The sequence below is a fragment of the Thunnus thynnus genome, chromosome 21 (assembly GCF_963924715.1).
Source record: "Thunnus thynnus chromosome 21, fThuThy2.1, whole genome shotgun sequence".
Classification (NCBI taxonomy): domain Eukaryota; kingdom Metazoa; phylum Chordata; class Actinopteri; order Scombriformes; family Scombridae; genus Thunnus; species Thunnus thynnus.
The window spans coordinates 15,714,922-15,780,048 of record NC_089537.1 but is presented as its reverse complement, the minus strand read 5'-3'; the positions used below and the strand labels follow the sequence as shown (position 1 = coordinate 15,780,048).

General features: G+C 40.6%; 1 protein-coding gene across 5 annotated transcripts; it reads right to left on the bottom strand.

Moving 5' to 3' along the window:
* Positions 1-14,277: 14,277 nt before the first annotated feature.
* Positions 14,278-60,693, bottom strand: mllt10 (MLLT10 histone lysine methyltransferase DOT1L cofactor). Of its 5 annotated transcripts, XM_067578886.1 has the most exons (21): positions 60,309-60,693; positions 54,560-54,639; positions 50,758-50,812; positions 48,076-48,185; positions 47,855-47,958; positions 47,326-47,419; positions 43,649-43,738; positions 37,279-37,377; positions 36,620-36,956; positions 35,617-35,823; positions 34,143-34,619; positions 27,600-27,760; positions 23,452-23,569; positions 20,637-20,721; positions 19,159-19,352; positions 18,173-18,322; positions 17,833-17,888; positions 17,347-17,648; positions 17,036-17,059; positions 16,599-16,689; positions 14,278-16,227 (listed from the first exon to the last, which is right to left on the bottom strand). In XM_067578886.1, exons 1-21 carry the CDS (start codon positions 60,469-60,471, stop codon positions 15,943-15,945), a joined length of 3,282 nt encoding a protein of 1,093 aa, XP_067434987.1. In that variant the 5' UTR covers positions 60,472-60,693; the 3' UTR covers positions 14,278-15,942. The 5 variants fall into 5 exon arrangements, with proteins under 5 accessions (XP_067434987.1, XP_067434988.1, XP_067434989.1 ...); XM_067578887.1 differs by lacking the exon at positions 17,036-17,059; XM_067578888.1 differs by lacking the exon at positions 43,649-43,738.
* Positions 60,694-65,127: the final 4,434 nt, after the last annotated feature.

Genomic DNA, 65,127 nt, shown 5'->3' with positions numbered 1-65,127 from the left:
TACTGTACAAAATACAGTGTTTCTCTCCCACTGAAAAGCTCAGAAGGGTTTGAAAAGCTATTAAATGTTGCTGAAGCCCAGTCTGTCTCACTCTCTCTCTCTGTCTGTTACTGTTTTTCTGTCACTCCCTCCCCGTCTCGTTTGGCTCTTTGTGTTTTTCTGTCTCTCGGCCTGTCTCTCCTCGGCCTGTGAGGTGAAAGTGGCTTCCATGGTAACGGCACACTCTGTTTATGCCACGACGTCTCACTTCATCACAAGCTGTTGATGGCTTTGATTTGCATGCGTGCCCGTGTGATTGTGCGTATGTGTGTGTTTGTTCCCCCTCCATTTCTGCGAAATACTCCTAAAACACACACAAACACACACACAAACACACACACACACACACACACACACACACACACACACATCATACAGGTGTTTGTGAGAGTGGTAGGACAGGTTAAAACTATAATCCACAGTCATTTGATGAATCACATTCCATCATGTTGACTGTAAAATAAAGAGGAGATATGTTTAAAAAAAAAACCTATTTGATTTGTCTTTTATTCTGGCAGTCTTTAAAGGCACATTTCCCTGTATTTATAGCAGAAGATCATGGTAGGATCTATGAAAAGCGGTTGTTTTCGCCATCCTCACCATTGATTTAAGTCTTTATAGCCTTGATGAAACAATAAGAGTCTTATAACCTGAAATTATCGCAAAAACCCTCTGAGATGTTGCAAAAACACCAACATACCTTGCACAAGCTACCGTGAGGAGTTTAACTTTCCAAAACCTCCAACAAAACCATGAAAAGGAAATTGGCACTTTAGCTGTTAAGATTAAAAAATGTAAATTTAATCATACTCATTTCCTTGTTCTGTGAGCTGATCTCGTACACTTAACCACTTAAATTAGCAGCAGAAACAATGATTATGACTTCTTTTCACCAGAACCAGTCGCCCCCAATTAGTGGAGTAAAGAGGGGTGGGGGGGTGGTTGGGGGGGGTGGGTGTGGGGGGGTACATGGGAGGGGGTAAGAGCGGAGGAGGCAGGGGAGGGAGGGGAGGGAGGGCCGGCTAGCCGGACCCCCTGCAGGGCAGAAAGGGGGGAAAAATGGATTCCATACCAGGAAATCCATTAGGGCAGGGAGCGGCGTCGGGGCTGGCTGCACAGAGCGGCCGCTGTGTTTTTAAAAATTCCTCATTAGGTGTAATTTCTAAATTACAATCAGCATGGGCAGAATGAGAAGCGAGGATCTGACCAACTCATCAGGATAATCAGGTAATAGCATGATTTGGTGTGAGTGTGTGCTGGAGCAGAGAGATGAAAACCAAAGAGAGCAGAGGAGGAGGAGGATGGAGGGTGAATTTTAATTCTGCTGCTGCTGCTGCTGCCGGACACTGACTTCAGGATGTTTTTCTGCTTTGTTTTTGTAATGATTTCTCACAACTAGCTGATCTAGATAATTGCTGTGTGTGGGGGGAGGGAGAGTGGGTTGGGCGACTAAAGCAACAAGCTAATGGAAAGCAGGAGTGTCTATCTCTCTCACTTTCTTTCTTCTCCTTCTGCTGTGATGCCCTCCACCTCTGAATACGACAGAGATGTAGGGGGGAAAAAAGTGAAGCGAGCAGAGAGAAACTGTGGAAAAGGAGGAAGAAGAGGGACAAGGAAGAGGGTGGAGAGCGAGAGAGGAGAGAGAGAGAGAGAGGGAGTGGGAGTTGAGGGGCCTCTGTGAGGGAGTGGGAGAGAGGAGGGGAAACTGCAGGAGGGGAGGAGGGAGGGAGGGAAGGAGGAGAAGAGGTTAATTTGCACATATTAGAGAGGGCAGGATTTTTCATTAAAAAGAGATTGAAGTTGATATATGCCTGTGCGCTCCTGACACACTGTACACTCTGATTGTGTTAAGTCCTTGACAGAACAAAGGATTGCCCCTCTCTCTCTCTCTGTCTCTCTCTCTCTCTCTCTCTCTCTCTCTCTCTCTGTCTCTCTTGCTCCGTGTATCTCTAACAGCCATTGCAGCCGGCTGCAGCTCTGGCAGCATTTTGCAGCTTTATGGAGCTGTTTCATGGTGAATAGAAGCACAGACAGAGTGTGATATCACCTCAAGAGCCCCCACCTCCTCCCCTTAATGCATATACATACACTTACTTTCTTTCCTATGTAAAGTAATGTCCGAGCCGAGGGAGAAAACTGTTTTCATGCATGCATACAACCTCTCTAAGTGTGTGTGTACACTGAACAGAACACACCAAACAATTTAGTTCGCCTTACTCGCTGCAAACAGGAAGCACAAGGCGCCAATGCCTTTGAAATTCATTCCTATTCCCTGTGACTAAAGGAAGCATTTCAATAAAGAGCTACACTCAACACTGTGTGACAATACAGTTGCTGGTTTAGTTCCTTTCTATAAAAAAAAGGGCAGTTGGACACTGATAAAGCTTCCAGTCAATTGTTCAAGGCTGACGTTCAGTCAGTCAGGTACTGTAAGGTGATCTGGTGTCTGCCTGCTGCCCTGAGGCGAAGTTATACCTGCTGCAGAAACACCAAAAGCAATAATAACAACAGTTCCTGCTATTTTTTTTTTTTTACTGATCTGTTGTTTAGGACACACACAACTGGTATGAATCTCTCCCCTCTTGCTTTTTTCCCCGTTTCTTTTATCTTGTTTTTCCTCAGGCCACATCTGTCATTCCACGCTGGAGGGTTATACCTGATCTTTGACCTTAGTTAGCGCAGCCCTTGAGACCTGTTTCACACAAACACACACACACATACAAGCCTGCACACACAGAATAGGAGATATCGATTGGTGATAGATAGATAGAGCAGGACCGGGCCTGATAAGAAGGCCATATTTGATGTTTGTTCCAGCAGTAGAGGGAGAGATTAAATCACAATGAGCAGCCTGCTCTGTCCTTGGCTTCGTCCCCACTTGAGGCTTTACAGGAGTTTAGGGGTCGAGCTTAAAGGATGACGGGTGACGAATTGTGGACAAGGAGCGCCCGGTCTGCTTAAACCCACTGTGGTGAGAGCCATTGATTAACATGGCCTGTAATGTTATGCAAGGGTGTGTTTTTGCACAAGTCAAGGTTTTCAACATTTGAAGCTTTTAGATGCTTTTTTTCTAATGACAAACCTTTGTGTTTTTCCATCCCTTGTCCTCCTGTAATGTGGTTAACTGACTGACAGACATCAATACATGTCTGCTGCCTTACAATGGGTGTGTCCTCAGATCTTGTTCCCGTCAACCCACACACACACACACACACTTCCTGAGAGTTCATTCATTTCATTGCTGCTGTGCTTTTCCTTCTGTTTCAGAGTTTGTTTTTATCTCCTCACCCCATCAACAAGTACCCTGTAGAAAATAATTAAAGGCATTTTAGGATGCATGTGAACAGTGAATCTTTTAGTTTGCATGCAACATTATGGATAATATTTTATTTAAACCCCCCCTTATGTGGTCATAAGTGACAATTATGGGATAATGATAGATGCTAAAATGTGGTGTAACAGTAGCATAAGTAGAGAGGAAATGTGAAGTCAGCAAACAGACTTAGTAATATCAGTTACACAGCAAAATCTAATTAAAGTTTGCAAACATGAGCTAACATTAGCCACCATAAGCTACTGGTCATACCAGACCAAGTGACGCTGTTGTAGAAAACCCCAGAGTGTACTGAATTGACCACTGGTGTGTTTTATTGCTGATGATTTCAGCTTTTTATTTGCAAGAGGAGGAGACAGTTATTTATTCTATCTAAAGTGACATAGTATGGCTTCAAATGTTTATTTATGTATATAAAGTACGAATGCTTGATAACATAACAAGAAGTTTGTAGTTGTCGAATAAATTAATACACACTTAAAAAAAGTCCTTATATCTGCTGACATCTACATTATACTGTGTTATAATCTGCTTATGTATTGTTCATCTAGTGCTTATAAATGCAAAATAGGGGTTAAAATAAAGTGTTACTGAATTATGGTTAACACGTGCGACAATGGTGTGATGAAAAAAAGAAATGGCCACATTTGATGTGAAAGCTGGTTCACACATGAAAACACTTGTATCCAGGGAGCACATGTGCTCTAAATTCACATGTGGGTTTTCACATGTGACAACATTTGCCCTCAAGATATCCAGACTCACTCTTTCTTTCTCCTGATTCCGGCGAATCTGTGCAGGTATCCTTTTAAGTTAAATGTTGTACAACAAGCAAACTTGTGGTGTTAAATCCATATTATCACAATGATGAAAATTTAAAGGTTTTGTCCTGTTTGTTATTACCTAAGTGTGGTTAAAAGACAATGGACCAATCTCTGTTCTGACAGCGCAGTGACCTGAGAGTCCCTTTTACATATGACCAGAGCCAACCCAGGATCCAAATCCCCGGTCGAAAAAGCAGCATGTGTATGTATGAAGGGCTGTATATGTTGGCCAGTGTGTGCGCAGTCTCAAGGGTTGGGAGATTATGTCGACAAAAGGTGCACCTGGTGCTTTAGATTGAGTTTCTCTCCTCCCCTTCCTCCCTTTATCCCACTTCCATCCCCCTCTCCCCTTCTCCTCTGGCCATTTCCAACATTACCCTGGGACTTTTAAAAGATTAGACCACAGCTTTTATAATTGTGCCACTAATGCACGTCAACAGCTTGGAAATGTGGGAGACTAATGGAAAATACTATTTTATTATCAAAAACAGTTATGTGGAATACACTTTCTTGTTATTTTTTACTTTTATATAATCTCGTATAGTATGTCAGGGCAGATTATTGAGTCATATCCCTATGTAACTCAGATCTGATGGGTTTCTGTCCAGACAGTGATAAACAGATATGCATGTGCTCAGTTACATAGTGTTGGGGTCTAGTCTTTGGTATCACAATTCAATGGTTAGAACAGTGTCAAAGAAACCTTCACTTGTTGATTAATATTCAGTGTTTGGTGCTGCAACAAACTTACTAAAATGAACCTAATTTTTCTACTAATATTCTTATAATTTATACATTAAAAAGGGATTTTTAGTTAATCTTAGGGATGGAGTGTAATGTTTTAAATACATGTAGTCAAGTTTAAGGTATTTGTTCTTTATTTCCATTTTACTTTATACTTGTACTTGTATACTTCAGAGGGAAATATTGCACCTTTTACTCCTCTGCAGTCAAGGCTTGATTACAAAATCAGAGAAATTGTGAATTTGCTCTAAATTTACTTGCCCTGAAGTACAATATCAACTATTAAAGGTCCTCCATCCTCCATCTTGTGGTCCTGGTCTTGAAGAGGGACTCTGTGTGCACACGCAAAACTGAGGGAAAGGTAGTATTGTTCCATCATAAGAGGCTGCAACCAACAATTATTTTCATTATGACAATTGATTGTTCAGAGTATAAAATGTTAGAAAATAGTAAAAAATTGCAATCATTATTCCCTAAAGCTCAAGTTAACATATTCAGATGACCAATAGCCAAAAACCAAAAGATTAGAAGAAAGAAGAAATTAGAAAATATTCACATTTAAGAAGCTTGCACCAGTGAATTTTTGGCATTTGTTGCTTCAAAAATTACTTGAAGATGCAATATATGAGATGTAGAACATTAATGTAGCAACAAACAACTGTTTACTATGTAAAGATATAGTGGAGTAATGGCATCCTGAGCAGAGAATGAAGTCACACTCCCTCTGTAGGTGTTGTAATCCAAGGTTCTCTGTTCTTTGTTTTGATAACCAGTCCGGCCGCGTGTGCATGTTAGTGCATATGAGAGTGCATGTTAGTGCATGTGAGTTCCTCCATGTCCTCCCCGTATCTGTTTTCAACATGGCAGCTAGGACTCAAACTTTGTCATATTACAGATAGATAGTACACTAAAATATGTTTCTGAAAACATTTGAGACGAGAAATAGGCAACACAGTAACAGAATCTTGATCCATATTTGATCAGCACTGCCTAGTTTGACAGTTTGATCTGTGTTTTGTGAGCCATGTGTTCAGATTTCTTCCCCCTCCCAACTTTATTAAGTAAACGACATGCGTATTTATTTTGGTCTGAGATGCTGGTGTTCTAGTGTGACATCTATTGGGGTAGAATGTTATATATTGCACCTTTAAACAATTCATTGATTATCAAAATTGTTGCCAATTAATTTTCTAACAATTAATTAATCCACATATAATTTCACCTCTAGCATATTATACACATGTATAGTAGGAGTCAATAGGGGCCCAATAACAAATTGTTGCCCTGGAGCCCCAGAGGAGGTTAATATAGCCATGACAGCTGCAGTTGCTATATTTTGCATTTTAAAATGTTCTTTCAAAATCTAATAAAAAAACATATAACATATAAAGCATTGTTATAAATTAAACTACCCAACAGTATAAAGTAGTTAAAATTAGCTCCAACTCAACTAAAACAGTAAAATACTACTTACACATGAAAGCATCAGTAATAATGATCCAATAATAAAACATACTGTATAATAATATAACCTAATAGACATAGGGGACATTTTTCTACATAATGAGCACTTTTAATTTTGATACTTTAAGTTCATTTTGCTAATAACATCTTTTTTTAAGTGTAATTTTTGTGACAAACTAATTAAACACTGTTTATAACCTGTATCTATTTACAGTTCACCAGGAGTGGCCTTTTGTTTTCTCTCTCTACTAAAAAGTTAAATGTTAGCAGAGAGACACATGCCAGATCCTTTGTGTGTTTCTCAAGGTCTGTGTGATGGCATACACACATTGAAACAGCACACACACACACACACACACACACACACATACACACACACACACACACACAAACCCTTACAAACGTCACAGAGCCATCTTTTATTGGACTAATATTTCATGCAGTCATCAGAGTTGACGCAACAAGTCCAACGCACACATACACACCATTATTTGCACACACAAATATCTCTCTCTCTCTCTGTGCAGTCTTTGTACCTCTCTCAGCCCCCTTACTCCCACAGCATGCATTTGTGAGCAAAGAAACCAAATCAGCTGTGTGTGTGTGTGTGTGTGTGTGTTTGTGTGCGTGCTCACATTTGAACCCCCACACACTTCCAAAACACACACATATACACACATCAACCTTCCCCTCCAGCCCAGGGGTCTCCAGTCTGCATAATAAATGAGGCCTACTGATAGGTGGAGGAACAGGGGAGGGGGAGGGCTCTTACACATACACACACACACACACACACACATACTGACACCGGCCTGTACCATTATGCAGCTTGGGTCTATACCATTTCACAGCTGTTGCTGTTGGAGAAATCCCAGGTCTCTTTACATGCCTGTTGTTCGCTCATTTATCGTGATTGCAGCAGCAGTTCGACTCCTCTTCAATCTCCGATGTTCACATTTCAACACTAGACATTAGCTTCAATTCTCCAAAGGAATATCCTCTTTACAATCCACTGCGGTGTCCTTGAGCAAGGCACTTATCCCTTGATTCATAGGGTGGAGCAGCTCAAGGCAGCCCCCCAGGTGTTTGTCTATGAGTGTGTGTTAAACCCCCCCCTCCTCCCTCTGCAGCTTTTGCCTGATTTTTATTAGCTAATCATAAAAAGACACACATACAGGTGGATCAGAGGGGTGAATATCAGAGGATTTGGTTTCTTGAGGTTGATAATTTGTTATGCATATGGTGCTGAAAACTAAAAATGCTTGATGAATACTAAAATCAAATTTTTCAACCTGACAACACGTACAAAGGGGGGAAATAATTAATAATACACCTCTCTTCTACTCTACCATTTTTTATGTAATTATTACACATGGACACACATGTGCACACACACACACACACACACACACACACATGAAATTCCCTCAACCTGCCATCACTAACCAGGCAGGGGTGGAATTATTTAATAATATAGACCCCCACATAGCCAACCATTTGAAAGTAATTATTAGTAATGATCTGCCGGTGACTGATCTATTTTTACCTGATGATCAAACCAGATCTCATCTCAGATCTATATCCCGTCACATTCATTATAACCCCACCAGATTACATTCATCTCTGCCAACGCCACCTGTCCTTGTAATGGTGTTTCATTCTTCACCGGAGCCCATTCACAATGATGGTAAATACTGGAAATACAGGAGAAATACAATATAGGCTTTGTGGGGTTTTTTTTTCCAGATGGGATTTAGGCATTTTAAAGGAAAAGTGCATGATGTTTGTAAGTGTGTTGGTGTGTGTGTCTTTGGGCTGAACCTGAGTGATGGGTGTATTATGAATTTATTTGATCCTTTTTTTTAATTGCTGGTGTTATTCTCTTTATTATAAGTCTAATAGGTTGCCGTGGATACTTAAACCATCCCTGTAAATCAAGATGTTTAATCTTGTCTCTTTAAAAAAAACAAAAAACATTTTGTTAAATTTGCACCAAAATACCACCATTAAACAGACTAGTCTAAAAACAACTTGAAAAAACGCAAAATGCCAATATATGCAAAGAAAAAAAAAGGGTTCTCTGGATGAGTTCAATTGAATTTATACATAATTTAGTGCATTTCTGTTTGGGTCATGTGGCTTCCCTGCAGTTAGCTCTCCTGGTCGATGGTCTTCAAAACAAGCAGACTGGAGGTCTCCATAACAGACAGGAGGCTATACATTTTACCAAGACATCACAGCAAAACTAGCAAGCAATTGATAACTTATGAGGATACAGTAAGCTATCATTATAATATGTTGGAGAATTAATTGAATAAGTTTCAACAAGGTGGCCAGAATCTCACAAAAAGACCGTTTATGAATATTATAAAATATTAGATTTTTAAAAACAACCATAAATTGACTGATTGTCTTTTAAGTAGCCTATAGACCACTAGATCCTGACTATACATGTATGTTACATTATACAAGAATTTCATATTATGTTACTATTACAAGCTCATCACGGAAGGAAAATATTACATTATACGATACTGCCAGTAAATTCTATGCGAATTTAACACTATTTTTTCTTCGTGTTTGTGGGTGAAAATTAAGCTTTTTGACAGTCTTTTCCAAGATTTGAACCGATTTTAGATTTTCAGAAAATCTTATAAGACGAGTCAACATTAGCAGGGTGGCTCAGATACAATAAACAGCAGGGCTGCTGCAGCTTGGAAACGGTCTCCGCTGCAGAGCTGCATTTCCCCTTTCAAAGGGGAATAGCAGACAACAGAAAATCACGTATTCAAATCCCCCCCCCTTTACCGCTGAATTAATATGCTCATTAGCGCACAGTGGAGTCGTCCTCCCCGCTCGTGTGTGGTTTTTCGGGGCTCCTTTCTTCTCGCCGGTAGTGGGAGCCGCAGGCAGCGGGGCTGGGACGACTGGCTGCCCGCGCAGCGCTTCACTCCGCCCGGCAGGCGAGCGGACAGAGCGCCGCTGAGTCCCGGGAAGACGCTGCTGGGCGCGGGGCGAAGAAGGAAGTGTGTAGCCTACTCAAACCATGTATTGTGAACCATTTTTCCACCTCAGACGCACATACAACAGGATTTAATTCAGTGGCCTACGAAGTTATTCATATATCCAAACAAAATTGTATTTCTTATTTTATTTTTTGTGCGATTTCTTTGTTTGTGCAGTTGTTGTGTAGGCGACTAAGCCTTTATATTTCTCTCATTTAAAATCATGTATAATCCAGAAGTAGTGGAGTTACGCTTATGTACTCAACGTAGGTCTATTTATTTCTTATTTATTTTCTTTTTTATACAAAATAACAAGGGTACTACATAATAGATAGATAGATAGATAGATAGATAGATAGATAGATAGATAGATAGATAGATAGATGGATAGACTGTCATTATTGTTTATTATAATAGATATAAAATTCAATATTACCATTATGTTTTGGCTGACCTTAGTAAGGGCTTCTCTTTCTCACACAAACACACACACACACACACACACACACACACACACACACACACACACACACACTGTGGTCGGTTGCTGAGGAGGAGGAGGGTTTGGAGGTTTCCTCCCTGAGCCACAAACTTCTTCATCATCCAAAGAGTCCAAATATTTATTCTAACGACATTCATTTGTTCCTCATATCAGCTTTCTCTTATTTACACATTTGTGTTGTTTTCAGCTTTGCAAATATTTATTCCTTAAATTGTAAAACATATTAAATTAATTTATATTAAATGTAATATAATTCTAACAAATTTTTGCCCCACAATTGTCTGCTTTTTAAAATAATTTCTTGATTTTTTTTTCCTCTGCTGCTCTTATTCATCACATCCTCAGCTTTATGCTCTCCTGTGTATTCTGGGGTGTGTTTAGTGTAAATGATGATTGTAAGAACAGTTTGAATTGAGTGATTTCATATGAAAGTAGAATATTTTTCAGTAAACAACCCCTAAGAATAATACAATTGGGTCACATAAAATTGGCTTGATTTTCAGAGTAAATGACTACTGTATGTGTGTATTTGTGACATGAAGGTTTAAGGAAACTCTGCTAGGTGTTGAGCTGGGAGGCAGAGGGAGAGAGAGAGTCTTGGGAGGGATTTGTTGTGTGTGTGTGTGTGTGTGTGTGTGTGACAGAGGAGTGTCACTTAGCAGAAGAATACGAGCTGTCTGAGAATGAAGAGGGATGAGGCTGAATCCTGCTGCTTCTCCTCGCCACTATTATCCTACAGGAGAGAGACCTGTGGGGGGGCGGGGGGCACGCACGCACACACACACACACATACACACAGAGAGTCATCACTACATACCCTGGGAATCTCCTCAGCTGTTCCCCGCAACACTCTCCTTGTACCCCTCTTCTTCTTCCTCCTCCTCTTCCTGCTGCCCCGGCCCTAAACACCTCTGTTCGGCGGATCTGGTTCCACTCGGCACCGGATCAGGGCCCCTGGCAGCTGACTGCAGGTTTCTGGCCGGGATTAAGCCTCCTAATGGCAGCCACTCTGTGATGATTTACACTGCATTACTGTACACACCAGCGGTTGCCTCCTCCTGCTAATGGTTTATTACACCGGAGCCCTCTCTCTCAGGTTTATTGCTCTTTGCTCTCTCTCTTTGAGGCTGAGGTCTAATTAAATAATTTAACTGAATTACTAAACATATGCCCAAACCTGTGCAGGAATTACTCATGGAACTTGGTTAACTTGTTTTATGGTTTTGTTTCATTTCTGGCTTTGCTGGAGTGAAAATAAATGTATTTAAAAATATAATTGGAGGGATCTTGGGCTTGTGATTGTGTGGTGTGCTTCTACTGTAAACTTGTAAGCGTGTGGCTTTGATTCTGACTCATATTGAGAGCAAAAGTTTAATACAAATGAACAGAATTGAAGATTTTGTCCTCTAAGTGCTCTCCTTTTTTGTGCCAGACTAGTACAGCAACTTATTCTCATGTTTTTGGAAAATCAGGATTTTTTTTCTGCTCTTTGTTTCATTTAATTAAATTGTTTATTTACTCAAAATGAAACAATATTACAAGTAAAATCATTCTGTCTTTTAGCAAAACTTAATTTAAACTACCCGCATAACTGAATGTTTTACTTAAATGGTCAACAGTAATTTGTGTGTGTACTGCACAACTGTCAAACCTCTAGAGTCAAATCGTTTCAAGCTGTGTTGTTGAACTTTTATGGACGCAATCAGGACAATACAAATAAAACCCAGAGTCAAATTAAGCTTTACTTTAAATCAAGTTTCACTCTGCTTCAAGCTTTCTTGATTGCAGTTTTGCTCTCCTCCAGCTTTGTTGCCTGGTCTGAAAAATGCAAAACAATTAAAATGCATCATTTTGTAAAAAATACTGGGAAGCAGAAACTCAGACTGAGTGAGTGTGCTCAGTCAGAGGCAGGTATCCGTGTTGCTGCAAAGCATTCCTCAGTGACAGCAGCTCAGCTCGCCTCTGAAGCCACAGATATCTGCCCTACATTTGTCTAATCATCCAGGGCTTAACCCTCCTGCTGGCCTGCTATCTGCTCTGTGTGTGCATGTGTGTATGTGTGTGTGTGAGTGAGAGAGAGAGAGAGAGAGAGCTCCTCTGTCCTTACACCAGGGCTTAGTTATGTTTTGACTTTGTGATCAGGCACCTGGTCGGCAGCACACAGGGGTCCTCCATCAGCTGGTGAGCCCCCCCCACGCCCCCCACCCCTGGGGAGGGTTTCTGGGTGAATGTGATCGATGATGGACACAGCGGCTCTGCTCTGAGTGTGTGTGTGTGTGTGTGTGTGTGTGTGGTAGTGGTGCTGCTATTACGGGGAGTGGAGGGGAGGCAGCTCTGATGGTGGAGGCTTATGAAAGAGAGGGTCCTGGGTGGTGGTGGAAGTGGTGGTGGTGGTGGTGGGAGGTGGGGGGGGTATGCTGTTTAAACAGCCTGGCTTTGATTGACAGGGTTGATAGTGAGTGGGGGAGGGGGGGGGGGGCATGGTGAGGGATATTTGGGGGTGGGAGGGGAGAGCGAGCAAGTGCTCGGTAAAGAGAGGAGAAAAAGGGGGGTTGTGTTGTTGAATGCAGGTTAGATTATGTGTGTGTGTGTGTGTGTGTGTGTGTGTGTGTGTGCAGGGAGGGGGGGATTGAAAACTCCTGAAGTGGGTGAGGGGGATTGTATTTTTGGGGGAGCAGGGGTGCAGGAGGAAAGTGAGCTTTTAATTACCAGGGCAGAAGCAGATGTAGCAGAGTGGTGCCCCCACCTCTAAACACACACACACACACACACACACACACACTGGTGTTTCTTGGCAGCTGGAAGTCATCAGCTTTGGGGGATGTGTGTGCATATTTGTTAGGACAGGAGCCTTGAAGCACATTGTTTAAATTTTAAGATGTTCAGCTTCTATTGGCACTTCTTAGCTCGATGATTATTCATTTTCCTCCCCCTTGTTTCTGAATAAATCCAATTTTCACTGCACATTGTTGCTGCTGCCATCGCTTCCATAATTTCTAGTGTAATTAATGCCATCTAATACAAACCAGGTTAGTCTATTCAACATAACATTTCATGTCGTCTATGGCATTGTTACACTTCTTACAGCTTTAAGAGTGACATTACTAGAAAAAGCCACTTAACTGGTACATTTTTTTCCCACACTTAAATATTTTCATTGATTAACCTTCATCTTTCCTGCAGTCCCAGTGAGTCACAATGAACATGTGATCAGAAAAAAAAAAACATTAGATGAATGTATATATGTAGTTTCAAAAAAAATGTATTTGTTTTGTAGCTAACTACCATGTGTGATGTGACATCATTTATTGGTGGATGTATTCTGTATTTTGTGCAAATGTATCATGTTGTATACATTCATTTCTAAAGATTTATATTTAATTGTATTTTTAGGGCCTTTTTAACATCTGGTCAGGGACAACATATGAATTTTTCCTGTTGATCAATGAGAACTGTCCTTGTCAAACAAGCTAATGACATAACATTAATAAATGTATAGTGCATATATGCATGTCTACAACTGTATAGTAAGATTTTAGATCAATATAAGCATCACTCCTATAATTAACTGAATCCACAGAATTTCTGTCAGCAATAAAAAATAATTTTTGAAAATAGTTTGTATTACATTGTTCTAAAAATATTTCCATTATTGTGATAAAAAAATAAGAACATTGTGTGTACTTTTGTGTGTAACCTTTAATGTTTATTTTTAAACTTCCCGACACAAAGAGAGAATACTTGTTACTTTATCCAGAGTGTTTCTTTAATTTGGTGTTTTGAAATACAATGTCAGATCCCCACCCCCCATTATTTTCCACTTGTACAAAATTGATCCAAACAAATGTGTGCACAGATGAAAACACGGTGCCCCGAGTATAAAATGAGTTCTCATCAAGAAAATGGTGCAAAACTTAATAAAAGAAACACAATGTCCCTGCACATATAAAAATAAATTAATACTTTGTGTGTCCAGTCACTGTCAACCTTTTTTTTTTTTTGTCTGGTCCTATAGATTCACACACACAAACTGAGGCTTCATTGGCTTTCCTTCACACCAGCACGGCCAATCACAATCACTTATGTACACCAACGGCCAATGAGAAAGGTCTATGTACACTTGACGAGGTAAAAACTGTGCCACCAAACAGCCCCTGACACACTCCCCCCCCCACCCCCCCCTTACAAACAGCTATATACAGCCACCACCCCCTCCCCATCAGCCAACTATCAAGTAGCTTCTAGCTTTCAAACACATGACACAGAATAGAAGTCATTAAAAAGGGTTTACAGCAAGATTCAACTGTATGGAGAAAAACAAAAAGACAAACAAAACTTTACACAGTAGTACAAAATGATGTTAAATTGCAACACCAGCGGGCTTTTAAAATATATCATCTTATGCCCATTACACAAACAAACTCCAAATAAATAAAAAGCACAATACAAAGTTGGCTTTGATATTAGAGAATGCAGCAGAATAAGATTTCCTGGTTTTATTAAAGAGATGGCACGTCAACCCTGACGTTACCAAGTGTTTTGTAATCTGTTGCCTTAGCAACGCAGCTTAATTACCAGTAGCGTTGTGAGTGACAGGGACACAGGTAAAAGGAAAATAAATCCACCCCCCCCCCCCCCCCCCTTGGCCTCAGGCACTTGGGTTTGGACCCTGATTGGCCAGTCCTGACTGTTATGGGTTTTTTAGTGGGCCGCTGCTGTCGGCCCTTTAGGTCCTGATAGGCTGGTCCTGCTCAAGAGGTAGGTGCGGCAAGGGGCTCAATCAGGAAGATGAAATCTAATGACAACCGACTGCATCATTTCTTTCTGTGAGTTGGCGTCGTGTGGATTAAATGCATCTGTCCGTTAATTTTTTTTCTTCTTCCTTGTTTTACATTTCACTTCCCTGAGTGAGCCCCCTGTATCTGGCCCAGAGAAGAGACAGTCAAAAGCAAGGCTTCTGCAGTGACCGTACCAGGCTTGGCTCACTGACATTAATAGATCTACACAAACGGAGTGAAAGAGACATAGAGAGAGAGGCAACAGTGAGAACGTGGGATATTTTCACAAGCCTCTAACTCAATATTTCCCTCGGGACCGCCGCGAGATAGATGTCAAACATACATCTGCTACTGTTAAGTCCTGTGGTAGGGAACTGTAGTTTTTTTTTAATATATATATATTTATATACATATATATATTTATGTATTTCTGCTTTTTTTCTTTTTATGTTTGTAGTTCTGTGTGTGCTAGCTTGTGTGCTGAGTGCACAACTAGGGTTAGCTGAGGCCCCTGAGAGAGTGAAACAGCAGAGACCAGACCGAGAGGGATATGAGTGTGGAGGATGAGGCAGTGATGAGGGACATGTGGAGACAAATGGAGAGAGGAGAAGACATGACACAGCGACGAGAGGAAAAAAAAAAAGAGAGTGAGGGATGAAAAGGTGAAGAAGCGGAAGAATGAAGGGATAAGAGAGGAAAATATTGAGACAATAATTAAAAGGAAAAGTTTTTTTGGGAAGCTGACTTGTTGGTCAACTCACCTGTTGAGAGAAGAGCATGGAAACATCATGTGCTCTGGTGCTACATACTGACGCTAACATACCTTAAACTGCTACCACTGATATTAAATGAAAAAACATTATCTGAACCGTGACAAAAAGATTTTAAAGCAGCGCTAAAACTAAAAAAGTCATCTAGAATTGGATGGAAATAAATACTACTAATTTACACAAAATATTGTAATATTGTAGCCTGGAAATGTTGAGAAAGTAAACCTTAGTTTCTTGCAGTTAATGTCTGCAAAAGAAAAAAAATACATATATATTTTACAGATAGTATATATATTTTTTTGTCTTCTGCTATTACATCTGCTATCAATCACTGGAAAGAATAATCTACAAGGGACACAGATTTTTCTGCTGCTGATGTTCTCATCACTGAATTGTTAAGTTGACCAACAGGCTGATCTCCCAAAAACTCTGCATATTTATTCAAAAAAATAACAACCAAAAAAACAAAACAGCAACTGCCGTCATGTCTTCTCCTGCCCTGCGACGCCCACGGCCTTCTCAGCTAGCCGCGGTTTCTGCGCCCCTGAGGCATGTGTGTCAGTGTGTGCATGCTGTAGCGCCAGGAAAGGGTTGGCGGTGATGGTGCCTTGGCCCTGGCTCTGGGCGCCAGGCAGCAGGTTGTTGATGGGCAGCTGAGCGGAGGAGAGTGGGATGGAGGGAATCTGGCCGGAGGAGGAGAGGGACTGCAGCTGCTGGAGGTCCTGCTGATGCTGCATCAGATGGTAGAGCAGCACCTGCTGCTGCTCCTGGGGAGAGACGAGGAGAGGGAGCAAACATGCAGGGGAAAGGGGAGGGGAGAGGAGGAAATTAATGAAGAGGGAGCAAAAAGAAAATGCAGGTGAAAGAAAGGAGGATAAAGTGAAGGTTTCAAACAAGAGAAGAAGGGAAAGATGAGATAGAGGGGTGAAGAAGGGAAGGAGTCAATGAGAGTGTAAGAAGAATGACAACAATGTGGGAAAGGGAGGAGAGAAAAAAAAGAGAAGAGTTAATATGCTTGGTGATTTAGGCCATTGTCCAAAGGAAAGTTGTAGCTCACTGTCTTTGTGTGTGTTTAACTGTGTGATAGTGGTGAAGGGCGGTGAGTAGCTGCAAGCCTGCCAGTGTGTGTGTGTCGTACCGCCGAAGGCTGTGAGGACAGCAGCTGATGTAGCTGATGCTGCTGCAGGAGGAGTTTCTGCTGCTCAGACAGCAGGCCGAGCCGCGCAGCACTGACGAGACAAAACACAACTCGCAGTCAGACAAACACAATAAACACTCTGTCCTCGCACTGTCGTTCCTCAGCACAAAACGTTTTAATACACCATCTCAAAACACTGGAGGTTTATACTGAGGGGACAGTCAGGAACTGCCGACTGCAGCAAAAATAATGGACTGACTCTGAAGCCAGGCACAGGTTTAAAGCTCCTTAAAATGTCTAGATTGCACTTTTGAAGAAAGCAAAAAAATGTCTGATTGCTAGGAATTCACACAAGTAAACACACACAAAAACATTTCAGGGGCATGAAGGAAACAGAGCTACAGGTTGCTGTGATGTTGTACCGACTTCCGTCTCACCTGTTCTTACTAGTTGCTGAGCTGCTACAATCCAACACGCAAGCAAAAGGAAACAAAAAGGAGAGGATCTGATCAAATTCACATTCAAACACACCTATAGACGAAGTTGCCGGACAAGTATGTTACCTGACATTTTGAATGAATTTGGTGTTTTCAGTACTTAAAGTGACAGAGGGGCAGAAATCTCCAAAGCGGAGCACATTCGTTGGCCTCAAATCCGCTGAGAGTGCTCTCACTTGACTTCATAATATTTATCCGACAGGAAATGTTTTTTTTAGCCCGAAAAAGACATCAAACATGCTACTCAGTACCTGTTATTGACAGGCAGTGTGACGGCCGTCGCTGCTCCAGTAGTGTGTGTGTGCGGGCTGGCGGTGCCCGCCGGCGTCTGGATCACCCCGTTCAGGGCCCCGACGATTCCCCCCATGCCCAGCGCGCTCCCTGCACCGAGAGCGCCCATCAGTCCGGCCACTCCGCCCAGCCCGGCCGGGGTCGTCCCCACGGCGGCGACCCCGTTGAGCTGCGGCTGGGGTGGGCTCTGGGAGACGGAGGGAGGGGTGGAGAGAGAGGAGGTGGAGCCGCTGCTGCTGTGGCCGCCACATGACGCGCTGTCCTGAGAGAGAGACGCAGGAAAATGTTTAATGACCATTATTTCCTTTAAATGTACATTTAATGTAAACTATGTAATTTTTTACGTGTATTTGAGTTGATAAGATTGATTAGATGATATAAATAACTTTAATTATATAGTTATTATAATAACAATTAACGAGTGTACCATCTTGTCTGTGTCTTACCTGAGCTGCAACAGGTAAAGATGAATCAGTGGCTCCCAACTGGCCTCCTTTCACATCTACAACACAAATTAAAGACAGGTTTAGATTCTCTCTGTGTCTATGTATGTATGCATTACGTTACATTAAAAACTAGTAATAAATGCCTGTTACAAGTTCTGAAATGCCAGAATGAAATAATCAAATGTCTTGTTTTATAGGATATTCAGTTTTAAATAGTATAAAACACAGAATAGCAGCAAATCCTGACATTTAAATAAAGATATTGCCAGCATCAACAGCAAATGACTTTAATTCACTATAATTCATTTATCCTGAGTCATTAGAATGTGTGTTTGTGTACCTGAGGAGGCCGTGGTGGGGGTGAAAGGCACTGATAGCTGAGCGCTGAGAAGTTGCAGTCTCTCTTTCTTCATGGTCAGAGTTTTAATCTGCTCTTCCAGCCTCCTGTTCTCCTCCTGCAGCTGGTGGAGAGACTTCAACATGCCCACCACTGACAGAGAGAGAGAGAGAGAGAAAACAGACAGATTTGATTGACTGATCAGAGTATATGAGTGTAGTGTAGTCGCAGCAATTTCTGCTGTGAACATTCAGTAATTGCTTTGGTCTGAGTTTTTAATTTTTCACTCCCTGGTTTGGCAGAAAAATTCCTTCAAATTGGCACCAATAAAAATAAAATGATCATCTGTCACAGTGTGAGATCAACACAGGCGTTTCCAACTTAAAGTAGCTTTACCTACATTATAGATGTAATCTGCAATGTGTTATACTGAAGAGATGGAGTGATCTTGAAGCAAGAGAGAACACAGATGCTCCGACTTTCTTAAAGGCCACTGCTTGCTTTAGGCAAAACCATGCAACTCTGCTCAGCCTCCACGCTGCTCTGCTCAAATACCCAGTGACTGATGACACAGAAATACTCCACAGGGAGGTCAAAGGTCAAGATCAGCTACAGAATACTGGCCTGGTGGAACTCAGTGAGGATGAGGATTATCAGACACAGGAACTTAAACCTGAGTTGTCCAGGTGAAGGACAAGCTTTGTAACAGCTAGTGCGCCATCCCTTTTTCATTTTCACTATGTTTATCTCTGAAGGGATGTTCAGATAAGGAGATAATAAGAAATAACGTGAGAAAGCGACTGAAAAATAGGTGCTAAACTCTACAAAATAAAATTTTTCGCTGAACTTTGATACTTAAGGCATCAGAAGCAAAAGTCAGGTATCGAATCATCTTTAGAATTGAAAAACTTCATGACGTCCATCCTTGAGTGTGTGTGTACATTTTCGTGGCATCTTTGGGTGCGTTTATATTGTGTGTGTCCTCTCACCGTCTCCCTGTGCTCCCTGCTGCAGCAGGAAGCTCTGCCCCTCGTTCCACTGCCTCTCCAGGAGCTGCTCTATGCTGGTGGCCACCGGGGGCAGCGTCTCCCCGCCGCCTCCCCCCGCCCCTAGCAACCCCAGCCCTGGCCCCGGCAACGACCCCGAGGAGTCATAGCGGATCTGCAGGCCACCAATGGGAGAGCTGAATAGAGGGAGAGAGAGAGAGAGAGGGAGAGGGAGAGAGAGTGAGAGAGAGAGAGAGCATGGATAGAAAAGGAGAGATAGAGAGGTCAATAGGGAGATTAATGACCCAACATAAACGTCAGACAAACATAGACACTGCTGGCTATAAAACTACATCAATTTGTTGTTACAGTGGCCTCTAATGAAAAGGGGCCAGGCTTTCTGTCTGTGTGTGTGAGTGAGAGAGAGAGAGAAAGAAGGACATGCAAGTGAGAGAGAGAGAGATGGAAAGAGGGAAGTGGACTGTCTTGATGCGATAAATCTTGGTGTGTGTGTGCTGAGACAATCTGTAGAGTGTGAAAGAGGGGAAATGAGAGACAGGAGGAGATGGTAGAAAGGACAGAGAGATGGGTGCATGATGTTGGGAAAAAGTTTTAAAAAAGTGGTGATGGCAACAGTTTCCCACTTTTGTAAGCACAGATGTAAATGCAGTCTCCTTTTAAACGTCAATGTCAAAGTATCGTCCAGAAAATGTGAACTCTGATTCAAAAACATATATGTCATTAAAACATGCATGAAAGTGTGTTAAAATGTTTCAGTGGAAATCCTGCAGGTTTTTAAAATACCATGAAAATCTAACATGTTCTCTGTCACTGTGTTTTTCTATTAAAATACTGAAATTAAATCAGCCATTCTAACGTAAAATATGTTATGTATGAAATACAAAAAAAAAACATGAAAAATACAGGTGCAGTCTTTAAAAATAAATGCAAAAAAATGGATGAAAATGTAACCAACCTCATCAAGTGAAATTATCCATCCCACAAAGTAGTAGAAACAAACAAAAATGCATTTGTGTCATCAATATTCCCATCTCGAGAGATCCGTGCAAACATTCCCAAATGGAGAAGATGCAGAAAATCATCAGGCTGACCATCCATGTGTGATTAAAACAAGGAAAAAAAAAAAAAAAAAAAAAAAAAAAATCCAACTGCAGTTGAAGGATGGTTACCACCTTCAAAAACACAAGTTATCGTTGGCTGAGAGAGCGAGAATTGCCTGTAGGGGTAGGAGCGAAAGGGAGAGTGTGCGTGTGTGTGTGTGAGGAGTGAGAGGAAGAGAGAGGAGACGAGGGGCCAGCGGAGGGAAAAGCAGAGAGAGAGGGGGATGGGTGAAGAGGGGAGGGGGGGTCAGTGAGGAATGTAAATGGGGAACGGAGGGAAGAGAGGGGGGGGTGGGGGGTGGGGGGGTGCATCTGTGTGTGTGTGTGTGTGTGTGTGTGTGTGTGTGTGTGTGTACTCACCGCGGGGTGGTCTTGGGAGAAGCTCTTATGGAGAAGCCCTGAGCTCCGACGCTGCTGCTGCTGCTGCCGTCTCCCGCCTCCTGATCTACACACACACACACACACACACACACACACACACACACACACATAGAGAAATCGATTGGACACTTTAAGAGTGTGTCCACACTAAGCAGGATGAATTTGAAAACACTGTTTATATGTGACAACGATGTGGATCAGCATCAGGTAATTTTCATAAAAATCTGTCCGCGCTAAAAACTGTAAAAATCTCTTCTTCTACAAAATTGCACATCGCAGCGAACATCTGGTAAGAAGTGGGACAAACAGCACATCCACACTGGTTAAACCTCCTGCTATGTGTGACAGCCTAGTTGTTCTCGTTTACTGACTTTTTTTTTTTTTGTTTCTGCTGTCAGGAAAAACAGAACATTTGAAGTCGTGGGTTCGTATGAATTACCTGTTAATCAGGCGAACGGTGATGAGATGCTATGCAAATCAGCTTAATGACAACACCTGCGTTGTGTGATCGGCTACACTGAGATTCAAAACAACTGATAACAGCTGGTACAGGTGACGGGAAGTTCTTAACTTTACTGCCACACAACCTCCAAAACCAGACTTATGTGATGATATTCAAAAAAAAAAAAGCTCTGTAGTCCATGTCCACACTAAAAAACACAGCCATCGTTTTCAGATTTATCCACTCGGCGGCTCGGTTTTTAGGGCGAAAAGAACTTTGAGTGTAGATAGAAGGCTGTGACAAAAGAAAAACATGCATTTTCAAGTTTGAGACAGCGTAGTGTGGACGTACTGTAATACTTGCACAAACTCTGTCTCTCTTCCTTTGTATCTCTTTCACACACAAGCCTTCATTGAAACTGCTTGTGCGTCTCTCTCTCTCTCTCTCTCTCTCTCTCTACCTTGTGTCAGAGTCTCTCTCTCTACCTCCTCCTCCCTCTGGGCCCCTGGCCAGACGCTTCTTTTCATTTTCCTCAGTGAGAGTAATGAATCACACATGCACACACACGCAAACGCACACTTTTGCATTTACACACTCACACAAACTCCCCTCTACTTAAGACAGTCAATCCCAGCTTTTACCCCCACCAGGTCACCACTCTAGTCCCTCGCTAGCCTTCTTTTTCAAGTCCCTTTCCCTTCGTAACCCTTTCCGTCCTGGCACCTCCCTCCAGACACTCAAAAGCAAAGAGAGGCGGCTGCCAAAGTAAACAGGCTACATGCATACAAACACACGTACACCTTGCACGTTTGTGCTCACATGACCCTTACTAGCAAAAAAAACAACAAAAAAAAACAACTTCACGCTTGAGTTGCTGTACACATGCTGTTAATAACACAATGGCGAGGATATATCCATGTTTATTAGGGTTCTATAATGATTATTTTCAGTATTGGTGAGAGAATATATATCTGCAGCTATTTTAATAATCCATTAATCGTTTCAGTCGCTCTGTAAGCAAACATGTCAAACATTCTCTGGTTCCAGCTTCTCAAATGTGAGAATTTGCTGCCTTTCCTTGTTTTATATAATTTTGTGAACTGAATATGTTTGGGTTTAAGACTGCTGGCTGGATGTTTGGAAATGTTGTTCTAGGCTGTGAGAATTTTTCACTATTTTCTGACACAGAAAAAACAATCAATTAACAATCAAGAAAATAACTGGCAGATTAACCGATAATGAAAATGATCAGTAGTTGCAGCCATATTATTGATGAAACTGTCATTTTTTTTTAAAAACCTAATTATATTCAGCTTAAAGTGATATGAAACACAGAAAAGCAGAAAATCCTCAGGTTTGAAATGCTGGAGTTATTAAATGTGTGGCATTTGGGCCTAATCAATGCCTGATGAATGACACTGATTATCAAAAAAAATCAAATATTCAATGAATATGTTAATTTCAGCACTGATGTTCACAGTACAATAAAAAATCTATCTAGTGATTAAATCTAATATTTCCTTAATAAAGTGAAAAAGTAGTAACCACAGTGTGACAATTTGTTTCCAAAGCCACAAAGTTTTTTCTTCCAAGAATTACACAAAAATGGATTTTTATCTTCTAACGCAGAACCGTCCAAATCTCACACAGACACACAACCACACACACACACACACAGCTCTGTGGCTCCCTGTCATTCAAGCTGATTAGTGAGTTGACCTGCGGGTCAGAGTGGATCTGGCTCTGATGACTGCTGACCGGCAGCAGGAACTACCTACCTTCCTCCTCCGCGCTCTTAACTCTCTCCTGCTCTCTCCCTTCTTTTCTCTTGCCTCTACTCTCTTCCACGTTCAACCAGATGTCTTGGATCAGGAAGTGGCTACTCTGATTACTAACGCCACCTCTTTCTCCCTCATCGGCTCCTCTGCACCGGACAGACAACAAACCACCTCTTCCTCTACTTTCTTCTGCTCCTCTTTCACATCACTACCTCTGCAGCTTAGAAGACAGCTGTATGTTTTATATGGACATTTGAAGTGTGTGAACTGTATATACAATGTGTGCGTTCATTTGATTGTGTGTATGTGTTTGAGAGAGAGAGAGAGAGAGAGGGTGACCGATCAAGGCGTGTAACTGGAGCTGAGTGGGAGGAGCTTGAAAATATCACGAGGGCTGACCTTTGACCTCTCTATGGGACCATGGGGGCGTGACCTATCCATTATCTCCCTCTCTTTCTCTCTCTCTCTCTCTCTCTCACACACACACACACACACACACACACACACACACACAAACATACTTTTGTCACATGCGCGTGCACACACACACACACACACACACACGTTCCCGTACCTGCTGGTGAGGCCTCTGACTGGGCAATGAGTGCCGCCATGGCTGAGTTGGGGTTCAGCCTGTTGCCAAACATGTGGGAGGGAGCCAGGTTGAAGACGGACCCTGGCAGACCGCTCACCTGGAGACAAGAGGCACAGATACACACAGGAATGAGTCACAAGAAGCTTTGCTTCACACTGACCTCAGAATTAATTATATTCACTTAGCACTGTGTTCAAAAAAAAGTTTTTATCTCCTTTAAAATCAACTTAATGTGCTGCCTCACATGACCAACTGCTTCTATAAAACAGAGATGTATTAAAAAAAAAATAAAAGCCCACAAAAAACTTTTATGTAATCAAACATAATTTTAGGGCTATAAATTATTGTAGGATAATTTTATGATTCAGTGTTTTCATTGTTAATTTATCTGATGATTTTTTGAAATGAGTTAATTGTTCAGTCTATAAAATGTCACAAAATAGTGAAAGATAGTGAATAGTGAAAGATACCATAACACACACACACGCACATATATATATATATATACACACACACACACACACACACACATATATATAAAATTTTTGAATTAAACAGTTTTTTTAAAGTCTCACATTTCAGAACCAAGAATTGGGTACAAATGAGGTTTTTGTGTTTAACCTGATGTCAATTATGTCATCAGGTCATTATTAACATTTATTAAAAGTGTTGATTAATGTCTTTTTTAAATTAATTTAAATAAAAAAAAACAAAACAAACAAAAAAAAAACTCCTCCAAGATATTTACTCCTTGAAAAGTATCAGCTGTGAGTAACTTTGGTCTCTATGGTAACATCATCTATAGTTACATATATAATGAGCCTGGATCCAAAGCTGACAATCACTCTGATCAACTCAGGTTTGAGCTTTAAGTCACAAAACATCTACATATAATTTCATGCTAATAACAAAAATACCTGAATGTGAATTTTACAGCACTAAACTATCATTCTCATTTACAAAAAGAAACCAAACAAACAAGAAAGAAACCCCCCCCCCCCCAATAATAGTATATTATGAAGCCACAGCTCATTATTCTTTTACACACACACATACACATGGGGCCCAAAGTGCCTCGGCACCCCAACAGTACGCTGACATGCTGACAAAGTGTTTCTGATGCATAGAGTTTAATCCAATTAAGGCATTTCCCAAATAAGGACCGTGGAGTGAAGGGTGGGGCAGGGTGAGAGGGAGGAGAGCGTCAGGAAGGGAATCAGGTCTAACTAAAGCAACAAAATGGCTGACTGTTTTGGTCGCTTCAGACTAAAAGAAAAGGCTACAGCCAGAGCATGTGACGCCGCAGAAATTGATTGAAGTCGTTGGAAGTAGATCTTTCACTATTTGTTTGGAAGTTTCAGGAGTTTTGGAATATGTGGCCGGGCTGAAATGACTCGAGAGATATTTATTTTAAAAGTTATAAACAGAAAGTATCTACTTGGTGTCTAATTAACTGATGGGTTTAGATACATTTTAAAGTTCAACAGCCTGGTTTCTTACACTTGATGTGTTTGACTGAGCAGAGTTGTGATCAGGAGGATGAGCAGAAAAACAGAATCTATGTATTAATATTGAATATTCAAGAAACAAAGCTTCAGTGGGTAAATATAAATCCTGCATTTGTGGAGCTTAGCCTGCCTATCTGTCCCATCTATTGCTTGTGGAGTCATTCCTATCCATTTGCTCAAATTTAGGGTGCGCTCCGGGGGAAAAAAAAAAAAAAAAAAAAAAAAATCCGTAATCTCCTATTACAAATTCATGGAAGTCTAAAATAACATAAATCTGGAAAACATCCTGGAAAATCCCATCCCTGTTAAATGTTAAATTCAAAGAAGGAACCTGTACCCTCTGTCCATTTTTTCCCCCTCACTGAAATGACTTCAGATTCTTTCTAGACCACCCCCCCCCACACACACACTCCTCCTCCTCCTCCTCCTCCTCCTCCTCCTCCTTCCCCTCGGTGCCATAATCCTGCCCCCTTTCCCATCAACATTCATTTTTCATTTACATTCATTTTTCATTCAAAGTCTCTCTCGCACTCCCTTTCTCTGTCCTGGGCTGATAGCCAATAACAGTAGGCCGAGAGTCTGCTAGCGGACTGAAATAGCAAATGGTCTCTGTCACTCTCACACACACACACACACACACACACACACACACACACACACACACACACACACACACACACACACACACACACACACACACACACACACACACACACACACACACACACACACACACACACACACACACACACTGAGGGAAGACTGTTGTTGGCATCCTCCTATAGTTGCGTAATTTCTGCAGACTCCATTCGGAATATGTGTGTGTGTGTGTGTTTCCCAGAGGCATACATCACACTTTACAAACTAACACACACGTTTTTAACAATCTGGAGTGACAAGATGAAGGAAAAAAAAAAAACAAACTCTATTTAAGTCTTGCTTTCTGCTGCACTCTTTCTGTTCCAAACTCCTCTATACATGCTGCAAACAGGCGTGATATCCTATGCTTCCCGAGGCCTCCTGTCCTGTATAATATGCGCTGAACAGAGAGGAACTGGCCGAGATGAAGGCCAGGCCAGTGAATTCAAGGCATGAGTGCAACCCCACACACACGCACACACACACACACACACACACACACACACTTGCCCCGACCCCCTCCTACCCTCCATCTATCCCTCCATCCCTACTGTGGTGCTTGTCAGATGTCATTACATCACAGGACAACGGAGGGAGAAAGAGAAATGGATGGGGACAGAGAGAAGGAAGGTCGAGGGTGAGAGAAAGTGTGTATATGTGAAAGACAGAGAGAGAGAGAGAGAGAGAGAGAGAGAGAGAGAGAGAGAGAGAGAGAGAGAGAGAGAGAGAGAGAGAGAGAGAGGTGGTGAAGTGGACACAGGAGAAAAATGGCGTTGGGTGGACAGAGACAGAGCGTGGTCTTTGGGGAGGGTTTTTTGAAAGAACGGACACTGGGGTCAGCGATTGAAGATGAGTTTTCTTTTTTTTTTTTTTTCTTTTTAGGAGACATCGCTGGTGATTACTGGAGAGGGTTGTGCTGATCAAGTAAAAGTCAACGTCCTCATTTCTGAATATAAGCATATTAAAGCCAAAAAACAATTACGCTTTTAAGAAAAGCACTAAATTTTCATTTTTAAGCCTGAAATTAAACATAATTCATTTTGATCTAAATAAAGGTGAGAAACTGTTGCTTCTACATCAAGGATTTACATGAGAATCAGTTTAAAAAAATGATATAAAACATTATTTTCTGTCTGTAAACATTTCCAAACTTTGTAGATAGATGAAGGGATCCCCCCCCCAAGTATGCAGCCTGGATTCTGGACCCACTTTCTGAGTTGATGTATAGTAAATTTATTTCCCTTTCCCCGTTTTCCACATTGTGGGACAGGATGAGCGTTGTAACCGTGAGTGTGTATTAAAATTATTTGTAGCCTTGGTGGTTTTTTAACCAGAATGTCATTATTTTTGGACATTGAATTTCAACTCTTTTCTACTCTTTTTCCAGCGCGTTACCGTTCTGATCACATCACCGCACATTCCGGTACATTTGTCGTATGAAAAATGCATCACTTAATATTATAATAATACAGACTGTGTTCATTAAGGTCACTGGTTATTGAATCAGGCTGGAAAATCAAATGCTTCAATGAAATGTTCTGAGTCAAAAGATAAAAAGACTTTTTTGTGCTCTGAATAATCCTGAAAGACTCGCTACAGGTGCACCGTGCCATCAGCTATACAATAACTCGCTGAGAAAACACAATTCACACAAGGTCAGGACACACACGTTTCCCACATAATTAGCGTGCAGTGGATTAATAATAGTGATGAGAGATTTGGTGCGGAAGATGTTTAATTAGTGTGCTGTGCTTTATTTGTGTTCCCACAGTTTATCTGCACTTCAGCTCAAAAAAAATGCCAGAGATGTGGGTGAATTGACGGATGTACGAGGGTGCTGGATGGAAGAGTGTGTGTGTGTGTGTGTGTGTGTGTGTGTTTCGGCGTGTGTGCGTGAGAGAAAGAAAGACTCCAAGTCTCACAAACAGCATGTATGCTAATTTAAGAGTTTTTAAGCACAGGTTGTACGTTTGGACTCACGTGTGTGGAGGCTGTGCTGGTTAGCGGTGCGGTGGCAGTGAATGGAGAGGGAGGGGCTAGGGAAGGTGTGGGCTGCTGTTGCTGTGACAACTCAGAGCTGACTCCACCCACGGCGACAGCCCCCGTCCCCGACGATGACCCATCGGCACCAGAGAAAACACCTGTGGACAGTCGGAGTTAAAAGATGTTAATTGTCGATCGTCCCCACATTACGATTAAATAAATATCATGAAACGGTGATTTCACAGGAATATGGATCAACAGTTGATGCTGTAGTGAAATATGGAGGTCATCAAAATTTCAAGCTGCTCAATATTTTATCTACACACTCAACAGTCAAAAGTTGTAGACGCTCTGAAATGTGTCTTATTATCTTGGGATTCTTGAAAAACCTCTTCATGCTTTTTTTTTTTTGTAAAAATCTAAGAAAGCATTTGTTGCCCTACAAAAACCTTGTCATATAAAAAATTAATTAAACACATTTTAATTGGATGATGACAACCTGTCATTTAAAATTTACGCAGCCACAGTGATACAGGTTCTTAGGTCTTTTCATAAATAACAAAAATGTTATAATTTGAGAAATAAAAAACAGCTTATTTGCTACATTAGACCATGACTTCTGTACAAAGATGAAGGATCGTCTAAAATGAGGTTTTACTCAAGCAGCAGATCTGTTGACTTTAACAATTTAGTGCATGATTAATATAAATCAACAAATGTAATGCATGGTTGAGTACGTTGGCCTGCCTGTAAGCAGTCATGTTATTTGGTTTCTTTATGATCATAAAAACTCCATTATGATAAACGTGCAGAAACACACACACACACACACACACACACACTGATCTAGTGACCCAAAGTGGCAAAAATCTGATGCCACAAATCACAAATTTCTTCATCATATTAAAAATGATGAAGATTATTTTACACAATATAAGCTATTTTTTTTTTAAACCACCAACACATACATATTGCTCCATTTTCACACACCCATACTCCGTTCTCTTATCTCTTTGCCCTCTCTCTCCATCTCTCCCCCTTCCTCCCTCCCTTCACACACCCCCGTGCTCGCCCACTAACCAGGGATAAGCCCTGCCCCTGCCCCCCTTTGACCCCAGCAGAGGAGGGGGTGGGGGGTGGGGGGGTGTGTGGGGGGGGAGAGGGCCCCTCAGCCCCACAAAAGCCTGAATGGCTCAGGGCAGCACACATTCACTCGGGGAACAAGAGATCTTTGTGCCAGGAGGGGAGGGGGTGGAGGGAGGGAGAGGGGGAGCGAGGGAGAAAGAGAGAGAGAGATAGGAACACTCCATGGGCCTACCTACTATTTATAATGCTTTGTAATATGCACCAGAAAAATTGATACCCAAAGCAGGGCTGCCGTCGCTCGGAGGGCATGAGCTCCTGCAAGACTTTTAGCAGCTGGATTAGAGGCCAAACCAACAGTTTATCAGTTTCGCTCGCGTCACTGTTGAAATGGTTTAAACACAAAGGGATGGTGCCAAACGCTGCTAGCAACAGGAAAAACACACATTATATATTAGCTTTATCATATAAAAATAAAGAAGTTAATTAACACATCTCTGAACTAAATGTCAGTTAGAAATCATAGTGTGCCTTACTATTTTAATGCTCTGTAAGTCAAGGTTTAATAAATCATTTTTTTTTAAATGAAATCTTATGTTTACATTAGTTTTTTCTGACTTTTTCAAAAGTAAACAAGTTTCCAGATTTCTTTATGCAAGCTGAAAATCAAAGTTAAAATGCATCCAATAAACAATGTATTACCTGGTTATACTTTCTCACAGCAAAGTCTAACTGCATTATATTTATCACTCATTTATTTTAAATATTGTCATTTTTAAAAGGTGAAAACCTTTCAGCTCCAAATTTGGTGATTTTCAGGTTTTAACTGAAAAGATTACATGCTCCAGTTAAGCTGTAAAAAAAACTCTATCCCTTGCATTAATAAAACTTTGTAAACAAATTAAACTAATAAAGGTGTATTAGTCTTATTAACAACAAGGCTGTTTTTCTTGGATCCAGGAGAGTTGTTATATATGATGTATTTTTCTCATTAATTACTGAAAACTCTGTCAAGAACAATTTCAAAATGTATCAAGAATGTATTATTTAAACAAACTGATTATAATCCCATTGCAGCTCTTGATGGGAATTAAAACTTGCTCTAAGAACATAGAAGACAAAGAATAAACTCACATCTCCACACACACACAGCTCTAACACAAGCTTGGGCTTGTAAAAACTTACAACCTATCTGTGTGATCAATAACGTTTAGCCCCTGAAGCACAACTGCCTCCGTCGGCCAACCTCCCTGTTCCTTTTCCTTTCCTGCTCGGTACGTCTGTAAGCTGCAAAAATATCCACCTTGATTAGTTCAAGCTGGTATTATCTCAATAGGAAATCTATGTTGTCTGTTTATGGAGGGTTAAGTCCAATCTAAAACAAAGTCAATGGCATCATATTTTGCTATTTAACAGCTGAATCTGCATTTTGAATCTCACTTTAAATTGTGTTTAAGAAGTAAATGTCCTTATAAATATCTTTGAAATGATAAATTCAGGGGCCCTATAGCTTGTTTTTTAAAAAAACTGCAGACAGTCATTTAATCATGGTTTAAACATGGAATGTAGAGACAAACACTGAATACCACATGGCAACAGGGAGACATTTGTTATTCTGAGAATTTTCTACCACCAAAGATAAACAGAAATGTATTTAAACATCACGGCAATGTGTAGAGGGAGCAGAGCTACATGGAGGACACTGAATCTAAGTGTGTGTGTGTGTGTGTGTGTGTGTGCGCGCTTGTCTGTATACGGACATCACAAAATGTATGTGGGTTTGCAACAGACTGATAAAGCCAAGTCAGTTGAAGAGGCAGTAACAGTTTACACCAGCAACTAAATTCAAAAGTGACAGCAGTTATGAGCAGAGTGACCTGAAACCAAACACATCCAGGTTTCAAACTGCGAGGCAACAGAGCTAAATTCTACTAAAAACACTTTATTTTTACTGTACACTGTATCAGCAGTCGATAGTTTATTGTACAGAGAAAAAACCTAATTCTAACGTGCAGGAAACAGACGTCACCAAACTGTTTGCTTCCAATTCTCAGATGTGTTTTGTTTGTTAGGTTTTCTGCATAATGTGTTTATGTGTCTTGTTTTTCTTTAGCTTCAATTGCATGAATTGCTTTTCTTCACTGTTTAGATTCACCAAAAGTATTTTAAGCGCCATCAGCCACAGTCTGCACACTTGTTAAATACACACACACTGCAATCACTTAAGAGGAAAAAAAACATCCACAATGGACAGAAAAAAAAAGGTCTGATTTAAAAAAATAAATAAATAAATAAATTTGAAATTGTTAAGTAAAATTTCAAAGGGTCTCAAAATATTTCTATTCATTAATTTCCCAAATTCAGAATGCAGAAATGTATTTTACTGGCACAAGAAAATGTGTTTTATCTACAAACTAATAAGCAAGAAAGGAGGAACTTGATAACACAGATTTTATATTTTACAAGTAAGACTTAATTTAGTATATGAATAAATTCCTGCTCACTGAACATTTCCCTGATTTTTACAACTTCCCCTCTTCCCACGTTTTTTGAGGAAGTGAAGCCAGACTGCTAATAATTATGAAAGCAAAAGAGGAAAAAAAACATACAGCTCAATAAATCTAAAAATGAAAAATAAGCACATAAATATACAATAATGAACATTTTTTTCAGTTTTCTCACACTTTAACACACACACACACACACACACACACACTCCTCCTGAATTAATTCATGTTCACCCAACATCTTTCCTCCCCCACACAGCAAACCCACTGCGCTCTACTAGCTCGTCCGTCCCATCAGTGACCCCCCTGCCGTCAAACATTAACCTAGCCAAAATCTAACCCCCTGCCTCTCCCCACCCACCAACACATATCTATCAAGCTAACTATCTATCCATCAGCACGGTGGAGTCAGGAGACAGGGTGGGAGGGGGGGGAGGGAGGGAGAGAGGGGGGTGGTGGTGGTGGCTAAACGGCAAGATCCTCCCCATTACTGCCCTGCATTAACCCTCAGCTAAATATTTACAGTAGGAAGAAGAACACATGATTCTCACACACGTATAATGCACAGCCATACATTTTTTCCCCTATCTTCTTTCACCAGCTGTGGTCAGAAATGCCGTCACTGCTGTAGGGTAAAGCGCGAGCACCAAAAACTGAAATGGACGTGGAATCACAAACAAAATTATCCTCAACCACCAGTGCTGCAAAAAATTATATTCAGAAGGCAAACAATCAGTCCTCAGGTCTGACTCGCTTACTCCAACTCACTCGAAGCTTCTGACTTATAAAGTATTTATTGACACAACTTTGAAAGCTTAACTAAATATCAATATTTAAGGAAAAACATAAACATAACTACTACATGGCTTGTAGTAGTAGCACACCTGGCAATGAATTTGACAATTTCAAGGTGAAAGAAAGCCAAATGTCTAATTGTTGTATTTCATGTTTAATATGATGTAATATGATTCCTCTTGCTGATAAATATATATCATCAATTTGTAATGTAATAATAAATATTAGTAGATAATATTGCTCAATTAACCCCATTTAAAAAGGCTAATGGTAAATATATGAGGTGGCTGAGATAAAGCTGTAATACCACTAAAAAAAACTACAAAATCCTCATCAATCATGTGAGCAAAGACTATATTACCCATAACAATGATTATTACTACTCACAATTCACAATATGCACAAGACAAAAAATACAATACAATAGTAGTGTTTAGCGCTGTAACGAAGAATTACTTTCAGAGATCAATAATCTGTCATTTATTTTCTCTATTAATTGTTTAATCCATAAAAAATTTGGGAAATTTTAGGTAGTACAATTTAGGTAGTCTAAGGTGACGTCATCAAACGTCTTGTTTTGTCCAACCGACACTCAAAAGCCTAAAAGATATTCAGCTGTCAATCACATAAGACAAAGAAAAGCAGCAAATCCTCACAACTGAGAAGCACATTACTTCAACAATTAGTTCATTATCAAAACAGCTGAAGGTTATTTTCTGTCAGACGACTAATCGATAAATGGACTAATCGTTTCAACTCTAGCACTTACACCCTTTCTTAGCAACCACGTCATTTTTTCTACATTACGCCGAAGACAAAAAACACTCGGTTACTACTGATGAATGTTTTCTAGGGATCATCCAGTCAATATGATGTTGAATGGTACTTTCACGTATTTACTACAAATGCTGAAGGTTCAAGACAAAGTGTCCCAATTAAACATAATTCAACAGGACGTTATGAATAACTCTGAAATTATTAGTGTTAAAAATATATGAATATTTTAGAAATGGGAGTCATCAAAAATCAATACCAGCCTAAGCAAAAGACAAAGAGACACAAGGATCCTTTATGAGCTTCATGTAAAAACATTTAAAAAGGACCAAATCTGTGATCAGTATCTGATCAGCTGATCCTAATGAGCATTGATGGATATTGGCCTGATCAGAGTATCTTTAACGTTTTTATCATTTGCATTTGGTTTTGAGAACCATGCAAACATAATGCTTACACACATGCCTGCGTTTGAGCCTATGCAAACACGCTTAAACGTCAGCCGCATAAAGCATCAACAGGTGAGGAGAGGATCTGAGGAATGAGCAGAATGCAGGTAAGAGAGAGCGGCTGAGAGGCAACAGGGAGAAACAAAAGGGTGGTAATTCTGGAAGAAAGGGGAGATGTGGGATGTGTGGGTTGTACGGAGCCATTTCCATCAGCAGAAGGGAACTCCAAAGCATAAAGACAGTTGCCAAGCAACTGAACACGATGAAAAAAAAAAAAACAAAAAAAAACATACAGACCACTTCCACGTGTGTGAGCAAATAACACACAGATCCGCACTCTGACATGTGCACGCACACGCACGCACACACACACACACACACACACACACACACACACACACACACACACACACACACACACACAAGGAGCCAATTACAAAGGTGTGTAAAATCCTTGCCATTTGTGATTGGTAATGTTAATATCTTTTTGTTCAGTGGCAATACAGACATTTCTGTTTAATTCTTCAGCATTGAGCGACAAAGGGAGTTGGACGTGAAGACAATGTAGCGATGACAACACACATTTCCCTTTTGATTGTTTTAATAGGAAGGTGAGCACACTCTTTGTCTCACACGACATAAATGGCAGATAAATCTTGAACTAAATCAGCCCATTTGTCACTCTACCTGCCGACAACCATTTCCTACTTTCTGGCTGCAGTAAAATTGTACCAGTATTTAACTGGTGACTGAAGATAATTTCCTAAATGCAGCTGACACTGACAGACGGACTCACTGGGGGACCTGAACTCCTATAGAATTATTTTATTTAATGTGCTCTTTCCAGAAAACACGACGGCCGATCTGACTTCTAATTAGCTACAAAAACATGGCTGTGTTTTGTGTATGTTTAGTTTCTGTGTCCTCCTCACCTGGCCCAGTGGTTGTGGAGCCGCTGTTGCTTTGCAGACTCCCATTCCTGAGGAGTGACGGGGACTTCTGAATCCCGCCGCCGACACCCATGACCCCCAGCCCCCTCTCTCCTCCTACTCCCACTCCTAATCCACTGCTGGAGACTAAGCCCGGCCGGCCTGAGAGCGTCGAGGATGAAGAGGAGGAAGGGGAGGCGGTGGAGGAGGAGGAGGTGTTGGCCGTGGAGGACGTGGGGAGAGTCAGGGAGGGCGCTGGCTCTGAAGGTTTCACATCCGTGGTGAAGCAAGGTCCGAATCTGTTTCGCCAGTTGCCCTTCTTTTTCTTCTTTACCCCATCTTCCCCTCCTCCTGCGGCTGCTGCTCCGATCCCTGGTCCTGAGCTGGAGGGCTGGGGCCGTTTGTAGCCAGCGGACACACCGAGGCTTGTCGTCTCGCTGGCTGTGAGACTGTGGGAATTCTCATACAGCTTCCCGCCCACTGCAATAAGAAGAAAGCAGAACTAAATATATTTAAGCATAAAGTCTGTGGTTTTTTTGGTGTTTTGTCGGCCTTAAAGCCATCATAGAAGCAAGTAAAGGAGCAGCTTGCGACATGTAAGTTCTTAAGAAAAATTAGGGCTTCTGCAACAGTTACTTTCATTATCTGCATAATCCCAATTTACCAACCATAAATTCACATATTTCAATTGTTCCTTTTGTCAGAGTGACAATACTATTAAACCCAAAGATATTCAGTTTACTAACACAGAGGACCAAGAAAACAGAAATAATCACATTTCAGAAAGTAGAACCAGAAACTTTTTGGCACAGTTACTTAAAAAGGACTAAAATGTTATTAATTTCCTGCCGCTCGACTATTCAATTTGTTGATTAATCATTTTGGCTCTCTTGTAAATGTCAGGTAATTACTTACGATAAAAGAAATACACAACTGCTAACTTGCTGACATTCTTTTCGCACAATCATGAGAAAACTCCTCTTTTACGTGTGGGATATCCGCAAGAGTTCGACTAAAAAAAGGCAACTGATTGAGAAGTTCCTGATTTTTGGTCCTCAAAATGGCTTGAGCTCCGAAAACACTACACTTCCCATAATGCAACTTTAAAATGTTGTTATAAACCCTCACTGCCCCATAAATGCCCTCATCTTTCAAACTCCTCAAATGCAGTTTGTAACGCAGACCTTCTTTTAGAAATTTGTAGTCCTTGAACGCAGCCCAAAATTACTTGAGTGGTACTTGGGTAATTCCTCAGAGCCACAGAGGACTATACAACTGTTTTTACAGGTTGTGCTGTTCTCCATATGACTTACTTTTAACATTTTACCACTCTGCCTTTTATGTGCAAAACCTCTTCTTGTCTGAGTATTATATATGACAAATATTGCAATAATCACAAATGTGACAGTCACAAAAAAAAAGATTGAACACATAACAAAATATCTGAATAAAGTTATAAATGATAAATGTCTGTCACCTGCCGTAGTGGACACAAGAGAACCAAACAGTGTTGCAGTTCCTTCTGAGGCTCCGCCCTCCGAGCTCGGCTTCACCAGGCTGCTGAAAGACGGCGGGGAGGAGAAGGTAGTCCCGCCCCCGGGACGCAACGACGAGTCGGAGAAACTTAGAAAATCTGAGGACGAAGGAGCAGAGGGCGTCTTGCTGGCACTTGTCAACAGCAGGCCTGGGAAAGAAGAGAAGACAGAGATGAGAAGAAAAGACGGAAGCGAAGAGGAGATGACGAAACGAGAGAGGATGAAAGAGGAAGACAGAGAGAGAGAGAGAGAGAGGAGGAGGAGAGAAACAATACAGAAGAAACAGACATTAAAGCTGCAAAAGTTTCCATGCTGCTCTCCTTTCCGTCATCATGGGAGCAGCAGGAACAAGATAACCAAAATAAGCATTTAATCTGTTCTTTCACTCTATCTTCTGTACTGTCAGGCCTCCCTCACCATGCAGTCCTCCCGTGTGACAGAGTGCACAAATGAATGAATACACAGACGCACACAAACACACACACACACACACACACCTGACGAGCGCTTCAAGGTTCTGATAGTAGAAAACACGGGAGTTCAGTGTGAGCACTGACTCTTTTCAGGTCCTGACCTCCCCACATGTTCTTTCTGTCTGTGTTTGTGTGCGCTGGTCTTTTCCCAGACAGGGCCCCAGATTACAGGAGCCAGAGGCTGGTCGAGACGAAACACTGTTATCACGGCCACACACAAATGTCTGGTGTCTGGCCAAAATCCAGCCGCACAGCGCACACACACATAAGAGCACATGAATACACTCTTATTTGGATTTTAATAACGTTGCAGTAATTTTCAGTTGTGCTGCACTTGCAGTTTTTTTTGGTGGGTGGGCAGAGTAGTAACACCAGATGATTTGTCATTGCGTTTTCATTTTTCTAACTGCAGGGTTAATTCCCAGTTGTGGGGAAAATTAACATACAGGACCATTTGCAGCCATCAATTCACCTTGGTGGAAAGGCCCTGTGGAAGCAGAGGCAGATGTGGAGGAGGTTGCCATGGTGACCACGGCAGAGGGGAGGGGTTTCCCTGAGGAGGTGAGAGACTTGCGGCCGCCCCTCGTTCCCACCGCGTGACTTCCGCCGCTGTTCTTCTTGTTCTTCACCTCAGACGCCGCCTTCCCAGCATCCGCAGCCAAACCGTCCTTGGAGCTCCCGACGGAGAGAGCGGACGACACTTCCTGAAAGTTTGCGTTGGTGAAGCGGGCGCTGCCGTCGTCCAATCGTTTCTGCGAGGATGCAGGCAGAGAGGGGACCCCTCCCCCTGAGCTGCTGCTGTTGTAGGCCTGGAGGAGGAAGGTGAAAAGGGAGGAAGAATGTTTAAAAAAAAAAAAAAGTTGACGGTTGAGAGGAAAGGGAGGATCGGAAGCAGGAGAGGGACCGGAACAAGGAAAGAAAATTATCAAAACAAGCCCATTGAGAAAGGGAGGACCGAAAATAGGAGAAAGGTCAGCAGGAGGACAGGATGTGTAGGGATGCAGAAAAAGAACAACAAAGGTAAAACAAGGTGAAGAAATAAAATTCAGCCACTCTTGCTTTAATATTTAACCGGCTCCGTCACAATTTACCAAAAACAAAAAGGAGTGTTGAGTGGAGGAGTGCCCTCACCTTATCTGGGACCATGATGTTTGGAAGGACGAGGGAGGGCGACATGTCCATGGAGGTCTTCTTGTGTTTCGGTTTGTGCCTGTCCCGCTCCTTGTGTTTCTGAGTATGGAGAGTACAGAAAAAAAAAAAAAAAAAAAAAAAGACAAGAAAGGAGAAACAGATGGGTGAGGCTGCTCAAGACATGAGTGCAGGGAGGAGAGAAATAAAGACACAGAGAGGAAAACAGACCTCCTACAACCTGTATGTTATAACCCTCTGCATTTCAGGAACATTGAGAAAACAGTGAACATAACAGCAGAAAAACAAATGAATGTGCATGTGAACGTATTGGATCATATGTGCAAGTGTTCAGGGGGAAGATTATAGCCAAAGAGATAACAAAAATAAAAAGAAACAAAGGTATAAATTAGGTTATAAGAACAGAAGAGGAGTGTGTGTGTGTGTGTGTGTGTGTTTTTGAGTGAGAGAAAGAGGGAACATTGCATTTCAAAGGCTCAGTCTGAGATGAAAGCTTGGAGATCTACAAACACAAAGAGAGTGATGGAAGAGATAAAAATAAAAGGGACAGGAAGCAACAGGAATTCAGCACGCTGCAGTTTAGAGCAGTGTGTCTAAGTGCCTCGTGCCGAAGCGCACAAGGTCTCATCATTTCATCCAATCATATCCTCCTTCTTGGACCATCAGAGCTCAATTTACACCCTCTCTAACACACACGCACCGCCACCACCCTCCTCTCGCACCCCTGAGGTGGCGACTGGGTGCCGGCGCATTTACACCTCACATGAACGCCGCACACCCCGACACCTCTCCGCACGTGCGCGTGGGCAGACAGGTGCACGTACGCTCACACAGACTTTTACACAGACGCTTGCATGCACGCAGTCCTACACACACGCACGCCTGCGCGCACGAGCTCCAAGATAGGCAGTGAAAATATGCAGCGATCCTGAGAGACAACATGCGACTCAACATGCTTGTGATGCTCAGTGTCATGACAACTCCGAAACACCAGAAACCGCCCCTCCCCCTCCCTCGGGGTCTCGTTGAGAAATGATTGCGTGGAGGCTGGTGACAGTTTAGCCAGACTTCCTCTATGAGTGGCAGTTAACAGACATCCCCAGCCAAATCAGGAGATAGCAGCTCCACTGTAACCTGTCTGCAAGCTGGCTTCCGCTAAATGCTAACGCTCTGGGGTTAGAGGACGTATGTTGAGTTCTGCTCGTGTGTATTATTGGGTGTAACTTTAAACTAGAGCAGCAAAAAGCCATTTTCATTATCTAATGATGACTTAAAATACAGTTTCTCCCTTTGTTTACCTTTAAGTCGCCTTAATAAATGTTAAAATATTATTTTTCCACACCGTTTATCAGCTGGCTCCAGCTCCACATTGAAACTATGTAAACATTAAAACCCAAGACCTCATGTTTTTAATGACTCCACCCTTCCATTAAATAGAAATATTGTAGATGTCTTGTGCATTACTTTATACAAATGTCTGCTAAATTTAGATGATGTAATTAGTATCTTTGGAAACTTTTGAACAATGTTAAGCTGCAAAGCATCAGTTTGTGATGACAGACCTTCCGGCGGGCCGCTGTGTTTTATTATTTTGAGTAATCAAGTCATTATTTAGACTATAAAATGTAAGAAAACAGTGAAAAATGGCCAAAAGTTGAAGTGGTGTCTTCAAATTGCTTGTTTTGTCTAAATCAACAGTCTAATTTTAGTGGCACAAACAGAGAAAAGCTGTAAATCCTCACATTTCAGAAGCTGGAACCAGCAACTGTTTTCCAATTTTGCTCATAAATGACTTAAAGATGTATTTTCCTGTTGACCAACTGATTAACAAATTGTTTCAACACTGCTTTTAACGACAGCGCCTACCTCGGCTAACGGCTACAGAAAACAGATAACTCGAGACAAAGACAAGATAGAGAGGGGGATTTTACAAAGCGAGCGATTAACTAACTTAGACGGCACTTCGAAAAAAAAATAAAAATGATACTGGAGAGTGGGAGAGAGGGGGAGTGAGAGACAGACAGAGAGGTAAATTCTTTGGGATTCCCTTGTTGTTTTTCATTAACATTCCAGAGGTAGGTGTTGATGGACAGAGGCTGAGCTGAGAGGGTCGGATAACACACACACACACACACACACACACACACTCTGAAGGACCCAAAGCACTGGGCGTGGGAAACATAACACACACACAATGTACCCCTGACACACCCTTATCAATCAGGTCAATTGATTATACAGGCAGAGACAAAGACTTTTAGCGTGTCCTCTCTCTTCTTTCTGTGCCGCTGACCTAAATTAGCAGCACGATCATTTGACATGTCCAAGTGGTCTTTGAGACTGTGAGGTAAATATGAGTGGTGGCAGAGGATGAGGTCCACGTCTATTTATCAACAAAGCCCCGAACAATGAGCGATACAACAGTGGGCTGAAATCCTCTCCGTCTATGTCGAATACAGATGATGAGGCCCATTACAAGAGAAACACGATTCCTTTACACAGGCCCCCAAATATGCGCCTGGCCATTTTTCCAGTGCTTGAAACGCACAGGCATCTTGATTACTGCGTTTGATCTCTAAAACTTAAAAATGTTTTAATAAAACAGAAGTTAATGTAAGGATTTTTCAGGATCAATTAATCTGCCAATTTTGTTGATAAAATTGTTGAAAATAGTGGATAAATAAAACAAAACATTTAACTTATAAAACAGAGAAAAGCAGCAAATACTCACATTCAAGAGGCTGAAACCAGAGAATGTTTCAACATTTTTTGATTGATGAATGATTTAATTCATAGATTATCAAGTAGTTGAATAATTCTGTTGTTTCAGACTACATTAAATCATCACTATAACAGATCACCTTTTGATTTGCATAATGTGTATAAGCTTGTTGTACGTTTCCTTGCTGTAACTTTAATAGACAAGACATTAAAATTCAGAGAAACTTATAAAAAGCCTCAAATGTAGCCAACAGTGTCAACTGATCAATTTGACAAAAATCAGGGCTGCAACTAATGATTATTTTCATTGTCAATTAATCTGACAATTATTTCTGAATTAACTGTTGTGTCTATGAAATGTCAGGAAATAATGAAAAATGGCCATTATAACTTCTCTCAGCCAAAGTTGACGTCTTCAAATGTCTTTTTAGTCCAAATGGTTTAAACCCAAAGATATTCACTTTACTATCATATTTGACAAAGAAAAGCATCTAATTCTCATATTTGAGAAGCTGATATTTGGTATTTTTCCTAAAAAAAAAGACAATTATTGGATTATCAAAACAGATGCTAACTGATATTATAATCGATTAATCTACTTATCATTGTAGCTCAAATAAAAATACATGTACCTATGATGGAAGGACAATATATTGCCTGTTAACTTGATACAGAATGTATTAATACGTTGTATAATTCAACACAATGGCCTCGGGAGGAAGAGGAGAGGGTGAAGAAACAGAGGGGAGAGGGAGGGAAGACGGGGAGAGGAACAGGAAGTAAGGGGGAAAATAATCCGCCCTGGCCTGGCAGGAATTCCCCTGTGCAGTTTCCTGCAGGATTTCTGACCAGCCATTGTATGTATGGATGCGTGTGTGTGTGTGTGTGTGTGTGTGTGTGTGTGTGTGTGTGTGTGTGTATGTATGTATATGTGTTTCCTGCGGGCTTTTTCTAAGCGGACGGTGTGGGGGATCTTTTAGCCCCTGCTGTAGTTTGACTGCAGGGTCTGACATGAGGTGGGTATACATCTGAGCCTCCAAACCACATAACAAATGCATGTGCGGACACACACACACACACGCGCGCACACACACACATCTGTGCCTACTGATCTCTGACCCTGGAATGTGGATGAAGAGTGTGTGTGTGTGTGTGTGAGGGGGGTACTTCAACTAATGCAAATTAGGCAGTATTAACAAAAGCCAGGGCAGTTGGTCTGAATAGTATGTGGACAAATACACACACACACAACCATCCTGAAGCTGGCACCATCAGACACAATGACCAAGGAGACTGATAAAATGTCCTACAACATGCTAAATGCTCAATTTGGATTCCACTAATTACTTTGTGAATGAAAACAATGAAAAATCTATTGTATTCTTTCATGCTTCTATCACCCTGCAAAAGAAAACAATTAACTAACTAAAACTGCAAAAAAAAAAAAAAAAAAAAGAAAAAGAAAAAAAAAAGTGGGAAAAGGGAATTCAAAGCATCAAAAGGCTTTTTGGCACAGCATCATTAACAAAATCTCTACTGAGCCGTCTGCATAAACAGAGGTTTAAAAATAAACACAACATCTCATTAGAATATGAGCACCTCATTCAGTGGAAGTGGAGCAATTACTTGTTACGCCACTTAGCTGACACAAACAAACTTGATAAAAGGAGCTGACTTCCTCTGATTTCATAATGGTGGAGCTGACTTCAGAGACACTTTCAAAATGCATCCATTCAACCTTCCTTCCTCTTTCTTAAAAGCTAACAAAATGTCATGATATACCCCCCCCCAAAATCATTTAGCATTTACATTTTTTTTAATATTCATAATGATTAGAAACAGAATCATTCGGCAGATGTGAGCGATGTGTATCAGCAATATGCAGCCCAGTCGAATTCCCATCTTTGATTTATTTTATCTGCCATCTGCACTCTATGTTAGTTCTTATACTGATGTGTTGTAAACAGATTTTACTCAAAACTTGTGCTAGTAAGGCATATGTTGAAAACATGTGGCCAATATACTTGCAGTGTTGATTTTTTTTTTAAATTAAAAAATGATAGTACGCACTTTACTTCTTCACCAACTAGCCAATTGCAAGGAACAACGACTATATTTGTTACTTATATCCTTTCTACATTGAACTGGCTTTACTAATGCACTTATTTACTAAAGCACTGTGCAGCTACATTATATAGAATATGTAACTAATGGCTTCGGACAGGGAATTTTAGGTGACTCTTATCATAAGAATTATTTATTTTTGTCAGATAGTGAATCTATTATGATTCACATTCACTGAACAACAATAGAAAGTTCTTTGTTAAAGCAGAGGAAAATGTCCCTTGGCTATAATATTTTCACACACAGTTTCACACAAAAGTACTGCCCCACATGTCTGAGTATGTTACGTTCTTGTTCTAGCTTGTTTTATCTAAATGAGCGTCCTTTGTTTGCTGTAATGCACTTTGTGACAATCCTGTTTGTTATTATAAGTGCTTTTTAGGGGTTGGATGCATTTTCAAAGCGCTGTCCAAAGAGGACACATTGTTGGGAAGTTTGGTGGAGAGAATCAATGACAGTGAAGAGAAAACTACACACTCTCTAGAACAGCTCGACTGTAAAGGGACAGTTGTGTGTTTAATTTAGTACATTACATCCAGCTATGTTGTGTTGAACATCTGTGCCCGAACCCAAAGAGGTTGTAGATGCAGTATCAACCATCGGAAATGTTCATGACTAACGTTAACACACGGCTTTTTGAGAATCATAGGTTTAACTCAACTGCAGACTACGGGGAAAATTCAGTTTGCTCTCTGTCCTCTGTTCTGACAAAGAAAAAGTGGAACAGATGACTTGACACCTCCTGTAAATTCTGATTTTACGCAGCCTGTGATTACATGTTCTGCAAACAGGCGCGACTGATTAACTCACACTAATGTAGCATTCATTAAGGCTGATATCACTGGTGGGTGTAGGTGGGCTGCAGTCATATTAGCAGCTAAAAACCAATCCAAATGCTGCTGGGTCTATAAAAACACAATTTCAGCACTTACTTGGACATCATGTTTAAAGACTTTTGTGATTTTCAAGGCCTTGTTACTGGAAACTAAAGAAAATATTGATGGTTTGCATGTAGGACATTTTTTTATACTACCAACTTTGACAAGATATTACAGTCATATTGTATACTTTAAAAACTGCTCCTCATTTTAATGAAAATAAATAAATATAATAAATGTGTTACTTTCACAGCCATCCATCCATTTCAAAAGCTTATTTTATTTTTTTGTAATAAACTGACTAATGACCCACATGGACGTTTGCAGGGGTTTTGGTTGCAGCCCTAAAAAAATAGCTGGCTACTTTGTTGTGAATAGTCTTATATATTAATCAATTTGCATAGGCTTGTTAATTTAAAGTAAAACGTATCTTCTGGGACCTGACTTATCATACATAAATTCTTATTATGAAGGCATTTTAAGAGCCACTAAAAATGATTATTGGTTTAACTGTGTATTTGACTGTCCCTCCATAGTGTGAGCGTGTAACAGTGAGGGCGTATGTTTCTGGTGGAGTCACAGTCGTGGGTGGGAGGCATAGAGAGCGTAAGATCTGAGGGCTGTCTTACCTTGTTGTCCTTGTCTGGGGGTCTATCCATACACTGAGAGGAAGAGTCACTTAAGCTTTGAGACCTACTACCACGGCCCCTGCTCCTTCGCTAAAAGGTAAAGAGGAACTCCAAGTTACTGGATGAAGTCCACAGAAAAGAGGCTAAAATTAGACCCAAAAAGAACTCACTATAAAAAAAAAATTTAAAAAAAAAAAAAAAAAATCAAACAAACTTAATAAACTAAAATAAGCTGACTGAACTCAAGGACAACTCAAAATTCAAAAACAGTCAAAAGACATTGTCATGAGCATTGGTTACAAAAATGGTGATTATAGGAGTAAACTTTGAGGTCTGTAAAAAAGTACAAAAATGTGTGGTGGTTCAAACTATTATAGATCAAAAGTAACCATTAGGTGAATTCAAGTGTGGATAAATAATCAATAATCTACACAAAAGTAAAACTAAAACACCCACAACAACAAGTCGTGTCTTATTGTTGTTAAAACTTGTCTTAAAACTGTTTTATCAAAACTAAGAGCTACAGAGGCATCCTGGGACAGTTTTGAGGGGCCTTCCCGATCGATCTCAGTCTGAGCCAGCTTGCTCTTGTTCATAGTGTCTGTTGCCATGGTGATAAACAACTTCATCCTCAAATTACAGCCAGATTACCTCCAGGCATAGATCAAGGCCTGTTTATCCAGCCTGTATTCAAAAGTACCGATATATCACCAGAGGCTGTTTCTTTTGGCGTTTTATGTAAAACTGACTCCTTGAGGCAACATGGTGAACCAGGGGATAAAGACTCCTCGTCCCGTCTTTTGGCCTCACTTAGCGCTAACATGACAATCTCTTCCTTTAAAAAAAAACAAAACAAAATTCTAAATTTGAGTTTCCATGCCGACATACTGTACCTTAAGACAATATAGAGTTTATAATTTATTATTAATACTAACGTTCACAAAAACGTCCTTGTAAAAACTTGATTATTATTCCAATTTAACAAAAAAATACATATTTTTTATTATGATTAAAATTGTACCACTCTGTACCACTTAATATAGCTTTAATATAGCCTCAAAATATGGGTTCCTTATCTATGAAACTATTTTTCTGGGATAGATTTTGAGATTTTGTACACTTTAAATGAATCTAATTTTACTTTTAACTGTGCTGTAAACCTATTTTGCTGCTAAGTACCAGTTGTTCTGGAAAACCAGTTGGAGACAGAAAGTTATGCAACAAGTTTTGCTAATCACTGTCACAGAAGATGCCCCAAAGCAGACATGGCCGTGTGCCAGAAACACTGATTGGAAAAGCAAAGCCGATGATTCTACGGGTGCATTTACACTATACTCACAAATAGAGGAAAAATTATTCATACGTATTATAGATGAAATCTCTAACCAAAGAGAAATTTCACTGTAGTCCGGACTACACAACGACAATCTAAGTTTGAAAATTAGATTTGGCTACTGACTGAGTCCAGTCAAATACCATTACATGGCGTAAACATCCATCAAGTGGTGTTTGTATGAAACCCACTCTGCTAACAACATTGCTTTCTTCATATCATTGATTCCCTCTCGTACATTCCTGTCATCCATACAATCCCAGCTTAATGACATTATACCCCAGCATCCAAAGCCATTCATACACGATCAATATGACAGCATGAGTCTTTCCATCAGCGTTTGTTAACATTGCAAAATGTCATCGGTGTGTGCGTTGACACCATAAAGCCTGCCCCTGTCTTTCCATCCTACCACTGTTCCAGAAATCATAATACTTCAGTCACATTCCTGTTTTTCATATTTGTGTCCCTCCCCCAACCGATGCTGTGTGTGTGTACACGCGTTCATGTGTTAAAGGTTGTTAACTAGAGGTGGAACAAAATCTGGAGCACAACAGGAGGTCTCTTCAGTGAATGTGTGAAAACATATCTCCTCTGTATATCCAGTGGTTGCGCCGTGTGTTAATGTGTCTACCTTTCTCGTTCCTGTCTTATCTGATTGATTTCTGCTTGAAAATGGCGAGTAATCCACCTTTCAGGTTTGCTTTATCGGGGATCAAAGCAAGAAAAGATTTGTGAGTCTGAAAAGTTGTCCAGGAGGAAATGTGTACGATGTATTGAATTAAGTGTTTTATGACTTTAAAACTGCTTTATGCCTGAGAACTTTAAACCCTGCTTTATGCTAATTGCACAGTCAGAGCATGTTGTGTAATTGCTGTGATCATGGATGAGAAAGCAGTAATCTGTCATTTAGGAGTGAATGCCTTCTGTATATCACAAAAAATCTTACTAAGAGAAAAAGAGATTGATTTTCTCTCTTTTTTTAAGTTAATGTTTATATTTTCCAAAATCATAATCATTGCTCTACTTTATTTCTCTATTACATCTTGAAAAAGGGTTGAAAAAGCTCTTCATACAACATCTGACTGTTATTGAAACCATGTGTTCAGTTTAAGCAAAGCAGCATAAAAGCCACTCCTACACCTGTTAACCAAACGTTAAAGGTTAACTGACAGGTCAGTTGGAAACTTAAGAAACAAATCACTGAAGTTGTATTTTTCAAAGAATTTGAAATACATAAATAATGATTAGCCCTGTTTGACCTTGCAGTGAAAACCAGACTCAAAGGACCTCATCCAACACCTGCAAACCCAACCCGCTGTGCCCAGTCTGGGCTTAGGACCAATACATGAGGGAGAAAAGGGGAAGATGGGCCACTGTCGGAGAGATTAAAGGGATCAGGGGGGAAGGAAGAATAAGAGGGGTAGATGGAGGGTAAACTACAGGTGGAAGAGAGTCAAGAAGTGCAGTGATGAATGGATTGGTCCAGTGAAAGAGGAAGCAGATGGGAGAGAAAGATAGATGGAAGCAGAGAGGGCAAGGGCCAAACAGAGAGAGGAAGTTGACTGACAGAGGGATAGGGCTGAGTAGGAAAGAGAATACGAAAAAGGAGGAATGGTTGGGGGAAAAAGATGGGAGAGAAGGATGAGAGGAGGGAGAGAGAGAGAGGAAAGATATTGTGGGGAAGAATGGGGATGAAGGGAGGTAGAGAGAGGAAAGAGAAGAAGTGAAATGGTGAGTTATCTCTCAGTGGCAGAAAGTCTTTCAACAAGATACAAAGTGTTTCTCACTGTGTTACAGGTAAACCAATATGTGTGTGTCATGTCTAGATCGTCCCCGCGTGTAGTTAAGGGAACAGAAAACACATAAACTCTTGTCCAGTTTGTTAACAGACACGCCTCCGTCATGCATACATAATCACATGCAACAAACACCGTAGCTACTATGAGCCCTCGATGCACACGCAACGGTCTGCGTGACTTCCACTAAACAAAACTGAGATCAGCGCTCAGTTCAACAGACAGTGACAGACAGTGTGCACATGAGTCCAATACCGGCTAGTGAGAGAGATGTGTCATGCGCCGGGAACAAAATATCAATGTATATGTTCACAGTAATTACAAAAACACAAGCTCTCTCCTCCGTAAACTAGCCGAGTCAATGATTAATCACTTTAAAACAAATCAAAACACAAACAAAATCAAATTTGTTCAGAAAAAGGTTAAAGCTATCAATTTTTTGCTTTTCAGTTAAGATTAATTACTGTCTAGTGATGTTGTAGTTTTGAACGTCAAAAGGAAAGCTATCTGTAGGATATAAACACACAATATAAAGGGACACTTACCAATTTGCTGTGGTGGTATTTGCAATATCCACAGTACTTGACGTTGTCTGCATCTGATCCTTGTTCTTCACATAACAGCCCTGCAAACTGGGCACTGTGGTAGAGAGTGGTGGACAGAAAATTAAAGGGATGTGAAAAACAGAAAAGAGAGAACATTTATTGTACCACTATAAGTATCATGGTACCGACAAGTGCTGAACATTAGTTTTCCCTCTCTAGACCAGGCTGTGCTATTATTACAGTTTTTTAAACCTCAACTATTCAAAACTACTGCAAGACAAGTATTCACAGAAAACTATTGTTCACATAACATACTGGCAGTATTAATGAATGAAAAAAGTTATCTTATAACTGTGAGTTACTAAACTACTGCTAGACATGAGAATCTTCAGGTACTTCAGTGGTTTTGCTGTTGCAATTCTCAACAGTTTATCAAATCTACAAGTTTTTACTCGAGTATGAATGAATAACTGAAGAAACTATCTCCTTCTTTGTCCAGTGAGGTGAACGTGAGGTGAAAAGGTCTCACCATGTGACATGGAAGGCCTGCCTGCAGCCATGTTTGTTGCAGGTCATACATGCTCCAGTGGCTGCTTTACTCTCTCTGCCTTGGTCCTCACAGATATAACATGTCTACACACACAAACAAACACACAAACACAGGAAAACACATTTTGATTAACAAACATACAATACAATGTGTATGTCATTTTATAGTGTGTCTAAACGTGTAGATTTGGAGTTTGTTACCTTGTTATAGCGTTCGTGTGGCACAGACTGAAGTACTATGGGCTCCATAGTTGAGACATTAGCGAACTCTACTTCAGGTATGTAAAGGGCACAAACCACGTGGGCCCAGCCTGCAACGTCACACAGAGTAGAACCATCAGCCTTTGTACACAAAACGGACGTCACCCACATATATGACAGCAGAAGGTAGTTTGTAGCAACATTTCACAGTTTACATAAAGACCTGTGATCCATCAGCTAACGTCTTGAACAGCAACACACACGTGCAGAATTGAGGTTTCTTATCTCATCGTTTGATTTGCTGGTTGTGATTGATATTTGAGGCAGGACTGATTACCTGAAGAGCAAAACACTGACAGTTGTGACTCTAAAAAAAATATAAAGTCTCCACACTAACTCCATATAGGTGTACTACAACTAATTTTGTTGCGCCTCCATGTTTGGTCTGGTTTATCTGTGTTGCCTTCAAACTCTAGTGTGGACTAAACGACCAAACCTAGACAGCTGATCGTGGCACCCACTTCACACATCATATTGCACTAGATACATTTTATCTGCGCAGTGTTATTTATAGCAGATCAAGTCCAGTACGGTTTTGATGTCACATCCAGATATTTCCTACTGAGCTTCATGAGCCATTTGTGACCATTAGTGAAGATAAAATAAAGCCTATAGACTCAATGAAGTGCAGCACAGGTCCATGTCAGTCAATGAGACATTGCAACATTTGCTTTGTTGATAGTAAGTCATTGTGAACCCAAATTGGACTAGAACTAAAAAGCAATAACACACCATTTTATTGGTCCAAACCAAGAGACCCAAACACAACCTAATCTTGACCCATCATTAATATGCTAAATTGCAGTTTTTATTACATTCGCATCAAAAAAATGAGAGCAACTTATCCTAAATATTTAATTTGTAAATTGGTAGTTAATCTATCTAAGTAGCCGTTTATTAAGGCTTTTAACACACACACAGCTGCCTGTCAGTGAAGACAAACTGGGGGCGGTAGAATGACAGCGGGCCATGGTGTAGTGGCAGCAGAATTGACGAGGAGCTGAGGAGGAGCTGAAGGAGGTGAACGGGAGGTCAAATGGAGGTGGGAGTCTCTTGCCACGCTGGAGGTGTCTGTTTTTCCCCATAGCGGAAACAAAAACAGGCTTAAACTTACAGTTGAACCCCTGACCTGCCTTTGACCTGGTGAACGGGACATGGGGAGGAGGGCAGAGGGCGGGACAGAGAGAAGGCAGCGGGTGTGAAATGGGGGCATGTTGTTGTTTTGAAGTCCCTCCAAGAATCTGGAAGAGGCCTATAAAACAGGACTATAAAAGTGGCGCAGCTTTCCTCCTCGAACTGAGCATTCACGCTTTTACCCCCCGAAAACTCAACAAAGCAGCCCTTTACGAACTTCCCTTGCTCTGCGAGTCCAGTGTGTTAAGACAATGAACTTAGATTTTGTTTATAAAATGTGTGCTGTGTTACAATTTCAAATAAACAGCGAGAGAGACACAAAGGCTGTCAGTTCTTGATAATGGTTTTATGAGCTTCTGTGGTAAACCACGTTAAAACCGTGACACCAACACCAGGTAAAAAAAACACCTTTAGTTCACGTGGTCCTAACTGTTGCAGGTAATAAACCCCATGTACAGTCAGTATAATGATGAATATGTTTAAGAATGAGAAAATCCAACTCTAATTTAAAACTTTCATACCGCTGCCACATATTTAACATTTCTCAGCATTTACTTGTGTGCAGTGACCCTGTTGCTGGTGTTCCAACATACTTGTTTTCACCAAAAGCCCTTAAATATATGGATGTAATGGATGATTACTGAAACCTTTCAGTGTGCTTTGTATGTCATCATCTTTTAACTAATGACAGCACTGATATTTACTGGGTATTTACAGCTAAAGAGGAATTATTTGTTACCATGACTGGACAGAGAGCTTCATTTTTGTCTCTCTGAGGCTTTTCTTTCCTCTGTGACTGCTACATGTTGAAATGTTGGATCAAATACTTATTTAAGACCGATCCCTTTGCTCTGCTTTATTACTGTTCCACCTGAAATAACAGCAGTTACCACACAGATCAACAAGTGAAGAGGAACTGACAAGAGCAAAGAAACCATAGTGCAGGGGAAAGAGATGGTGAGAGAAAAAACGGGAGGAAAAAGAGGAGAGAGAGAGAGGGAGAGAGAGGGAGAGAGGGGTCATGGGAAGGGTAAAATAAAAGAGAAAGTAGTAAAACGGTGTGTGTTAGTGTTGTCATGATGCTTCCCTGCAGGCCTGGACACAATCCCACAGCTGTGCCTCTCTCTCTGACTGACTCAACACACACACACACACACACACACACACACACACATACACACAGAATATTTACAGTCTCCACCAAGCTGACCTTCCAATGAACCCAGAGAGGAGACTCCTCACAGGCCATGCACTATACCCATCCTGGCCCGCCCCCTCATAAACATACACACACACACTCACACACACTCATAAAACATGGACTGGCAAGGACGGTACAGAGAGGCAGCACACACAACAAACAGCAACATAACTCTCCCAGCACGCTCACACCCCTTAAACTTGCCGGTGACATGACAAAATACACAAGAGGCTAACCACAGATGTGGGTGTGTGTGTATGTGTGTGCACAGCTGAGAGGGATTCTACCTCCGTTGTCTGTCCTCTTGAGGGCTCCATCTTTGTGGGGGCACAGCTCACATCTCTGTGGGTAAAGAGCAAACACCTGGTCAGGAACAACAGGTCAACCTGATCTACTTGGGGGTGAGGTCAACACCAAAGTATGACAAATATGCCAACATGCTGACAAGTGGCGCGGACTCGGGCACGAGTCCAGAAACTCTTCAGGAAAATATTCTCACTATCTGCCACCTAAAGGTTGTTTCTTTCTCTGAATATGTGTGTGTGTGTGTGTCAGCAAATACGGGCCCTCGAGCAATTATTTCTGCTGCTCTCAGCCTTGCTATTCCACTCTTGTGTGTGTGTGTGTGTGTAATCTGTAATCCTGCATGAACACAAAGACTTTCGTGTCTCTGATTGCTTTCTTTCTTCCTCTTCCCGCCACTGTTTTTCTGTTCCATGTCAAACTTCACACCTTACCAACAAGAAAGTTAGGGTGCTTCTACTCCACATTCCTATCTTAAAATACATCTTTCTGAACAGGCTTTCATATATCTTTCCATCAGTGTTTCCCCTATGATTGTACAGGCCTGGTGGGCCGCCAGACAAATGAGAACGCCAGGCCAAAAACCCCTTTTTTTAAAAGCCAAAAATAACGCCAAATGTCCTTTCATTTGGATAGTGTTTGGGAGCCTCAATGCAGCTTTGTTCTGAAATGTGAGTCAACCTGTGTGTTGTTGCCTGGGAAACTCTTGGTAGCGCATCTCCTTTAAGGAATATGGCAGTGCGTAATGTGTGTGCATAGCAAGTGTAAGAGAGCGAGCGTCAGAAAAGTGACGGTGAATGCGAGCGGAGCAGAGGAAAAGGTTAGCACTAAGTTAATGTACAGTACAGGCTACAGTGTGTCAGTTAATAAATGCTGCAGCTTCTCAAGACCAAGAAAAGTCACTTCTGTTGTTTCCCCAACTGCTGGAAAAGTGAAGAGGGTTAGCTCCAAAGTTAGTGACAATAGGTTAGCCTAACCTGACCACGATCACTTAAGGTGGACTGACCTTTAAGGTGGACCGGTTATTCTCATTTTAGTGTCAATCTTAGCTGCTGCTAAACAGAAGGGAGAAATGTCTGGTTGCTGAGTCTCTCCTGAGACTTGCTCAGCATCACCCCACCCCCACCACCATCCCAAACCAGTCAACCTAGGGGAAACACTGTTTACGTTATTACTGTAATTGTTTTATTGACTGTATAGTTCTGTTAATAGTCAGTAAAACAGAGTCATTGGAGAAGAACTCCGTAGGTTAATTTGATTCAGACTAGAGCTGCAACTAATGATTTTCCATCATCGATTAATCTATTAATCTTTTTGCTGACAAAACGTCAGAAATAGTGAGATGCCTGTTAGGGACCATGGTGACGTCTTCAAATATCTTTTTTGTCTGATCTGGAACAGTCCAAAATCCAAAGTTATTCAGTTCGCACAGAAAAGCATCAAATCCTCACATTTGAGAAGCTGCTATCAACAAGTTTTCAAAAAAAAAAAGTTTTCAAAAAAACTCGAATGATTATTCGATCATCCGATTAATTTGCCGATTAATTTTCTGTCAACTAACTGTTGCAGCTCTAATTCAGACCACTGAATTCAGGTAAAGCAATGACTACTTTACCTGGAAAACTGGTAAACATAAGGGTCGATCCTCTCTTCCATTGTAATAACATTATGCAAGAAGTAAAGCACAATATTTTATAACATATTTCTTCTTGGTGGCCCTCTGTCAGGCTGGGAAATGTACCAGCTCTACCAGTTACAAACTATGTTGGTGCACAATGTAATTCTTTGTCAGTTTAAACACATACATAATTATCAGCTCCTTTAATACACTTCTGTATATGTATATTTCTCTTGTATTTTTTAAAAAGGAACATCTCACCCAACTTCTGTTTCAGTTAGTTGCACAGCCTGCAGGGCTGGACAAACAAGTTTGTACACACATTCCTTCACAGAGGATAAAGTTTGACTGTTTTACTCATCAGATTCAATGTAAATATTCTGCACATGTGGACACTGTTACAAACATTCAATGCCTTTACATGTAATTAATGTGGCTTTTTTTTGATTTTCTATCCTAAACTAACTTAATTGTCCTGAAAACAAGAAACCTCTTCTCCTTCATCAGGTTAAGAGGTTAGAAAAAAAGTTACAGCTCTGCTACAGAAGTGTTGCCCTGCCTGCACACACATAAATACAGCAAGAGGCAGGTCATACCAAACACCTGTATCAACAGCTACATCAAGTTAATCTTGCACTGACAAAATCTAGACAGGTCTTTATGAGTTTGCCGAGGTCATGTTAAGTTGAAACTCAGCAAGCCATACCATCTTGTAGCTCAACAAAGAGGATACATGAAATATGGAAGCTCCTTTGCCCAATTCCAGTCCTAAGTGACATGATTAAGATGTCTGTGCAGAGCAGGTCAGCGCACAGGTCCTGCAGCAATTGCTGGAAATTTAGGGCTTTCCTAGGCTGCGTTCCTGCATGGACAGTCCCATTTTAATGGGCTGTTATGGTGCAGAATGGAGAGCTTAATGTTTGTCACACACAAATGGTGTTTATCATTTATCATTAACCATCATCACTCAAACAGCAAATAATCTAATATATATGATATAGAGCTTTTAAATCAGAATTTTTTTTTAATTGGTGAAATGTGATTGTAACTGGCACACAACACAGATTGTGGACTGACAGGCTCTGGGCCACTGGGAGATGGCACTAGGGTTGTGACGATAACCGCATTTCCGCAGTCATATGATGCCTACGGCGAGGTTGTGCTCATTACCATCGTCACTGCATTTTTAAAAGAAATATCAACCGTAACTATTATATATGGTAGTCTAATGTGCTTGCGCATATATTGTGTGATCTACGGTAATGCAGTGGAGACATAGGAGGCTATGTGATATGTTGGAGAATCTTGCTCCAGGCACCAGGCTGCAAGACCTCGGCATTACCCCACGAGAACGACCGCCCAGGGGGACGCCAAAAGCGGTGCGCTAGAAAGCAGAAGTGCGGCAAGCAAGCCGGCATCCAAGCTAGGCGAGAGGCTAACCCCGGTCGGCCAGCTCTCCCGTCAATCTTCCTCGCCAACATCCACTACATCGACAGTAGACTGGACTACCCAAGACTGCTTTGGACATCTCTGAGAGAAATGACAAACTACCGTGCCCTCGTCTTCACCGAGACGTGGCTGAACAATGGTATTCCCAATTCTGCTATCCAGCTAGCCGGGCTAACCGCTCTCTGGTTGGACAGAACTGCTTCATTGTCAGGTAAGACCCCAGGATGTGGCCTAGGGGGTGTGGGGTCGGTAAGCTGCCAATCTGCAGGGATACGTTGCTTTTTCACCGCGTTAAGAAAAAATCCATACAGTCACAGCCGTAGATGGCACATATTACAGAAAATCCTGCAGGTGCAGGCAGCTGCTCCAAAAAAAGTGGCTGTAGCCGGCAGGACAGCACTGACCCCTAACATGACTCCTGTAGTTACAACTCCTTTGATATGCCACAAGTGGCGATTCAAAGATGTTCTCTAACCATGGTGACAAAATAGTGTCTTCAACAACCATTGGGTTATTTTGAGAAATTGACTTGTTCAAAGCCCTTTTAACAAACACACTGATGATACAATGGCTAACCTGCTACCATTTTCTTGGCATGTTTTAAAATAATAGCGCTCTTTAAAAGCATGGGGTCCGCCAGCTTTGGTAGACTGTCTGCCCCGGGCTTGTTATTCCAGAGTTTACTCATAAATGATGAATGGATGGACTGTGTGACTCACCACGCGAGCTGCTCTCTCCTGAGATTCACACTTTCTGCAGAACCATGGACCAGTGGGCACCTGCACGATTCCATAGCAGGCTGCAGAGAGAGGGGAGGGGGGGAATGGAAGAGGGTCATAAAGCAGAGTCAGTCACTGCAACCACAACAAAAGGCTGCATTTTATTCCACACAACAGTGTCCGAAATTAACTTTTTGACTCACCTGCCTAGGGGACTATAAAAATCCACCAGCCAAGCATATTTTTTTACCAGCCAAAATAATAAACTGCCTTTTTGTGTCACATATAGTTTCATTATATTTCATTGAGATAATACAGTATTATGTTGAATACAAACTTAAAGGAGAGGCCAGAGCAAAATTTCCAGAAAATAACCCAATAAACATGCATTATCAAAGCATGTTGTTACTACAGTTTAATATTTTATATTTAAGAGATTTTGTTTTTGGTAATTTTGTACAGTTACAAAAATATGCAAGACAGTTTTGTATATGTTACAGGTGAATCAGGGAAGTTAGCCAACAATAACAAACATCTGCAGGGATTTAAGTTCTCTGTTGCTACGAAGGATTTCCATCATTTGGATAGAAAGAGAGAGGGAGAGAGAGACGCATATGGTGCGCGTGTCTACACTGTATAGGGACAAACATGAGTAATTTCCTCTGAGACATCATGCCAGATATTTTATTACATGACTATTTTGGTACAAACATTTACCCGCCACTGTGGCGGATAGCCTTCTGAGATTTATTCGCCAAATGGAAAATCTACCCACATTTGATGCTTGGCAGGTGTTAATTTCTCAACCTGCCGCAGAATCATTCACAGAGTGATAATAAAACCACGCTGACACATGCAACGCTGACCGCACCTGATAACATCTTTTCAAACATCACTTTCTCGGTTATTTTTTTACACATCAGAAGACAAACTTGTGACTGAACATGTTTGAATGCAATGTTTTAATCTGGCACCACACTACTGTTATTCTAATGTTTTTGATCACTCTACAAAATGTGTAACATGGTTCACCTGTGCTACAAAATATTTTAATCACTGGTAATGCAGTGGTAATGTCAACATGTGCGGCATGCCATCAACAGGGTTTCCCATACATTCATTTATTTGTGGCAGCCCGCCACATATTGATTTTCTATTTTTGGAGCTGTGTGCCCCGCTCTCTCTCTCTCTCTCTCTCTCTCTCTCTCTCTCTCTCTCTCTCGTTCTCACAAATACATGACAACGGACCCGTCTGTGAATAGCATTATGTAACATACTCCAATACAGTAGGTGGCGGCACGCACTTTTAACATTGGTTTGTAGTCTTTGAGTAAAAACAAAGACGAGGAGGAGAAGTATATATGGTTGTTGGCTCTTCCCCACAGAGAAGACGGCTGGCCGAATTAATCCAGAGATCACGCATGGTTTATCAAATTTGTCTAAAACTGATGCATTCAACTTAACTCTGATAAGTTAGTCAATCTATGTTCTTAACACAATCTCGGAGACCCAACTCTTCAAGTAAGTTATTAGCAAGCATGCAGACCTCCCGTCATCCCAGGGAGGATGTGACACTAAATTAATTTTAGGAGGAATTTGGGACAAGAGTTGGAAAAAAAAAAGACAAAGTGCACAAAAACCAAACAAGTCCAACTTCGGACAGCTTTGAGAGCCTGTTAGCATGTTAGCCTGTGTGTGTGTAAGACAGTAAGTTAGTTATTTAATATATAGGCAGCAACGTATTGCATATTTGATCCTTTCTCTTCATTCAAGTTTAATATATATGTACTTTTTTTTTTGTTCTATGTGTTTTTCTATTTATAGTTATTTATAAATATTAAATTCCCAGTGAAGTTTACTGTTTCAGTGCACTGACGTCATTTTATACAATAAAGTTTATTGTTAAACTGTAAAATATCATGCTTCAATTACGTATTTTTGTCACAACTGTTTGATAACCACATTTAAGGGATCACTGCAAAAATTGTGTTTATGTATATATTCTGTATATAAGTTTACATAAGATTATCAGCCAATATATCGATATAAGAATTAATATTAATATCGGTATCAGCCACAAAAATCCAGTATTGGTCGGGCCCTAGTTAAAATAGCACAGTGTTTGTGGGGCGTGTTGTTTAAGGTAGTGATAAGACAATGAAATGCATTTAAAGGCTTATCAGATTGTAAAACAGTGGACAGTTATCACAGCGGCAACTATTTTATCTTTAGTCAGGACAATCACAAGGTGAAACAGTAGAAATACGGAACTGCTGACGAACTTGATTTTACATTTATTTGGGAAACAATCATGAAATGCAATAAGGACTGTAAAAAATGAATACCTGACGATATATCGTTATCATATTATTTAAACCCTAAAATATCCAAATCAGCATCTGCCTTAAAAATCCATCAGTCGGGCTGTAAATACAAACTGATTGCACTGATGCTTACAGGACTCAGACTTGTAGTTGCTCTACCCTAAATAGCCGTCCTCTACACATTTTCAGATTATCTCTGATCTGACCAGAGCCCATAATCCAATGGAATAAACAGCTATAATCCAGATTCCTGAGAACAAAACACCCACAGGTCACTGAGTTCAAATGAAGAAACTTGTAACCAGACTTGCAGTAACAAAAAAAGAGAAGAAAAATACAGAAAACGAGGAAATAGACTTTGTTATCATGCACACACTGTGTACCCGATTAACTTTACTAATTAGGGTCACTAAAAAGCATGCAATTTTTATTTGTTGCCATGCAAACTGATGCTAAATACAGTATGTGAATGCTTTGTTGTTATTTGAAGCTTTTCTTTCAGACTCAAAGGAGCATTCAAACACGAGACATGTTTTAATTCAACATGTGTAAACATACATAAACTATGTACCAATTGTACACTATTCATTATAATCATGTTTAATGGTAATACTAATAAATAGGGGTGTAACAGTATGTGTATTCATCCCAAAACATTCAGTGCATGATGCTCAGTTCGGGACATGACTTTCCTCGGTTCGGTATGCTCCGTGAACCAAACAATTACTGTCAAAACACTTTAATAATTCACTTACTCTGATGTGCGGAACAATAATTCTAGAGCCCAAGTTCCACCTGGAACATTTTAGCGGCGCACCACTTAGCTGTAGCATGTTCATGGATGTATGCTAGCCGGCTTAGCCAAGTTAGCTTGGTTACCCTGCCTTCCCTGTAGTGTTGCTGCAGTCAGAATGACGAATGAGAGACTCGTGACACTGACTGAGTGCAACACTGTTATTAAAATATGCTCCGTTATCTCCATAGTGAAACGATACCGTGTCTCCCCGTGCCCCTCCCCTCGCTGTGACAGTTGGTATTTCACTCCGTGTTTGAGTGAACTACTCTATATACCGTTAGACCATAAATCAGCATAACTTGCCAGAAACAGAAAGGTTTCAACTGCAGCACAACTGAACTGTTTCAGTAATAGTTTTGGCCACTGAGCCATGTTTGGATGTTTACATTTTTCAAATAAAAAGAGCAAAATGTTATTTTCCACCTTTCTTTTTTTCTGCTGTACTGAAAACATAATGAACTGTGATTCCAAAACTGAGGTACATACCGACCATGAATTTTGTGTACCATTACACCCCTACAATTAAATGTCATGATTCACACGAAAACATTTTGAGAGTGTTGCTGCATCAGTGCAACAGCTTTTTCAACGGCTCACAGAATGAAAAATAAATACAATTCTTGCAATGCAGAATGTTGAACTATCAACGTTAGTATATTATGTGTACAATGTTTTTCACAGTTGTAATGTATGGGACGAACTTTGGACACTTTACCAGTCTATGTGATGTTCACAGTGTTTTACATTGACACAATTTATCACCAGGCCTTTAGCAGGCTGTGACTTTCATCATTACTGGAGTTAACAAATGCCAGCGTTTTAACAGATACTTCCATTTGTTAACAAAAAAAGTTCCAATAGATAAATGTCTGTTCAAACTTGAAGTGCAGAAATGAGCCAGTCATCTGACACAGTTGAACGTTGGTGGTTAATGTCATGAGGCAAACATATCTGATCCAAACAGAAGCTGTTATAACTGTGGTTCAGGATCAGTGACATGATAACGCAGAAAATGACAAGACTACTGCACATCTGAACAATAACTCGGCTTTTCCAAACGGATACAGCTTTCTCTACAACCAATAACTCATTACAACAAGTACTTTTGGCACTTCTGACTGGATGTTAAACGGAGATTTCTCAATCGGACACTTATTGATCTGTTATTCAAAACAGAGCACATTTAGAATGTTTGGTCAGAGTTTGTATTGAAGCAAAACTCCAACTTTATTGAAGACAGACCTTGTATTAATAGAGTATTATATACATAACGCTTGACGGGGTACATTCAATATTCACAGTATCACAATACACTAAGAACAACTTTCCTGTTTAGTTCTCGCACTAGTTTCAAAATGCACCTGATCTAAAACAAACTGATACTGCATTTTTTACAGGCATGACTCACAATGCTTGACAGGCTGAGACTGGCATACTATGATGCAACCTCAATGTGATATATAAAACACTAAATGATTTGGCACAAATGTGTAACTAATGAAAACAATTATAAATAATTACACTATTACTGCCTAGCTTTAGTTTCTGCAACTTAATACCAATGAGAAGAGACACATGGGTCAAATATAAAGAACTATTTCAGATTAATTCAGAAATACAGCAACATTTGACTTATACTGTTAGTAGATTATATACAGACATGATCCAGTCAGACAGGCCTATTAAACAGTTCAAACAATGTCACAAATGGTGACAAACAAAACCATCTTACTAGTGCAAATTACAGCTGCAACAATTAGTCAATTAATCAATTAGTTGCCAACTCTTAAATCGTTTTGAGTCTTTTTTTTTAAAAGAAGAAATGTGAATATTGTCTGGTCAGAAAACTGAATATCTTTGGGTTGTGAACTGTTGGTTGGGACAAAACAAAAACATCTGACGATATCATACAGGGCTTAGGGAAACAGTGATCAACATTTTTAACCATTAATCAAGAAAATTATCAACCGGTTAATCAATAATGAAAATAATCATCAGTTGCAAGTGTAGTGCAAATACATGCATCTGCATGGACTCAGAGTTGCTGACACTTCAAATTGTTTTCAGCCTCCCACAGTGTTTATCCAATGGACACATGGCCAGCTGCTTGATTTGTAAACACAGGACTTCATCATCATCTGGGTGAACTTGGGGTGAGAACTGGCTTAGCAGCACTGCATCTCAGTTACTATGTTAAAAGATAATGTGTTGCCATTTACAAAAAACAGTGTTTTGCTGCTTGAACTGTGTACATTTTATGACTTTTTTTTCTTCTGGATGATCAAATTGCAGAGCAAAGTCGCCTGCCGCATTCAACACAGTTTGGACTGTTATTAGTTTACATATTGTGACAGCAAGATAGTTTCACATCTCTGTCACTCACATGACAGATTCTGAGAGGGATGGAGAAATTAGCACGACTCGGAGCCAGAAATGTGTGCATAAAGCTGCAGATTAAACAGGCCAAGTTATTTGCCGGGCTCCCTGAGTGGAGCCTGACCTCAGCCTGGCCTTGCTGAGGGCAGGCGGAGGAGGAGGAGGAGGAGGAGGAGGAGGCTCCATAACCTTGCAACAAGACGACGCTAACTAGCCTGCAAGCTAACCGCTAACTCCCAACACCAGCGCTTACCTTGATGCACGGCGACGTTGCAGCCGTGTCCGTCGCAGTACACCAGCGGGTTTTCTGCCCAGCCTCTCTCGTCTGAGCAAACACAGCAACCCCCGATCATCTCCTTCATGTTATTCGTCGAGAACTCGTCGTCCGCCGCCAGACAACGCTCGCCGGAGACCATCTACGGAGAAAGCGGACATGCGGAGGAATACGACGGATAAATAAACCGAAACCTTCGCTGAAAAAGCCCCTCGTTGCCCTTGCTGCGCCCCTTTAAGTCCCACACGGTCGAAATGTCATGTTTAAAACGTGTTTAAGTCCCTTTTCGACGTGATATTTGTTCACCAAAACATCCACTTCACTGCGCGGCGGTGAGGAGAAGGGGGGGGGGGGGGGGACTTCATCGAGAACAGGAAATGCGTAATGACGCAAGACGAGTACGTGTGCGTGCCCCGCGACAGTGTTCCATTTTGGCTCCACATGGCCGAGGTGGTTTGAAACTTTCTAACAATAAGACTTCACTTCATTTTACACGATTCACTGTCAACACTGTAGCAACATGGAGGTAGGCAAAGACATGGCGTCACTCGTTGTACTGAAATAGACCCGCCATACTCAGGATTTGTAGAAAAACTGACGTGTGTGTTGAAAATGTGTTCACAGAAAGCACTGAAACTCTTGATCTGCTTGGTGGACTAAGAACTATTGAGCAAAGCTGTGTTTAAAAATAAATTTGAATGTTTCCTGTTCAAGATAAAGAATGTGAGGTTTTACTTTCAGTTTAAAGATGACGTTTCACAATCAACTCTACTGGGTAAATGCAAGTATGTTGACACATACAATTTCTTTTCATTAGCTGTCAATGAACGTACATACAAGATTCAAGAGATTTTAATGTTACATGGACAGCAACACAGCAGATGGCAACATTAAAGGAAAATTGTCTTCTTCGAGCTCTAATTCCAATTAGAGTGCATGTAATAAAATGAGAGAGAAGAAGATAAGAGAGAGACAAATTAAGATATAAACAAACATTAAATTGCACATAAGTGGTATTGTACAGCATGATACAGATACTGATATAATAAAGAAAAGTGCTAAGCTAAACAAGTGTGATATGTTTGGTTGTTTTACAAAAAAAAAAAAAAAATAGATGAATTTGCATCTAAAACAGAAAATCAGTCAATTTAATTTAATTGGCAACAATTTTGGTGGTTTGGAAAGTCCTTTTTCAAGCAAAAATTACCTGTACTGGCTTCACAAATGTGACAATTTGCAGCTTTTCCCTGATTTATATCATTATAAGCTGAATACCTTTGGGGGTTTTTTTTTACTGTTGGTTGGACAAAACAAGACATTTGAATATGTCATTTTGCGTACTGGAAAATTTCCATGAGCATTTTTCAATATTTTTGAATATTTATTTTAACACAACAAAGTTAATCAGAGTGGTCCCTTACTTTATTGGTCTGACATTTTCTTAACTAAATGAGTAGTCAAAAACTGATACAGAATAATTGATAATGAAAATAATCCTTAGTTGCAGATAAATTGTGTGTCCTCACTCCTACAGAAAACCTTATTTTGGTTCAGATGGTTCAAACAGACTATACACACTAATGCATGTAAGTTGTTGCAATACATTTTGGACAGTTGCTGCATTTCCCTTAGCATGGGGTTTTTCTACATTTATAGTTTGTATTACTCCATCCTGTAAGAAGCTATTTGGTGCACTGCTACATTACTTTACTAATAGCCTATACCTTATACTGTGCACATTTGTAATTGTGCTGCAGGTTTAGGCTTGATAATTAGGCTTCAGGTTTGAAGTATATTTTGTCAGATATAATTTATATTTGTACACAAACACATATTCATAATTAAAAGTCAGGCTTGTAGTTGTTTTATTGCATCTTACTAAAATCATTCAAAACAACATGTCAACAATTGTAAAATGGAAAAAACATTATACTTATAAGATCCTTTATACTGCAATGTCCACTACAGTACAAAGTGCACAAGTACATGTAACAACTTTTTAATTTATTATTTTTTTTAATTTTTGTTTTTAGATTTTTTAAGTCAATGACACCTATTTGTTGAATTTTCTTAATGATAGTTAATTGTTTTTATTTGACATGAATTTGAGTTTATATGTATATGTCCTCTTTGGACAGTCAACAGCATCATTTTCAAATAACTGAAATGTTATATGTTTCACATAATGCCATTTCATTGTGATTAGGAATGGTGATAATGAGAAAGGTATAGGTCCTTTGAGCATACCGCCAGAGCATTTTGAAAAGCTTTTCAATGTAAGAATGAATACCTTTTTATCTTTGAAAAAATATTAAATGGACTTTGAAAAATCTTATATCAGCCTGCATATCAGACCTGTCAATATGCAGTTTTGTTTTGACAGCATCCCCATGCTGTTGCCAAGGATGCTCCAGAACACACACACACACTCACACACTCACACACACACACACACGCTATTCCAAGCACTCAGCTGCTGCTTGCATCACCGATTCCTCTGAGCGAGCTCCCGCTCTCGGTTTCCAGAGAAACGTAATGACTTGCCAATAATGCGCAAGAGCACACGAGCGTCCTCCGTGTAATATGGTGAGCGAGAGGTCCCTGGGAGTGCCTGCCCATTGTTTGCTTTAATTTCAAATTGCTCAAATGCTCCAGTCGACACTGGGCACTGCACTAAAAGGGGGTGTGGGGGGGGGGGGATGGGGAACTGGGGAAAAAGGAAAAAAAAAGTGAATTGTGTGTGGCAGGGGAAAACCTATTAGAGCTTGAGAGAACAAAGGGAGGCAAAGGAGGGGGCAGCAGTTGTGGAGGGGCCCATATAGCTACTGAAACACTGAAAATGGCAAATGATTTTTACAACTTGCACTTGATTAAGTCGAAGTCTGCACGAATCGTGTATAATGTTCCTCAGGTTGCCAGAGGAGAGCTTTCTCTGAGACCTAAAATTGCAGCAACACTGTCTGCTCCCAACAACTATTGGTGACCTCAAAGTACATATAGCACTCAGAGCTTTTATATAATTTAAGGTATTTTGTGATTATAACCAAGCAATCCTTTTAGATGCTATATGTTAGAGCTTTGTTGTTCTGTGAAGTGTGTTTTGATGGGGATTTCTAAATCCATTGCAACAGCATTTCTGCTATAGGCCGTATTTGTCTGTTTGGACAACTTCTCTCAACTGTATGCTTCACATAAAAGGGATATTTTTTAGAGTTTTGTGGTCTCTCTCTACAGAATGAATAACATGTAAAATGTGCAGGGTGTAGTGAAGAGCACGTTGGGAAAGGCAGCCCCAACACACTCTGAAATTGTGTAAAAGGAATTGGATACACAAATGCAGGACACACTTAATTTCATGTCAGTAATTTATTCAGTCTGATGTTTCCCTATAGATTGCATCTCTTCTCAAGCTTATTTGCTTCATTGACATTTATAAATTTCCACGCAAAAAAAAAGACCCACAAGAAAAGAATACATATGAACATCACACCGGTGATGAAATCTGGATTTTGTCCTTAAACATTGTATCCCAGTGTGTGTGTGTGTGTGTGTGTGTGTGTGTGTGTGTGTGTGTGTTGCAGCGAGAACTCTGCAGAAAACTCAAGCAGTCTGGGAGGAATGTTTTCACAGACTGACCTCATAAGCTTCAACAAATGACTACTGACAGCTAAGTGTAGGACTTTTTTATTTGAAGCAATTCTCAAACAGACGCCATACGCTTGTTTTCAAATCAATTTATTAATGAGTAATAGATATTTTTTTTCATGGGTGTTAGGTAATGTTAAAGAATGTAAACTATCCGTGGCCTATTAGACCTTGCTAAAGAAATGCGGTAAGTCAAATAAACAGCCGAACATTATAGAAGCTGTGTGTTATATGCCAGCTTTTTAAAACAATCTGGGCTACTATATAGATTTAGCCTAACCAATATTCTTTTAGCATATTGAAACAATGAAAACAGACAAAGCAGTGAGTTAGCATGCTGTCATATGTGTGTAGTTAAATTGTATGTAATCAATGATCAGTCTCTCTGATGTACAGCTAGTCTGTGTCTGCCTGTTGCATTATTACTGCTACTAGTTTTTAATGAAGATAATTCACCTGCAGCAACCCCAATACATGTGTCATAGAATTTTACACCAGATGTTATAGATATCTAAACATACTCTGGCTGATACAGTCTTTCTGGTGGTGTATGTGAGTTTAAATGTAATATATTTTGTATGGGCTGTAATGGTTGTGACTGACCATGCATTCCCATCTGTAGGGCAATGCTGGTATCATAAGATTTATTTATTTTTTTTACAAAGTATTACACGATGTGTTGGAGGCAATGAAAAGAATAGACTATCTATGTAATGCAGTCAGCTATTCGGATGGGAATTGCAGGCTTTTTCATCTGCTGTTGAATCATGTTCCCGATTTCAGGAAGCCTGAAATAGCTATTGAAAAGTTGAAAACACTGAAATGACCCGCACCTTAATGGTCCTTTCTTGGTTCCATCACGCTCAGACCCATCACTGTGTAGCCCACGGTCTCCTCTCTGGTCGACTAGTAGCACAGGGGCCTAGGAAAAAATACAAACAGTCCCAACACGGCAGGGTGAAAGGTGAAGGGAGCCCTCCCCCCACCACTGTCCGCACACACTTCAGGCTCGGATTGCATGTAAAATCACATTCTCCCGGGGTGGTGGGGGGTGGAGAGGAATTCATTGTTTTGGCATGGGGCAGTGGGTTTGTGTCATAAAAAGTCTATGCTCTTACAAGTGCCTGCGCCTCCTTGACCAAGTGTCTCCATA

What these genes read in the sequence shown, in the direction of transcription:
- mllt10 (XM_067578886.1), bottom strand. Translation starts at nt 60,471, where the DNA reads ATGGTCTCCGGCGAGCGTTGTCTGGCGGCGGACGACGAGTTCTCGACG. An exon ending in TCTTGTGTCCACTACGGCAG is followed by an intron (nt 34,620 to 35,616) that starts GTGACAGACATT and finishes TTCTTATTGCAG; the next exon opens with TGGGCGGGAAGCTGTATGAG. An exon ending in TGTCCTCACAGCCTTCGGCG is followed by an intron (nt 16,228 to 16,598) that starts GTACGACACACA and finishes GTCTCTCCCCAG; the next exon opens with GAGCAGCAGCAGGTGCTGCT.